The sequence below is a fragment of the Eretmochelys imbricata genome, chromosome 7, assembly GCF_965152235.1.
Source record: "Eretmochelys imbricata isolate rEreImb1 chromosome 7, rEreImb1.hap1, whole genome shotgun sequence".
Taxonomy (NCBI): Eukaryota; Metazoa; Chordata; order Testudines; family Cheloniidae; genus Eretmochelys; species Eretmochelys imbricata.
The window spans coordinates 17881486-17936347 of record NC_135578.1 but is presented as its reverse complement, the minus strand read 5'-3'; the positions used below and the strand labels follow the sequence as shown (position 1 = coordinate 17936347).

Here is a 54862-nt window from a genome sequence, read left to right as displayed (position 1 = left end):
ATTTTCTTCATGGTGCAGACCACTCTCATATGATGGGAAAGGTCACTGGATGGAAGGCTAGTTAATAAGAGATTGTTTCTGGATGAAGAATCAGGAGTACCAATTGTTATAGCTCAGTAAGGGGAGTATTTTTAGAGCAGCACATAAAGAAACAAACATCTGGTGTCCCAAGATTAGGATTAAAATAGTTTAAAGTGGGGCAAAATTTTATAGAAGCAACTGCTAGTTACCAGCGTTACTATTACTAAAAACAAAGGGTGAGATTTCTAAGATAACTAGGGGGTTTGGACACTCAGCTTTCATTATCTTTAATGGGCCTAAATGCCTTGGGCAATTTGAAATTCTCATTCATATTTTCTTATCCAGTTACTAAATAGAGAAGTCCAACCTCTGGAAAACTGGTATTTACAGGAATACTTCTGTAAGGCCCTAATTCTGCATGCTCATGTTTAACATTACAAGTATGAATAATCCCATTAAAGTGATGTGTGTATAAAGCTAAGAATGTGCATAAGTATCTGCAGAATCAGGACCTAAATTCTAATATCCGATATCAGTTACAAGTTTGTTTGTTTTTTGCTTAAAAAGTTAAGTCAGCAGCCATTTCCCTAAAGAAGTACTGCTGAAAATTAATATGATCCTTTAGTTTGTGGAATGTTTTAATTACGTCAAATATTATTATTAAATCACAGTGGTAGTATTTTCATCGTTTTCATTATAACCAACAGGACAAATACTTTATGAGTAGAAATGATTTTGTTTGTATTCAATAACTTTCATCTGAGGATCTGAAAGCATTTACATTAATGACAGGTTTCAGAGTAGCAGCCATGTTAGTCTGTATCCACAAAAAGAACAGGAGTACTTGTGGCATTAACTTGGGTTTGAATAGAGACTGGGAGTGGCTGGGTCATTACACCTATTGAATCTATTTCCCTATGTTAAGTATCCTCACACCTTCTTGTCAACTGTCTAAATGGGCCATCTTGATTATCATTACAAAAGGTTTTTTTCTCCTGCTGATAATAGCTCATCTTAACTAATTAGCCTCTCACAGTTTGTATGGTAACTTCCAACTTATCTGTATGTGTATATATATGTTACTATATGTTCCATTCTATGCATCCGATGAAGTGAGCTGTAGCTCACGAAAGCTTATGCTCAAATAAATTGGTTAGTCTCTAAGGTGCCACAAGTACTCCTGTTCCATTTACATTAAGATATCTATGCTGAAAAGGCAAGCATTATTGTACCCCATTTACAGATGGGGGAATTAAGGCAAAGTTAAACAATTTGCCCAAGGTCAACGATTCATTGGAATGATAGGAATAGAACCCATAAATCCAACCCCAGCTCTAACAATTAGACAGCATCAGTTACATTTCTGCAAATGTGTAATTTGGGAGAGTTGCTCCATCCCCAGCCTGGAGACTGAGCTCACAGGAGGCAGGGCAAAGGGAGATGACAAAGATAAAAATGGAGAGATCACAGCAAACCCTACCCCCCCCCCCCAAATATAATGCCAATTGTTGATGTTGCTGAACAGACACCAGTAAAACTGTAGCACAGTAAGTGATTATTCCATTTTATTTATCACGCAGTGTTCCTTATTTCTACACTATCTACCCTGGATCTGGAATCAGAGCCTGAAAATCCACTAGCACCCCCTGCAGATCTTCTAGAACAACTGGACGGATATGAATGGACTCTCCGAGATGGGGGTATATGGGCAGCATTGACAGTTTCTCTTTAATTACAATCTGTATGTGAATTTGGTTCTGTGAAAGTGAGGGATTAATTGCCCCGGCTTTATCCAAGCAAGAGCCATGCAAGCTCCCTCATGACTCTTTCCTAAAAGTTTCTGTTCTGGTGTGAAAACTTTTGCTTCTGTGGTCCCAGGCCACTCTTGAGCAAAGGCAGCTGTTCATGCCAACATGTGCGGCAGCTTTGTTATGTGAGTGGGCTTGGATGAGATCAGTACACTAATGTTCACTTAGGACCTAATCAGGACTGGGTTGGAAATCCCTAGAGAAAGGAGCATGAACACACTCTGCTACCTATCTATGCCACAGTGTTAAATATTTCTGGATTGTGGTTAAATACCGTAACCCGCTCCCACTGCAAGATGTTGCTGCGAGTGCTGGGGTGCACCAGTCCCACAGACACTTGGTAGCATGCTGGGTGTCTCCAAGGCTTCAAAGATTAGGTTCTTTAGGCTCAGTGGGTTCCTCAAAACATTTGCATGCTTTGAGTCACAGAAGATTTCTTTACTAGGCCTGTCAGCAGAAAGATGTGCAAACACCCGAGCCACAATGTCTTTCAGTATTACAACAAAAAAAGATAAACCTAGCATAGGTGAATACAATGTCATAAGGACTCCACGAAAACTCTGCACACTGCAAGCTCTGCTTCCCTGCAAGCTACTGCCCTGTATCCTCCTGCTGGTCCTCTGCCAGCAAGAAGGTACATCTCTGTCCAGCTCTCAGGCCACCTCCACCTCCCAGGCTACCTCCATCCACTGCCAGCTCCCAGGTTATTGTGTTTGGTTTGCTGTTACTCCTACTGACAACAGCTTCCATCTTCCACCTGAGCCTAGCCCATTCCACCTCTGGTTGCACTTCTCTTTCCCAGGCTTGGGAGGTTATGGAGCCCTCTGCTGGATGTTGAGCTGGGGGTTAACAGTGCCTAGTAATTAACTAGTAAATCTTTTACAATCTAATATTTCTGCATTATTAGGCTACTGGAACTCCACTGGAACGAATGGAGTTTGCTGGCTTGGATAAAGTTCAATCGCTACATAAACTCTCAAAAACCACAAAGAAAAAGCCTTTGACAAAACTCAAACTGAAACTTTTTTTTTTAAAGTGATCAACATTCATCATTCTCCTCAATTATTTTCATTTTTGATTCCTCTGCCCTGCTGAGTTTTGGCCAGGTCCAAAACGAGAATTGTTGAAGCTCTGAAAGAAAATGCCCTTCTTTCCCAAACTCTGGCCTGCCGGAAAATAGAAAGGATTAGAAACCTCATGAGAAAGTCTATTCAAGAGATTCTGGGCCAGATCCTCAGCTGGCGTAAGTCAGTATAGTTCCACAGAAATCACTGGAGATTTGATGATTGACACCATCTGAGGATATACAACAACCCTACTTTGCAGACTTTGGATAAGCCTCCAGACTCCAGAGACCTTATCTAAATTCCTCTCTTTTTGGAGGTTCCACCATTACTAATTCATAGCAACATGCAACCTCTGTAAAGTAAAAGATTTTACTGTCAAATTTTAGACTAATTTCATATTTTGATTGTTTCCCTTAGGAGGAAAAAACCTACCACCACCTGCAGACTTACAGAGAAAGCTCAGTGAACAGAGAAACAGGCCCATATTTCTCGAATACAGGTGAGATCCTTGCCTTTCCTGCTGTATTTGCTTAACGTGACCTAGGACCCTATCCTGCTGCCCCAGGAGTAGTATTTTGATGATTATTAATATTACAATGTCATCTAGGAGGGGAATGGGGGGGCGGGAGGGATCGCTCAGTGGTTTGAGCATTGGCCTGCTAAATCCAGGGTTGTGAGTTCAATCCCTGAGGGGGCCCTTTAGGGATCTGGGGCAAAAACTGGGGCTTGGTCCTGCTTTGAGCAGGGGGTTGGACTAGATGGCCTCCTGAGGTCCCTTCCAGCCCTGAAAGGCTATGATCTTCTACGACATAATGAGAGAGAGAATTCCTGCCCTTATAGACAAGCCAGACAAAGGGTGGGAGAAAGAAGAAAGCATTCTTCTCCTCATTTGACAGAAAAATGAAATGATTTGCCCAAGGCCAGACAGGAAGTCTGTAGCGGAGCTAGGCACTGACCTTAGTCTCCACCAATGCCTTAGTCACAAGGCCATCCTTCCCTCTCTCGTCTCACTGGGACTACTCATGAGGGAATGGACCCACTCATCTGAGTGGGGGGATGCACCTCATTAAGTGGCACTTTGGGCTAGCCCTCTGCTCTGGGGGGAATTTCACCTTAAACGTGCAGCCCCAGGTGTTGAACTTAGCGCCTTCCATCTTTGCCTCTGCCCTCACCCTTTTAAAACAACCTTCCATTTGCTAGTAAAGTAGAAAAGCAAAGCACAAATGATAAAGCGGCATTTTAATGAACTGTAGTATAGTGTAATGAGTGGAGGGAGCCTCAAAAAAGATTTCGTCTAGGTGTATAGTGGGATTGTTTCTCAGTCTTTATGAGAGAGAAGGGCATTAGGACCTGCCTGAATGTCTTTTCAATACACCCTGGAAATGACAAAAAAGGTAATAAGGAAACATAGGAGTTGTGAGTTGATAGTTATCTGCTAAACACTCATTAAATTAAACATCTGAGCCAAATAAAACGGGATCTAGAGGCTCAGGAATATTTGCTAAGAGCAGATGTGTTTTAAATTTCCTTTGGATAGCGTGAACACAAGGATGATTTATTAGCCCCCAGTCTCTAATCAAGGTGTCATGGATGTTTCAGACATCCATGTTACTGATCAGAAGGCCTGCAAGGGTGATTTATCCTGTCAAGAAGTATCTGGCTAATAGCCTATAAAATGGTCGTTTGCGCTCTCTGATAACTGCCTGTAGCATCATATTATTTTAGGATTTGTGATATTTGCTCTTCCTTTTTATTGAAAAGGGGCTTCTTAATATAAGTTGTCACAATCCTGACAGCAAAGATTCTTAAAGGATATTGTCTCGGGTCACAACAAATCCTTAGCAAAACTTACTTTACCTGGGAAGATTCAGTCATCATTGCCTCCTAAGAAAAGAATTGCTTACGTAAGCATTCCCCAAACAGCAAACACTGAGATGAGCTCCTCTATTAGCATCCACTCTACAGTATTTCAGTACATCTTTGCAAGAGCATTTTTACATTAGAGAAATGTACCGCCTATATAAAAGGAAAACGTTCAGTATTACAATGGGGGCATGTAGGTCCCAGTCTTGCACCTTCGCAGTCAATGTGAGTATTACCATTGACTACCGAAGGCAGTAGAAGCAGGGCTTTAAGAATCAGTTATTACCATTGCGAATGCTAGCATGTCATTCATATTCTATTTCAGTTGTATATGTAGGTATGCTCTTTATATTGTGTACTGCATCCTTACGTTTCTAGGCGGCTGCTGTCTGCAGAGGCAGTTGCCACTCAGAGCAGAGCTGTTGCAGCATGTTACAGAGGACACATATACTGCTCTCTTCATGTGCACATTAGTCTTTTTGTTGTTGCCATTTCTATTAGCCTGAAATAAAAATAATCCAGACTCAACATATGGCTGCTCTTCATGTGTAAAATTATCTATAGTTTCTACATGTGTATAGAGATCGGACAAGAAAGATGTTTGCATTTTGGTTTGGATCTGGCGAAATCACAGGCTGGATTTTGATTTTGCAAAAGCAACCAGTGGTGTTTTAGATCTGGCATTTTTCTTATCCCGACCAGCAGACGTTACGGTGGGGGTTCAAACTTTTGCATTAGATCCATTTTTCTAATAATGAGCAAAGTGAGATCTTTTTAGTTTTGCAGGTAATTTAAAAATAGATTTGTCTTTTACTTGTTTGTAATTAAAAAGATGCTGAGGCCAGCAGTGATTAGTGTCAAAGACTGGGCTTCTCTCAAATGGGCTTCTCTCTCCTGCCATGAGTTAAACATGCTAAATAGATATGGCTGTTTCTTTAAAAGGTTAAAAATTGAGAGTTTATCATTTTAATGTTAATCCTTAGGATTCCCACAATGACAGAAGACATGGCCAGGAATGCCTTCCTCAGCTTTGTCAATTCCAAATGCTGCTATGGCAATAAAGCTGCTGGAGAATTGGTCATTCAGGATTTGAAACAGCTGACTGTATACAGAGTGAGTATATTCAGATCTGAAACTGAAAAACCAGTGGTTGGGCCATGTTTGGCCAAGTTGCTTGGATAATTTTCCAGCTGTCGAGTGATACTGGTCCATGAAGAATCATCTATTAATTAAATAAAATGTTTTTAATTCATTTGTCTTGAAATGGAATTCTATTGCTCAAATCAATATTTTCCAAGGAAAACCCACCTTACAATTATTTTCAACCTTCTACAAGTGAAAAAGTCCATCTTTCTCTATAGCACAAGCATCTGCAATACCTAAATGCTACAAGATTTCTGAAAATTTTCTCCTCCCTTCTGACCTATGGAATTTGTCTGTGGCATAATACCCCTAAAATTGCTGCCTTTTCCCAGGCAAAACTGGAGCTATATGCTAACCTGTACTTGGTTTACGCACACAAACACAGGGAACAAATTGTAATCCTCAGTGTACTCTCCCAGAGTTATTCACTGTAATGTATAATTCAACTGAAAACTGACTGATCTAGGTTCTTTATGTCACCCCCATCACGAATTTATTAAAGTGAGTTCAAGAGGAGCTCTCCCTCTCTTTCTCTCCTTCCTCCATTCTGTGGCAAAGTTCTTTTGTGTATGTTCTTTTATGTTTTTAAAATATATTTTGTGCTGCTCCAAAAATGCCAGTTTGCCATTGAATTTAGCATTAATGCATTTCAGAATACAGACCCACCCTTATTATATACACTGGATCACACAACTTTCTCATACAGATACAATGGGACGAGCCTAGCTGTTAAATAGAACCAAAATGTTATGCTGTAGCAAGTTCTAATATATAATTGAGCACTTCTCTCTTCAAAGCTTTTAAAAAGAGAAATAGAAGACACCAAATATCACAATAGACAAAACTTGTTGAGTTCTCAATGGAGTTTATTGAATAACTCACTAAAATAATATTTATTGCCAATCTAGCCCTTATTTCTGTTCACACAAGACTTATGAGGTGCGAGGTCATTAGTAATTTGGAAGTATTCACTAAATATTCAGAATCAAGCCTATGGCCTGTTAGTTCTTCATCATTTGTGTTGACTGATGGTTCATCCAAGTCACATGGTATTGTTTCTGCTCCCCAGCGGGTTTTCTGAAGCCTTTCAGATTAGACAATAAATGACAATGGATGAATAGGAAATCATAAATACCGCACCTTTTGTTTCAGACAAATAACCATTTATACTAGGTTGTTCAACTTTTGGGATTAACAAACATTTTATCTAAACATTGTTATCTAAACATTCCCGAGAAAACAAGCAACAGAATCCCATGAATAAAAGACTTTCCATTTGTATTTGCCAGTCCAATTCTTTAAATAAATAAAAAAATAAATAAGTTGATGGAGCTCTATCTTTGGTCAAATGATTCAGTGAACGTCCTTGCCGACTTTTTCCAGCAACTTATTGTGAAAACTTGAAATGGAAAAGTTCTCCAGTCTGATTTAATTGGTGTTGGTCTGATTTAGTTGGTGTTGACCTTGCTTTGAGCAAGGGATTGGACTAAATGACCTTCTGAGGTCTTTTCCAACCCTAATATTCTATGATTCTATGGTGGCTTAATACAATTTCACTTAACAGTAATTGATTGCATGTTTATTTCTCTTTTCTAGTATCGACTGGAGACCTTTCATGAATCAAGGCTAAGTGAATGGACTTTTCAACCTTTTACTAGTGAGTAACTGCCACATGACCAATTTTAAATGACACAAACAGGAAATGCTTGAATAACTGAGGCTGTGCGTATACTTGGAGCTAGGGGTGTGATTCCCAGCTCATACTCATGCCAGCTCTCATTGAACTAGTGCAGTGTTTCCCAAACTTGGGATGCCCCTTGTTCAGGGAAAGCCCCTGGCGGTCTGGGCCAGTTTGTTTACCTGCCACATCCGCAGGTTCGGCCAGTCATGGCTCCCACTGGCCGTGGTTCGTAGCTCCAGGCCAATGGTATGTTGAGGTACGTCCCTCAGCCCGCGCCGCTCCCCACAGCCCCAATTGGCCTGCAGTGGCGAACCGTGGACAATGGGAGCCACGATCGGCTGAACCTGCAGACACAGCAGGTAAACAAAGTGGCCCGGCCTGCCAGGGGCTTTCCCTGAACAAGCGGTGGCCCTAGTTTGGGAAACACTGAACTAGTGCATTGAAAGTAATAGTATAGCCAAGGTGGCATGGGCAGCAGTGAGAGCTGACGTGCTAGCCGCCCCCGAATAAGTATCCATGTGGTCTAAAAGAGAATATGTGATTTATTCAAGGTCACAGATGAAGTCTATGGTGTCCACATGACTGGAACATTCTTCCTCTTGCACTAGACCATCTCACATAGGACAATCCTCTACTAGTACCTATAAGATATGGACCTAAGATGAAAAGTTTGGATGAGGAAATGGATCAGATCTCTCTCAAAGCTCAGGAGAAGGATAGTCAGACCTGGGATTTTGTTTCACTGTGTACAATATGTACCCATCTATAATAGGGTACATATTGTACACAGTGAAAATCATAATCTGGTCAGAGACCCCATGCAATGCCTGAATATTGTAGCAGGAGGATAAGAAGCTGTGTCAGCTCTGCTATTCACTGCTTAGATCATTAACTTAATTTTAACATTTAAAACTATTTCATTTCAATTTAAAGTCAGATTTAATTCATTTTTTTGCATGGGTTCTCTTGATCAACTGTTTACAGTATTTTAAGACTTGGGACTTTAAACCAAGAAAGTAAGCTTCACCTGACTAGTTTAAAGAGGATTTCGTCAGATTACGGTATGTGTGATAAAAAGAATAAATGAAAAAAAATTAATGAGTAAAAAGAGAGCCGCTTGTGAGAAGTCAAGGACATAATGAGGTCTGTCTTGCAAAGGTGAGGTGTGATGGGTTTCTAAGAGAAGTAATACACTCTGGCTGAAGTGATTGGCATGACCTATTATATGAAGCAGCTGAGGGACTTTGAAGAGAGCATTGTGGATGGAAGACTTTCCTTTACAGATCTAGGTTCATTTTATTCCCATTTTGTGAGGTTTTTGTGAAGGGTCTTGGAAGCCAATGACATTATTTCCATTAGAAAAAGCAGATGGCCTCTATAGTAATAACTTCCTGCAAAGCGTGATATACAGTGGGGCCTGTGAAAGATTTCAGACTGACAGCCCTAGAGAGTGAACTTCTTTTATTTATCTAGAAGAAAGGTACAGCTTGAGGAACAGCAGAGATAACAGTCCCTTACACTCCTTGAACAATGTGCCTGAACCCTGACTAGGATGGGCCTTAGGGATCTGTGAGAGGCAGTTGAAGGAGTCAGTAAAAAAGTACACCAGAGAACGAGTAGGCAGTTCAGTCTTTGTCCTTTGCTGAGAATACCAACAAGAGCACCCTGTAGTGCAATGCCATTTGTGGGGCTTGTTGGTGTTCCATTGGGAAGTGGCGGGAGGATACCAGAGTCATTTCCAATCACATATACAGCAGGACAAAGTGCAACCAAGGTTTATACAAGGTTTTCTTCCCGTTGCAGATAATTTGGTAGATGGACCACAAAATGGCGCTTCTCCTCAGCTATGGGATATTAAGGTCCAGGCTCCGCCAATGTTTCAGGATGATACAAAGAAGTTCCGAGTACCTCACTCTTCATTAGTCAAGGTAATTCAGTCTATGGATTAGTTAAAATCAAGGGCAAAGCATGTTATTAATTAGGACACATTTGTTTAGATGAGCCTTCCAAAGATCTAATGAATTATTTATGGTTGTGGATGGCAGAGTTCAATACATTTTAGTGTTAGTTTTGTAATTTTATCTTATGGATCTTCATATGAAGATAATGTCTGTATATGTGCACACACACACACACACACACACACACACACACACAATCTGTATAAACAGATGGGCAAATAGGTATAATTTATTTTTTACTACTCTTCTGTTTAGCAGAAATTTTGCTCTAAGCTTTATAAGCAGCAGTGTAGGGTGATTTTTCCCTTCTCTCTCTCTTTCTTTTTTTTAATACTGACAAAAATTGGCAGAAACATTTCCAATATTTTTTCATGACACTTCCCTCCTCTTTTGAGCACCTCCATGGGTAATTTAATATTTTTTAACTAAACTTTTGATTTAAAAAAAAAGAAAGAAGAAATTCAGCAAAAGTATGCATAGAAAATGTTTTCCATTTTTCTGGTAGGTCTAATTAGAAATTCTCCTCTGTTAAATAATATACTATTGATGGTTCCTTTAGTAGTCTTTTAAGACAGGTTTTACTGTGTTTGATGCTGTCCAATTGGGAGTAAAATACCATCACGAAAGTATTTTTGATGTAAAATGATTGCATAATCCTATGTTAGTGTTTTTGAAATATCTTAGTAGCTTTATACATGAGCAACATTTTGATTTCAGGCATGCCACAAATGCCAGGGTCATGGCCGACACAAATGCAGTGCTTGTCATGGTGCAGGCAGGGTAAGTAGCAGTTATGGCTTCTTCAAGACAGTCCCCAATTCCCTACTTTTCATTTGGGTGCTTCATTCACAGATGTCTTATCTAGTAATGCAGTGCTACTGTACTTATAAAATGGGAGGATTCAGGATAAGTGTATGGGTGGTAAATCAGCAGGATAGTATTGTTTACTTCTAAACTTTGCACAGTAAAAGCCTGATCCTTCTTTGTACACCCAAACTTCCTATTGACATCGAGGGATCCACATATATAGAATCTGTGTTGTGACTTTATGAATGAAAATAATCTTATTTGGAAATCCACTCAGGTAGATAGGCAACCTCAGGAGTTGTAATACCTTCCTCCTCTTTAGCCTATGGATTACACTGGGTTTGTCTGAGAGTAGATTTGACTCTGCATGCAATCAAATGAGTGTGAATCCTAAACATACAATACAGTAAAACCATCAACACATTTGCTCAGATCATAGCTTTGAAATTTCTCAGTGGAAATGAGTCCCCAATCCAGCAAGCCATATGCCTAACTTTAAGCGCAAGAGTAATCTCACTGAGTTGTTCCCAGCTGTGCATTTGGCCTCCCCTTTTTGATCTGCTCATCCTGCCTAAAGGTTCCCAGCAACAAAAAACGTATTGTTCTTCACAGCACTAAGAGCATACTATTTAGCTAAATCTAGTCCGATTTTAAAAAAATGTGTCTGCAAAGCAGCTTGCTAATCATTACAATCACAAATATAGGTGCAAAAATGTGTATATAATATAAAATACATTTCATCTCATTGCAGTTGTGCCCATTTATACCAGTGGTAAATCTGACCAACAGACCCCTATTTAGCTCACTTTCATAGGCACTGAGATTTAATCAACCTTCTATTTTCCACATTATTGTTGTCAAGGCTGACTCCCCACTCTGGCACTTTGAGTACAGAAGGTGGGGGCCTACAAGGATTTTAAAAATGAATACTGGCCACTCCAGGCTGGTATTAAACTCCCAAGGTCACAGCTTCTCTCTTGGATGGGTAGATGCTGCCACCACGCAAGTGCAAAAAAACCACAAACCTTTGAAAATCCAGAAAGGAACACTTGGGAATTCCTTCCTGTGGCGTACCCTTAAACCCTTTCACCCCCCCTTCCCAGGAAGAGCTGAGAAAAAAACAAAGGAAATCAGCTGTTGCCACCAGCTAATTAAACAACATATGCACAAACCTCTTAGGGACGCAAAAATCCAATCCTGTTCTTAAAAAAGTTAAATTTTATTAAACCCCAAAAGAAAGGAAATACATTTGGAACTTAGGCTTTTTGTTAGATCTTAAAAGAAACAATTACAAAAATTAAGCATCAAGATTGTTCTCTTGAGGTTCAGCTTAAAGGTTACAAGCAAAACAAAAGCATCTGGGGTTAGCACAGAGGAGTCCACAAGCCACTAAAAAATTAAAAGAAATAACCCTAATTGCGTCTTCCTAGACATTCCCTAATTTGCTTACATTTCTGGGGTTTCAGATCAGCCATCTTTAGGTATGATCTGATGATTTTTCATATGTGGCTTGAAGCTTCTCACAGCATAACTGCTCTCTGTTCCCCTCTTTCCCAGAGAACAACAACACACAGACAAAGGGAAGTTTTTTCCCAATTTTAAAAAGTTCTAGCCCTCCCATTGGCTCTTTTGGTCAGGTGCCCACTCCTTTCCTTTTACCTGTGGGCTTGTTAACCTTTTTCAGGTAAAGCAAGTAGAGAACCACCACCAAGAGGGATTCCATAGCCAACTGGCTGGCTGGGTGTCCACAAAAAGGAGCTATCCCCCGTCTCCTTTATCACAATTGTGCAAAGCACATACCTAACATAACTTCTTTTTTTGCTGAAACCTGACTGAGCAGGGTTGTGGTTAGAAAGCATAATGATAGTGTGCAAGACAAATCTGGCTTTTACAAATCTGAAACATGGTTGTTTCTAGTATCAGGGAGGGCATATTTTATTTCTCTGGTTCATTTTCAGATGAGATGTGTTACGGGCAGTGGGGCCAGACACAGAGCAAAGCAGCAAAAGCGGTGCCAGATGCGTTCAGGTACTGGACGTAAAAGGTAAGGTGGGCTCATCGGCATTTTGCCACCATGGCTCCATTTGGATTATTTTCTAGAATAATTTGATTTATTAAGAAAAAATATCTATTCCTCGTTCGTGCACAGAGAGGCAGATCTTCTATGTGGAAGTTGCACTGTATGTAAAAGATGAGTATGATTGCTCAGAGCTCCAATATGAAACTGGAGAAAAGCCTGATGAGAGTCTTTGGGTTAAGTTTAGACGTGGGAGCAACAAGGGTAATGTCGTGGTGGGTGTCTGCTATAGACCACCAGACCAGGAGGATGAGGTAGATGGGGCTTTCTTCAGACAACTAACAGAAGTTTCCAGATCACAGGCCATGGTTCTCAAAGGGGACTTCAATCGCCCTGATATCTGCTGGGAGAGCAATAGAGCAGTGCACAGACAATCCAGGACGTTTTTGGAGAGTGTTGGGGACAACTTCCTGGTGCAAGTGTTGGAAGAACCAACTAGGGGCCATGCTCCTCTTGACCTGCTGCTCACAAACAGGGAAGAATTGGTAGGGGAAGTAGAAGTTGGTGGTAACCTGGGCAGCAGTGACCATGAGATGGTCAAGTTCAGGATCCTGACAAAAGGATGAAAGGAGAGCAGCAGAATACAGACCCTGAACTTCAGAAAAGCGGACTTTGACTCCCACAGGAAACTGATGGGCAGGATCCCCTGGGAGGCTAATATGAGGGGGAAAGGAATCCAGAAGAGTTAGCTGTATTTTAAAGAAGCCTTATTGAGGGCGCTGGAACAAACCATCCCGATGTGTAGAAAGAATAGCAAATATGACAGGCGACCAGCTTGGCTTAACACAGAAATCTTCAGTGATCTTAAACACAAAAAGGAAGCTTACAAGAAGTGGAAACTTGGACAGATGACTAGGGAGGAATATAAAAATATTGCTCGAGCATGCAGGGATGTAATCAGGAAGGCCATAGCACAATTGGAGTTGCGGCTAGCCAGGGATGTGAATGGTAACAAGAAGGGTTTATATAGGTATGTTAGCAACAAAGAAGGTGATCAGGAAAAGTGTGGGACCCTTACTGAATGGGGGAGGCAACCTAGTGACAGATGATGTAGAAAAAGCTGAAGTGCTCAATGCTTTTGTTACCTTGGTCTTCACTGACAAGGTCAGCTCCCAGACTGCTGCACTGGGCAGCAAAGTATTGGGAGGAGGTGAGCAGCCTTAAGTGGTGAAATAACAGGTTAAGGGCTATTTAGAAAAGCTGGACATGCAGAAGTCTATGGGGCTGGATGCAATGCATCCGAGGGTGCTGAGAGAGTTGGCTGATGTGATTGCAGAGCTATTGGCCGTTATCTTTGAAAAGTCATGGTGATCGGAGGAGGTCCCGGGTGACTGGAAAAAGGCAAATATAGTGCCCATCTTTTAAAAAGGGAAGAAGGAGAATCTGGGGAACTACAGACCGGGCAGCCTCACCTCTGTACCCGGAAAAATCACAGAGCAGGTCCTCAAGGAATCCATTTTGAAGCATTTGGTAGAGTGGAAGGTGATCAGGAACAGTCAACATGGATTCACCTGACCAACCTGATTGCTTTCTATGATGAGATAACTGGCTCTGTGGATATGGGGAAAGTGATGGGCATTATATACCTCGACTTTAGCAAAGCTTTTGATACTGTCTCGCACAGTATTCTTGCCAGCAAGTTAAAAAAGTATGAATTGGAAGAATGGACTATAAGGTGGATAGGAAGCTGGCTAGATCATGGGGCTCAACGTGTAGTGATCAGTGACTCGATGTCTAGTTGGCAGCTGGTATCAAGCAGCATGCTCCAGAGGTTGGTCCTGGGGCCGGGTTTGTTCAACATCTTCGCTGATGATCTGGATGATGGGATGGATTGCACCCTCAGCAAGTTCGCAGATGACACTAAGCTGGGGGGAGAGGTAGATACACTGGGGAGTAGGGATAAGGTCCAGAGTGACCTAGACAAATTGGAGGATTGGGCCAAAAGAAATCTTATGAGGTTCAACAAGGACAAGTGCAGAGTCCTGCACTTAGGATGGAAGAATCCCATGCACCGCTACAGGCTGGGGACCGACTGCGTGAGCGGCAGTTCTGCAGAAAAGGACCTGGGGATTACAGTGGATGAGAAGCTGGATATGAGTCAACAGTGTGCCTTGTTGCCAAGAAGGCTAATGGCATATTGGGCTCCATTAGTAGGAGCATTGTCAGCAGATCAAGGGAAGTGATTATTCCCCTCTATTCGGAACTGGTGAGGCCATATATGGAGTATTGCATCCAGTTTTGGGCCCCCCACTACAGAAAGGACGTGGACAAACTGGAGAGAGTCCAGCAGAGGGCAGTGAAAATGATTAGGGGCTGGGGCACATGACTTATGAGGAGAGGCTGAGGGAACTGGGCTTATTTAGTCTGCAGAAGAGAAGAGTGAGGGGGGATTTGATAGCAGTCTTCAACTACCTACAGGGGGGTTCCAAAGAGGATGGAGTTAAGCTGTTCTCAGTAGTGGCAGATGACAGAACAAGGAGCAATGGTCTCAAGATGCAGTGGGGAAGGTCTAGGTTGTATATCTGGAAAAAACTATTTCACTAGAAGGGTGGTGAAGCACTGGAATGGGTTACCTAGAAAGGTGGTGGAATTTCCATCCTTCGAGGTTTTTAAGGCCTGGCTTGACAAAGCCCTGGCTGGGATGATTTAGTTGGGGTTGGACTAGATGACCTCCTGAGGTCTCTTCCAACCCATATCTTCTATGATTCTATGATCCTTAGCTGGGATAATTTTCACCAGCTGAGGAACTGGCTCAGGATATTTTTGGCCATGGTTGAGGCACATTAGAGGGGCAAAGTCAGGAATCTTATGAAAGGCTCTATTCAGCACAGTAATCTACATGACCAGTTTCCCTGAAGTCAGTAGATTCCACCTGCGCTCTTCAGTGTAGGGCTGGTGCCTAAATGACTTCATTCTCCAAGCTTCACAGTCTTCTATGTCACCAGGATGAAGATCTCTTTAAAAATATTAATTTGTTAGAAAACCCTTTTTTCCTCCCCAGAATTTTAAACTGATAATTTATGACAATATGCTTATACCTATATAATACCGCCAACCTCAAATGTTCAGAGATCAGAGACCCCAAAAATCATGGAGCAGACTTAAAAATCATGATTTTTTTAAAAAATAATACATTTGGCATTCTGTTTGTTCATTTTCTGGTTTTTGAGCCTTTAGTCTGCAACCAGAGAAAAGAAAAGGAGTACTTGTGGCACCTTAGAGACTAACCAGTTTATTTGAGCATGAGCTTTCGTGAGCTACAGCTCACTTCTCACGAAAGCTCATGCTCAAATAAACTGGTTAGTCTCTAAGGTGCCACAAGTACTCCTTTTCTTTTTGCGAATACAGACTAACACGGCTGTTACTCTGAAACCAACCAGAGAAAGTTACTTTAAAAGAACAAAACAAACCAGAAAGAAGAAACCTAAGATTCTCATACCTGGAAGACATGGAGATACCAAATACCGTGAGATTTCTGGTAAAGTCATTAGAGTTGGCCCCTACAGCTTTTTCCAGACACAGTATGAATGTTTAAAACAAGGAAGAGAGAATGGACCCAAGCAACTCTAATAGCCTTGTGGCACTGATCCAAAAGTCAACTGAAGCTATTGGAAAGAGTCTCATTGTCTTCAGTGGGCTTTGCTTCAGGGCTTACATTTCTACAGAGCACTGTTTGGGTTTAAGAGTGTTTAGAGCTAATGCAGCTTGGAGAATTATTGCTCTATTGCCTTTCTAAATACCAAACTTAACACGTTTAAAAATGATCTTTAAGTGACATACCAAAAAAGCGCCTGTGCTAAACTGTTTTGCTTATTTGGCTCCATTAGGTTTAAAAGAACAGAGATGGTATTGTGGCACCTTAGAGACTAACACATTTATTTGAGTATAAGCTTTCATGAGGTACAGCTCACTTCAGTTGTAGCTCACGAAAGCTCATGCTCAAATAAATTGGTTAGTCTCTAAGGTGCCACAAGTCCTCCTGTTCTTTTTGCGGATACAGACTAACACGGCTGCTACTCTGAGAGATGGTATTGTGGATAATCATGGCAATAATTGTAAAGCATGAATCCACTGAGGCTAACGAAGGCTTGAAGAGCTTCAATTAATCAGTTATTAACTGCTGCTAATCTGAGTTGTGTTGAGGCAATCAAAATGTACCATGCATGAGCATATGCCTCCTGCATCTGTTAGAGGCAGAGATATCAGTGTCTGGAAAGGGACACTCAGCCTTCTACAATTGTTTAGGGAAACTGTTATTATCCTTAATTAGATGCACAAATAATTTCTTTGACTAATTCCACATTTACAAACAAAGTCTTTGTGGCGGTATTAGTCATTCAGTTTATACAATAAATGCAAATCCCTTGCATCACAGAGAAATGAAAGAAGTATACTCACTGCATATAATTTTGTTAACCTCTTTACTGACTTACAGAGATGGGCTCAAAAAAGAAACAAACCTGTCATAAATATAAAGGGAAGGGTAAACACCTTTAAATCCCTCCTGGGCAGAGGAAAACCCCTTTCATCTGTAAAGGGTTAAGAAGCTAAGATAACCTTGCTGGCACCTGACCAAAATGACCAATGAGGAGACAAGATACTTTTAAAGCTGGAGGTGGGGGAAAAACAAAGGGTCCTCTCTGTCTGTGGGATGTTTTTATGGGGACCAGAGCAGGAATGCAGGTCAGAACTCCTGTAAAGAGTTAGGAAGCAATCTAGTTAGATATGTGTTAGGTTCTGTTTTGTTTAAATGGCTGATAAAATAAGTTGTGCTGAATGGGATGTATATTCCTGTTTTTGTGTCTTTTTTGTAACTTAAGGTTTTGCCTAGAGACAGTCTCTGTTTTGAATCTGATTACCCTGTAAGGTATTTACCATCCTGATCTTACAGAGGTGATTCTTTTACTTTAATTAAAATGATCTTTTAAGAACCTGATTGTTTTTTCATTGTTCTTAAGAGCCAAGGGTTTGGGTCTGTGTTCACCTATGCAAATTGGTGAGGATTTTTATCAAGCCTTCCCCAGGAAAGGAGGTGTAGTGCTTGGGGAGGGAATATTTTTTGAGAGGAGACATTTCCAAGTGGGCACTTCCCCTGTTCTTTGTGTAACACTTTAGTGGTGGCAGCTTTTAAACTAAGCTTGGTAAGAATAAGCTTAGGGGGTCTTTCATGCAGGTTCCCACATCTGTACCCTAGAGTTCAGAGTGCGGAAGGAACCTTGACAAAACCAAACAACATTGAAAACATTGTAGGGCCTGAGTCTCCAGATTTCTCAGATGTTTAACTTGAACCATTTAACTGCTATTGAAACAAACTTTTATTTTTGCCTTTAGAAGGTGCAGCACCTGTTCTGGGCGGGGCAACAAAACCTGTACGACATGCCAGGGAGAGAAAAAGCTCTTACATTTCATACAGCTGATAATAACCTGGTAAGTAGGGTGGGTAGAATGTTGTAGTTATTATATGTAGTACAGCAACACCTTGAGGTTCCAGCCAAGATTGGGGCCCCATTATGCAAGATAGGTAATAAGAGCTAGATGCAGATAAAAAGATTTATTTATTTATTACCATTCTATACATAGGGAACTGAGGTGCACAGGCCCAGCTCCAACTCTCATTGAAGTCAGTGGGAGTCTTTCCATTGATTTTTGTGGGAGATGGATTGGGTCCAGAGAGATAAGTGACTTACCCAAGGTCAGAAAGGAAGTCTGTGGCACAGTCAGAAATGGAACTCTGGAGTTGAACCAAAAGACCAGCTTTCTTGCCTGTAATCAGATGCATCTCACAGTTGGAAGCATCTCTTTTGTGCAGAGAGTGAAATGAATGATCAAGTCTGAGTTAATGGTAGGTTGGCAGCCAGAGCAGAATGGATGACATTAGCACTCTGCTATTAACACTTGTTGTTTGAGTGGTTCAGTGCCCGTCGTGACATCTGAGTCTAGCAGCTGAATCCCACTTACCAGGGTTTATGCTACAGTAAAAGGTTGGTTCCCTCTGTTGTGGCTTCAGCATTAACGCTTTTAATTTGGTAGCTTTGGAGCCAGAGGTAACAGAAGGGTCTAACAGCGTCTCAGGTTGTGAGCTTTTGTTCCGCTTTAAAAGTCACACATTGCCTGTTGACCCACATCCCAAAATACTTTCTAATGGATGCCCAAGCGCCACCGGTTTAAGAACTTTGCTTCTCAAAAATTCACGTCTGTTCATCCTTTAAATCGGGAATTGCCACCAAGTGGTGCTGATAGTTTTTATGAAATGCACACCAGACTGCTAAAGAAAAGGACAGTGACCCTGAGCTGGGAAGCTCTATTTTCTAATCACTAAATCCTCAACACATGAAGTCCTTCAGGCAATGGAATGATCTAATAAGGTATGTTACAATATTGTATACACATGAGATATAGGTATGCCTACCCTTGGAGCTGGGGATATGATTCCCAGCTCACGCAGACGTACTTGTGCTAGCTCTTGCTGAGCTAGTGAGCAAAAAATAATAGTGTAGCCTGGGGTCTCATGAGCAACAGTGACTGGCAGCTTGGGCTAGCTGTGCCCATGTATGTACCCGGGGGGTTCAGGCGGGTTTGCGCTTGGCACGGCTAGCCGGCTGCTCGCTGTTTCCTATGCTACCCAGCCACACTACTATTCTTAATGTGATAGTTTGATGAGAGCTAGCAAAAGTATGTCTCTGCAAGCTGGGAATCTCACCCCTAGCTCCACGTGTAGAGAGATCCAGATACAGCAGTGGTGGGGAAACCTGTGGCTCACGGGCTGCACACGGCCTGTCAGGTTAATCCGCTGGTGGGCCGCGAGACAGTCTGTTTACATTGACCGTCCGCAGGCATGGCCGCCTGCAGGTTGCCCACCACTGATCTACAGTATATCCAATAGCATTGTGTAACTTCTTTTGAAGTCTTTCTTATTTAGTAAGCAAGCCTTTATCTTGTAAGCCATAGCGCAAAATAATTAATTATAATAGAAACCATGGCTTCTGATGGAGGATATACAGCTGAACCTGCAATAGTAAAATAATAGGTTTATAAGTCCTCTTGAAAACTGTAAGGTAGCCTGTTAACCATGAAGTTCTAGTTTCAGGATCTTTTAATGCAAGAGTCATCCATGCCATAAAAGCATTTGAGGTTGTTAAGAAATGAGGTTGTTGCAGAAGAGCACAAAAGTTGCAAAGAGGGAATATTGTCCTCAAATCGGGAAGCGTTAGAGCCTTACTCAAGCGTTTAGAAATAGTTTAGTGTATGATGCTTTTTCTCTCCCAGGAAGAACAAAGTGTTTGAATTTGTTTCTGAGCACCAGCTGAACTTTCCAGGAGAGCTGCTCAGTAAAGTCAATGGAGAGAATGTATTTAAAGATGAAAATATTCTGGTGAGTAAATTTTAGGGCTGGAGGAAATTAGTGATTGTTCCTACCTCACACCCATTTCTGGACTTTCTTCCACTTTACCACAAGTCAGCTTTAGTGCAGGGTGGACTTGAGTTAAAATAACTACCAGCTCCGCAAACCACTAACCAACTGTAAATTAGCTGAATTCTTTATATTATTTATTTGTATTGTGTCAGCCATCCCCCAGGGCTCCATTGTGCTAGGCACAGTTCAAACACGTAACTGAGCAGAGTCCCTGCCCCAGAATACTTACGGTTTAACTAAGCCTGTCATGTCAGTAGTAAAGATCCTGCAATCAGAATTTAGTTCAGGGGTGTGTGAGGCAGAATAGAATCCAGTTCACTATCCCAGAGCTGTATTGCCTCTGAAGTCTTAAGCATACATCACTCACAGGTGTCTAGGAAACAGTTATGTTCATGACCTAGATAGATTTTTTTTTTAAATGTGTCTCTCCAAAGCTCAAGGGACATGAACAAATCATTCTGAAAAAGAATCCATTCAGATTTTCATTTGGCTGATTGACCAGGACAGTGATCCTTCCCAATGCACAGAAGCAGTACTTCTTCCATAAATCATCAACACACACTGAGAAAGCCATGGTGAGAGAATGAGGCTTTGCAACAAGCCTTCAAAATTCAGAAGACTGGTGGGATTCTGTTGGAACAAGACGGGAGTGAATTCCATAATGGAAATCCTTTCTATGGAATTACCACCTTGGCACTGGAATCTGGGGCTTCTCAATTAGAGAACATCAGCTGATCTCAGCTGCTGTGGTACTGCATGAGAAGAGTGTTAGCTTCTAAGTCGGAAGATGCCATCTTTACACAGTCACTTTTCCAGCCACAATTACATTTTGAGGTCTGTGATGTTATGGTAAAATGGATATAAATCTGTATCCACAATTTCACTATTTAAGGACATTCAATAGGTTTTCATTGTGCTGTAGCTGGCTCCTTGCATGTGTTGACAGGATGGCAAACCAGATAGTTTGTGCCACGCAGGTTGGGTTTTTATTCCCTTTTTTTCCCCTTAATTTCAGGTGTATCCCATCATTGATTTCCCTATACCACAGATCTCCCTAGCTTCACAGAGAGCCATCATGGAGCATAATGCAGCATTCACCACATCATCACGCATTCTACAGCAGGTAAGCAGGGAAGCCAGATAGTAGGACCAAGGGTAGAAGGTGTGGAGATCTGATTCTTACTCATGCAAGGCAAGGTTGTGGAATTTAGTGGCTGACCCAACATGCCCTGACAGCAATGGGAGTCAAAGGATCAGGTTCTTAGCCAGTAGCCCATATTGTAGGTCACACTTACAAGATTGGAGTCTGTATCCTGAAATGCAGAGACCGAAAAGGACTTAGGGTAATGGTACATAACCAGTTGAACATAAGCTCCCAGTGTGATGCTGTAACTAAGAGGGAAAATGTGATCCTTGGATGTACAAGCTGGGGACAATCAAGTAGGTAGGTGGTATTACCTCTTTACTTGGCATTAGCCAGCCCATTACCGGAATACACTGTTAAATTCTGGTGTCACACTTCAAAAAGGAAGCTAAAAAATTGAAAAGGGTTCAGAAAAGTGCTACAAGAATGATCTGAGATCTGGAAAACATGCCTTACAGTGAGGGACTTAAGAAGCTCAATTTATTTAGTTTCTCCAAGAGAAGATTAAGAAGTGACTTGAGCATGGTCTACAAGTATCCACCCGGCAAAGAGATTTCTGACAGTAGATGGCTCTTTAATCCAGCAGAAAAAGGCACAATGAGATCCAGTGGCTGGAAGAGAAGCTGGACAAATTTAGACAAGAAATAAGGTATGCATCTTTAATAATTAGAAAAATTAACCAATGGAACAATTTACCTAGGGATGAATTCTCCAACACTCCAAGTCTTTAAATCAAGACTGGATCTCTTTCTAAAAGATATGCTATAGCCAAACAAGTTATGGGTTTGATGCAGGAATTGCTGGGTGAGGGTTTATCACCTGTTATGCAGAAAGTCAGATTAGATGATCATGATGGTCCTTGCTAGCCCTAAAATACATTAATTTATTGTCGGGTGGCAGGAAGCTAGGCTACTCCAAGGGGGGCCTGAGATATTATCCCTCTCCGGCACCTAGGGGAAGGGACACACTGCACCATCTCATTGCTTCACTCTTCATGGCCAGCTAGCTCTGCAGGCCAGTGTCTGCATGTAGGGATGAGAAGGTGGGGAGAGAGGAAAGACAGAGCAGGTGGTGCCAAGTCTCTGCCCTATTTGGAGCAATTTAAATCCCTGGGACTATGCAGGGGGAGATGGCCCTGTACTTCCCTGAGAGCAGGGGTGGCACAATTGCCCTTGGCCTCTGAGTCGATGATGAGGGAAGGCTCTTTGTGTCCCTCCCCAACTCAGAGTCAGAAACCGGCGCAATCTAGTCCTAAGGCATCAAAAGTTGGGCAGCCAAAACCACTGGTCGCTCCTGATAATTTTGGATTGTGTTTATTTCATTAGATTTATTCATGCAATTGATTAAAACCAGTGATGTTGGGGGAGGATGTTAGATTTTAATTACTAGGTTAGTCATTTAAGAGCAATATTATTTTTGAGCAGATGTAAAGCCTGATATCTTTAAAAATCAGAATTAAATCCCAGGGGAAATAATGGCACTTTTCTCTAAAGACAAGAGAAACTTCTTTCCCCCTTTCCAAACAAAGTCACTGCCAATAAATTCTTTATTCTCCCGGGTTAATATCCTAGCAGCTAATTTTGCATAACCATTATGTTCCATCAAGTCACATCTATTGCCTTCATTAGGTTGCAAATGCTAAATTATAGCTGGTACATACTGCCTTTTCCCTCGGGAAAGAGAAAAATGCCACCTTAAAAAAGAAAAGTAAATTAAGGGACCAAAATAAGCTAACAGGGAAATGGTTTGATTTTCCATATGGTCTGTCAATCTAAAATCAGCTCTTTGGCAAGCTCTGCTTTCCAAATTAATTCCAGGCAATAATTCTCACTATCAAAAGCTGTTTGTTCACTAGGTTGGGACACACCATCCAAATGCCTCCTCTAGCTGCCTGGGAAAGCAGGTGTCGAGAAGCTCTTCCAGTGCCAAATCTCCCAGACCATGTGTTGTTTACTTAGGTCTGAGCTGCGTCCTGCCAGACCGTTCCTCACTACTTAATTCTTTGCACCCTCCACTTGCTCTTGGCTAAAGTTCTACCACTTAATAATCAGCATCTTTTGGAAGAAAAGAGGAGAAACACCTCTTACTGCATATTTGCTTGGCTGCTGGCATTCCAGCTTTTTATGAAGTCGGCCACATGATGGAGGTAAATATTGTGCCCATAAACGTTCCATAGGCTCAGCGTGACTACAGTCTGGCGGCTTTCGCTTGCTTCATTTAGTTGTGTTTAGAACACTGACCTTCTGTGTACTTGTAACACCTCAGGGTGGGCAACTGAGGATCATTACATAATGAGAGCAGGAGATTATTACTTAATCTACCACAGCTACTGCATTTCTCCTCTGCCTTTTTAGTTTATACTAAACGAGATCCCAGCTGCATTAGCTTTGCTTCAGCACTGGATGGCAGTGTCTCTTCATAATAAATGCTACCAGTGGAGCTGTACACCTTTGCAAGGCTGAATGGGACTAAAGAAAGAGAATTATGTAGACAAATGGTTTGACTGAATGCTTGCTTTCAAAACACTACAGAACAGCGAACAGTCATTTAACCTAGGTGTTAGCTTCCTGTGCAGATCTTTTTCTGGCATGGTCCCTCATCGAAATATTTGCACTTGATTAGTTATTTCTAGCTGTTGAAACACATTTGCTAAAATGTCCCCCAAACAGGATTTTGTTCCAGGTAACTCTCTAATTGGCACGTGTGATTTATATGCAGCTTTCTGCACAGAGACTCAAAATGTTTTACATGGTGTGAGTGGGTTGGGATTACTATACCCATTTCACAGATGTGCAAACTGATGCACAGAATTGTTACGTGAACTGTCCAAGGCCATGCAGCTAGTTGGGATGAGTCAGCAGGGGCTAGCATGGCAAATCTGCTTATGGTGATTCTTTGTCTGCTCTTTCACTCCTACTGGAGTATGAGGGAGTGATAGGGCCATCAGAAAATGCAACTGGGCAGAGTGTGGGACAGAGTCAGGGTGTCTTTGGCCCTGGAAAGAGTGTGGCGTTGAAGGCATTGGGGTGCAACAAGGAACCCATTAGTGACAGAGTCTTAGCAGCTGAAGTATCTACAGTGCTTATCTCAGCTGTGGTACAACGGGTGTCCTACCAGGCGCTGCGTCGGATGAGGATTGGTACCATGACGCCCCAGAGACTCTCCGAAAGACAGTCACACAGTTACTGACTGAGCCATGAATAGAATCCAGGAATCCCAGGTCCCTGTTCTAGCCACTGGACCACACTGTCTCCTAAACCTCTTCCTCTCTTTGTGACAACTCATCCTTAGACCCATATTTCTATATGCTCCAAAGACAATTGATGGGCTAGTCTTTACCTTTCTCAATGCTGCTTCTTCACTGACATGCTACCCTCCCAGGAAGATGCTGATACTTGAAGAGGAACACCAAGCATTTGCTGTCATTGTCTTTGAACTACTGTGGAAATGTTTTGTGAGGCCAGCATTTGGAGGGGACACAATCAATCTGCATTGGTGACACTTTCTGCCATAGAAGGCACCAGACTCCTAGAAGATGGTTTGTTTCTGATTCACAATCTTCTTGAGTTCCAGCAGAAGTGAAATGTACCCAAACATATTCTTGAGGCCCTTGTACAGGGTACAGGAATTTTGCAAGTTTCCTAAGAATTCTTCCATTAGGGGAAGAGAGTGGCATGGAATTTATGGCAGTTCTCTGTTTCTGCCCCCAGTCCCTGTGTGCTTCTTCATGCTACAAGGGGCTATCCACAGGCCAGTACACCAAGAATCCACCCTCCAAAAAAATGCAAAGAGGGAAAGGTGGGTGGATTAATGCTAACAAGGTCAGCATTAAACTTCACAAGAACTCTGCTGGGTTGCACTGTGGTAAGTATGATGCTGGGTTGTATGTAGGGTTGGGAAATAGAATACCGTGTATGCAGCATGTCCCTTGTTTGCATCCTCCCCATCCACATATCTGGAAGCCCGGAGAGCCCTTGTGTCTTTTGGGTAAGAGAAAAAGAGAACAGTGCTATTGAGACATGCTTCCTCCTTCTAAACCATGAGGGTACGGAGCCTGTAAACACCTCTGACTTACAGTCTATATAGCTCAGACAAGAGAAAGGAAGTATTATCTCCATGTCAAGGAACTGAGGCACAGATTCCGTGACTCACTAAGGTCACATAGGAAGGCTGTGGCAGAGCCAGGATGTGAAGCCAAATCCCCTGAGTCCCTTAGCCCAGCACCTTAACTCAGAAGGATGATCTTGTGGCTATCTTGGGTACTTATATAGGCCTCATCTCCATAGTGTCTGAACACCTCACAATCTTTAATGGGTTTATCGTTGTAACATCCCTGTAGGGCAGTGGTATTATCCTCATTGTACAGATGGGGAAACTGAGGCACAGGGAGACTCAGTGACTTGCCCAAGGTCACACAGGAAGTCTGTAGCAGAGCACAGAATTTAACCCAAGTCTCCTGAGTTCCAGGCTAATGCACTAGCCATTAGCCCATCCTGCTTCTTTCTTTTATAAAAAGATATGAGAAAAGAAAATCTGCCACTAAGGGCAGGATGGTGAGATAAATATTGTATAATATGTAGAAGGATGTCCTTCTCTGAATATAAAGGGGTCACTGTGAGCTTCCCATATAAAAAGACAGCTATTGAATTAGTTTTATTAATAAACGGTCAGTCACTACAGAAAAAGATTACCAAAGAAGTGTGTGTTCATATGCCACTCAGGTATCATAGGCATAAACTTTAAGCGTACATAGTGCAAGTTCACTATAGTAAAATTGAATCTACATAATGGAGGATAAGGAAGAAACAAGTCTAAAAGCTCCATTAAATGTTGGGTTGGAAGAATATCAGGAATAATCCTTATTCTCTTTGTAAAAAATGTCTCTAGTTCCCTGGGCATCTGCAAAACTTCATATTGTACTGGTATTTTTGGCTGAGAAAAGAAACAGATGAAATAGGAACCAGTTGGAAATGGATTACAGACAAACTAAATCAAACAGAGAACTATAACCAGATAGTGTGTAAACTGTATATAAGTGAAAAGCAGGTAGATTACAATATGGTCTCTTTTTTACACAAGTTTACTGTGTATTTTGAAACCACCCATCTACTTTTCTTTACGCTGTAGGAGCACTGTAAGTTAGAGAGAGCCTGAGCAACAATTTTTGGGAAGGTTCAGATTTAGAGCCAAGATTCAGGGGATCCTGGGTTGGCGATCTTGATTTGGCACATTATTGAAAGAGCCATGGATCCAAACTTTTCCAGGGTTTGATTCTCATTAGAAAGGGTCAAGACCTATTGAACCCTAAAGCCTCTCCTCCCTGCAAGGGGAAAACCTATTCCAATAAGAGACATGCCACATAGTAAAACATTTCAGTTTATTTTAGCCAAAAGCCTGATCTTCTCCCTCATTCAGAATAGGCACTATCTAGGACAACTGTGTAGTAATGGCTGATTCTTTAGTGTTTTCCACTGTAGAATATTTTATAGAAAGAACAAGGGTAGGTAGACTAAAAGTGAAGGTTTAAAAAGTTTAGCTGCTTTCTTCACATTGCCAAGGTAGACATGCTCCTAACACTCTTTATTTGGGAGCAGGGGGATGGGGCTACATGGAATGGAGGCTGAAAAGAATCTGCAACTGTAATTTAATGGACCAAATTATGCCTTTAAGGATGGCCTTCTCTAGGCAATCTCATTGTCTAAAAGCTTGTAATCTGTGGCTTTTACCATGCTGCTGCTTGTCTATATACTTCACTTTAAAAAAAGTCTTAGTACTCTTCCCACATGGAAAGTTCCGCAGACATTTTTCTGGGAGACCTGAGGAGAGACTGTCTCAGGATATTCACACTGTGGGCTGGAGATTAGACTTCTGTACTCTTTTACCCTAATCTTCCCCTCCACACAAAAGCCAACCACTATCAACAACCCCCCACTCCCCCGAAACGAGGAAATGACTCACAGTAATTGTTTGTGCATCAGGCCTGTTAAAACATACTAGCCTCAACTCCTAGATAACCAAAAGAACCCATCAAAGCTTTTATATAGATAAACCCTTCACAGAAATTCAAACAGAGAGCTCCGCTCACCCAAAACTAAACTAACTATACTTTTTTAGACTACAGGCCTTGCTACTACCCTCCCCCTCAGCCTTCCTGATTATTGACCTGAGGGATCCCTTTATAAATGAAGGTTAATAAGGAACTCACACCTGGGCCCTGGTTGACCAATGAAGAGTTCTAATTAGCTCTGTCAGTATCCTTCAGGGTGTGGGACCCAGTTTAGGCATTAACTCCCTGATTGCTGGCTTTGATGCAGACCTAGTTTCTGAAGCAAAAAACATGTCTTTAATTTCCTTTCATCTGAAACTTTCCTGGAAGCTAAGGATTTATCTATCTACAAGTACTCAAATAGTTTTGTAACAAGGTCATGATTGACATGCTTATCTGCCCTGGTTACAGCAAGCACAGATGACTTGTACCCTCGTGGCTTTTAACCAGAAAACCGTATGTCCACTGTTTACACATCTACTCATACAAAGCTGCTGTACTATGTAGCTATCCCATAGTGCCTTGCAGGGACAGAGAGGGAAAATTGTATCGACGGGAGATGTACCAACAATATATGAGGCAATGTTTTCTGGGGTGTGTTACCACACACAGAGCTGTGACAATACAGGACTGGCTAACCTGTTTACACAGTGAAAGGGTCACATTTACACAGCAAAATAACACTGTCATGACACGGTTACAGGAAGACAACTACATGCTGGCCTGGCCTAGGCACACAGTTAGCTCCCAGGATTACTGAGTATTAACCGTGTCTTGTTTGTGAACAAGTTGAGCATGTCACAAAGTGGTTATAAACTCCCTGCCAATGTTCTAGTGTGCACAAGGCCGAAAGCTCCAAACACACAGGATAGTTTGTTGAAGAAGGGGGAGAGCATTTGACAACTGATTTGGTGGCTGAAGGCACCTCTCTCTATCAGATGTCAGGCGTTTCTTTCTTCCTCTCAAGATGTGGCAAAAGGTGAGGCATCAGCCTTACTTAATTAAGGCTTTTCATATGCTTTTTTTTTCTTTTCTCAGCGCCAGACTATTGAGCTGATCCCCATCACAGAAGTTCATTATCTGTACGCAGGGAAGACGTACCTATACTATGTCTATGGATTAGAAAACAAGGTGTATGCACTGGACTACCCAGAGAGGTACTGCTGTGGCTGCACCATCATATGATGGCAGTGGAATGCTTCTAGAGTTCTTCAGTGTGAAACAAACAATGGCTGCATTTACAATGGCAATATTAAGATCTGTAACTTCCTGTGGATGCTCTGCCAGCGGGGTCAGCATCAGAGGAAGAAACAGCATGGCAGGACCTGGGTATTTTCATCACTGTGTCATCTGGCCCGGCTCACGGTACAGTTAGAAGACAGGGTGGTAATAACTCCTGAGTCCTGTGTACTCTGCAGCTTTATCTAGTGCTACCACAGAACTGCATGGACCTAAAATTTCCAGTGTAGACGAAGTAAATGAAAGAAGAAAACAAACCCCACCAAGAGAGAGAGAATAAGGAACACAATTCACATACACATCAATGCTATTAGCAGCTCAGAGCCTGATTCAGCCTCGTTAGAGCCAATGGAAAGATCAGGCCTTCAGAAAAATATTTCCACCTGAGGATGTTTTGGATTTTTTGTTTATTGCTGTAATAATTCACCATTACAATGTTACATATTTTTAAGCCTTTTTTTACATTCAAGGTTATGCTACTTATGATTGATGCATTCTCGTCTCTCTCCTTTTATTTTCTTTGTTAGGATTTCCCTGAGCTACTACTTATAACCCACAGTAACAGATAACATATTTCTATATTTATTAAATTTATTTTATTTTAAAATACCAACTAGAGTTTGCCTGACGTTATAATACTTGTATAGAAGGTATCAGATAAGAATAAATAGCATTTTCAGGCACCCTGTACGTTGTGTGCGATGTTCTTGGCAGTCAGAGAGGAGGTGAAGAACATCGGGCCTGTGGGCACATCAAAGTGGAATTGTTTATTTAATTGTATGTATTTTTGCGGTGGAATTTTTAACTCTGTTCCCACTTAAATCAATGCTGAAACTCTCAGCCATTAAAGATTATTGCTCTTCCTGAGAAACCAGCACATGCTCCCACGAGTAGCAGAAAAACCACGTTACTCAAATCCTGATGCAATTCCTATAATCTTGTGAGGGGTCAATTTCACCACCTGTTTGTGCCAATGTTTAATTCCTCTCCCCATCCCTAACACCAGACTTTAGGGTTCAGGTTTTTTAGAATAAGGGGTGGGTGGGTGTCCAATACAGCTATGTGTCTATGGGAAGTTAAAAGTCCACTGGGAGCTGAGAGACAAAGATCAAGGAGTCCATCAAGCTGGGCTGGTGATGATCATGCTGAGGAAGATCATGGAGTCCTGGAAAAGCATGGAAGACTGTTCAGGACGGTCAGCATTTTTTTGAAAAGGATTCTGACAGCTTTGTGTATCCTGAATTTTCCAGCCTGGATTGGGATGAAGGTGGAATATTCCTCAGGCAAACTAGCCATGTGAAAATGTTGCTATAGCACTAGAGGTGAAGACTTGTAACTTACTGTTCCCATCACCTGGTTCCAGACAGTGCTTGCTGCCCTCTGGCTGGCAATACTTCATCTAGGAAGGATATCCAATGCTGGGACCTGATCCAGTACACACTGAAGCTAAATGGGAATCTTTCCACTAACCTCAGTGGGTGCTGGATCACGCCTAGAGTATATAGTGTTGCCTGCTCTTGCAGTTTAACCACTAATCTTGCAATATTTGGTGTTATTCTTAAAGGCCCAGCTAGGGTGATCAGACAGCAAATGTGAAAAATCGGGATGGGGATAGGGGGTAATAGGATCCTATATAAGAAAAAGACCCAAAAATCAGAGCTGTCTTTATCTGGTCACCCTAGTCCCAGCTATTGCCAGAGACCCCCTAAGAATCCTAGCTTTCATTTAAAAAAAATGTCTAGCCCTAATTGTGGAAGAGAAAAGCTTGAGTGGGTGAAGTGAGCACCCTCTAAACGCTCAAAAACCAGAAAGCCAATAAAAAAAGCCAACATTTTTATTTTAAAAACTCTCATGTAGGTGAAACCAGATAATCACTATGCTCACGAATGAACTCACATAGAAACATGATAAAACCAAAAACACCCATGGGCCAACACTTTTTACAAAACAATCATTCCATATGTGACCTCTCAGTCCTTGTCCTCAAAGGAAACCTGCACAACACCTTCAAAAAACGAGCCGGAGAGCTTAATTCATAAGTTTGCTAGACACTAAAAATCATGGTCTAAATAAGACACTGGATTTATGGCTTATTACAACAATCTGTAACCCACTCTTTTTGTCCTATGACTGCAGAGTTATTAAGAGGCCACCTCACCTTGAATGATCCCTTAGAATATATGTTAACTAATTATGCTAAACAATTTATTCCACCTTGTATTTAGTTGTGACACTCTCAGTACCTTCCTCAGACTGGGAAAAGACTGTAGCTCAAAAGCTTACTTCTCTCTCACCAACAGAAGCTGGTCCAGTAAAAGATACTACCTCACCCACCTTGTCTCTCTCATGAGTTTTAAGGCAATTTCATAATTTTGGAGCCTGACTCCTGGTTTTCAGATAGTTGGGGTTGGCAATAGTGAGTACATTTTGGTACCTTCAGTTTGCACGTAACACTACTATTGACATCACAAGGTCATGTGGGAGCAGATTAGGTATGGTGCATAGCTTGAATTGTGTTAGATTAAAAAATGAAAAACTGATGAATATTTGGGTTGATGGACCATTTTTCAGAATTCTTTTCACTGCTCTAAATTTAGCAGAATCCAGTGCCTTTGAAAGTAATGTTACAGCAGAAGAATTAGTTTCTAGAGGAGGTCTGTCTAATATTATTTCTAGAAGAGAAAGAAGCATCCCATTGGTAATCTACTGTAACACACGGAGAATGAGAGCGGGAGAGGTAATGCCCTTATAGTTTTGCCCACCAGAGGGAGGCAAATGCAAACAGAAACGTAGTTTTGCCTGGCATTCCATTTTTCATCAACATTGTTTGCACAGATTCAAGACTGTATGGTTTCTGGGACTTCTGCTAACAATTGTACACAGTAGAATTTAGCCCTGGCATTTGTTCTTAAGACAATTAGGCTCACAGACTGAGTCGGCTGCTGTTAGTCCATAGATTGCTGCATTATGGCTTAAATCCATATTGCTTTGGGTGGTCTTTTATATTGGTCTGAGCATTTGGAATTAGATTTTGAAGCCCTCACATTTGTGGCAAGACATTGTGATCTAGGGCTTTGATTCAGGTGCGTTTCTAAAATCACTGAAAAACTGCTAAGAAGAATGCACTTTAAAATAATATTTGACTTTTCTTTTGCCTTGCCGCAGTCTCTCCCCCCACTTCCCTGGTGTCATATATGATAATATAAAACAAACCAAACTGCATTTCCAAGGAAAGAAGAGCATTTCAAAGGGCTGTTTCTGAAGCTTCCTCTAGCCTTCTTTCCCCACTTCACAGATACCTTTACAAAGCACAGTTTGAAGCAACTTACTCTCCTCCCTATCCATGTCTTTCTCACTCAGTAGCTCTAATACACACTCTATCCCAGTGGTAGATCTTGCCTGAAATACATCAAGCAAACTCATGTGTGCATTTACTATGTACAAAGTGCTATAGCAGTGCCAGAGCTATCAATTCCTTTAATTTCTTTTTTTAATACACAAAAAGTAAGTTCATTTCTCCAAGATGAGAAACTACTAATACTCACAAACCAGGAAAGAACTCCTCAGCTCAGGCAAGCGCTTAAGGGCATCTGTGCCCTTGTCGTCAGCCTGCAGACAGCTACTGCAGCATAGGAGAAGGAGTCCTGGGCTCCATTTTCTGTTCCGTCCCACTGCATAGAATTTGTTGGGTGTGAACCCACTGACCATGCCCTTAACAGGAGCAAACATTTGTACTCCACTGGGTTCTGTGGCCAGACTACATCTCCCATAATGCATCCAGAGTCACGTGACTCCCATACTGCACCACACAGGTTGGTGAGTGCGGAATTTGCATTGTATTATGGGACACCTAGTCTACCAGAGAGCCTGACCACTAGGAGAGAATGTGGGCTCAAACTACAAGGTCCATGAGGCAATGTACTGATAGGGAAATTCAGTTTAAAGTTTTGCTGGAATGATTGGAAAGGAATCATTTCAGGTCAGTTCAACAAAATGAAATATTCTGAATCGAATTTATCCAAATGAAATGTTTCATTTAGATTTTCCCCATCAGAAGATCAAAACATTTTGGAAAAATTGAAATTTCCCTATGGAAAATGTCAGTTTTGTGGAAACCACATTTTCCATTGGAAAATCATTCCAATGGAAAATTCTCAACCAATTTTCTATATAAAACCTGATCATTATCCAACACTTTCAGCTGAGGCCTCCTCATAGTCAATGTTCCCATGTTCTATCTTCTTTCTTCTACAGCTCAAGCATTTTTCTTCCCGTCTTTGGCCAAACCTGAATGCAACCTAAGTTTCTGTTTGGCTGTTATCACATAAAGTATTGACATCATTCACCTTTCCTTCATCACTGAGACACCCTAGCAGGCTGTGTTTGATCCATCTATCATATATAGAAAATCTAATAGAAAGACTTTACAAGCTAGAACTAATGCCAATTCCATATTCAAAATTGCTTAGCCTTGACCTCCAGGTGGATATCTAAGCCATTTTGAAACACAGCCATGGTCTTATTAAAGTTTTTGATGTTAAACAACATGAGAAAGGTTTAGTGCTATTCAGAAGTCATTTGTTCTTTGAGAAATGTTTTGGCATGTTGCCAGAGTCAGTGTGAGTGTCTGAAGGAAGCAAAATAAGTTATTTAATATTTTCCCTTGCTAGAATCTTTGCATGGCGTTTTGGCTGCACAAAATGTACCTGCATAGAAACCAAAGATCCAAGGGTTTTTCCTAGCATCATGCAGGCTACATTGGGAGAAAAGTCACAAAAATGAAAAGAAAACTAACCAGGTCAAGGGCAAACACATTTTTGCTCATAAATGGAATCATCAATGGTCATGTGCTCCCAGCTGGAATACAGCTCAATATCTCTTTCTTTATTAAACCAGACTCATAGAAATAGAAGATGGGAAAGATCCACTAGGTCACCTAGTGAAGCTCCCAGCCAGCATAGGATAACTCATCAAAGTGCAATAAAACTCAGGTTAGCTATTTTGCTCCTAATCTTCAGTGAGTCATGCACCCTAGCAGATATATTAAACACACTTCTGTTATCTCTAGTACATATTGCATCCAGCCCCACTCCCTGTGTAATTTTCCAAACCATCTTTTTTTAAAAAATGCTCCTTGCAGGCAGGACCTATGTCACTATGACTTCTCCAGTTCAAGAGACCCTACATATCTACCTCCATAACCCCTATACGAGTTGCTCCTTCATTTATAGCCAACTTTACACTTCTGGTAGGGTCCAGTCATAGCCTCTGCCCCCATTATGCAGGGGATTAAGAGTTCAAGAATATAATTTAATTGATCCAAAGTATCCCTACACAGCCATGATCGGAGCTTCAGCAAAGCCCTTCTCCTTCTCTTTGCCACCATTTTTAACAGGGCACACAAAGAACAGACAAACCTTTGCACATGAACCAAGTGAACCAATTTTGCACCAATTAGCCATATAAATGGCATCATTTGTGTCACCCACTGATTGCAGGCAAAAAGTTATGGGTGAAAAATTGTGCACACAAAATATGGGACAGGGCTGGAATCCCTTATAAAACAGACCGGATTAACACATTACCATGTACAGAAGTCCTCATTTTGGTTACTGTGTTTCTTACAAAGGGACAACAGTATGTTTCTTATTTGCCTTGTACACTGTCTCTGAGGCATATTAGAGACCCAGCTATTTCAAAAGGGTTAAAAAAAGAAGAGAAACACATTGTAAACTCTATGCACCATCTCCTACCATTAATTATTCTTTGCACCTTTGTGAATTTCATTGAGTTTGCAGCTGGGCAACAAAACCCATCAACAGACCTTAAACTATGGAGACATCAACATATAAAAGGATATTACTTGGTGCACGTACTGAAGGTAAATTGTAACGAGAAAAGAAAAGAAAGAAGATCCCAGATGTTACACAATTACAGCTCTCTGAGCTGGAAAGGGTAAGTCTAAGACAACAATTGGTACGGAAGTTATGCCATCACGTTCAGCCATTTCAATTAAGCATTGGCACATGCTAATTTAGATAGCAAGGCTTATATACAATTGTTGGAGTTTAATGTGATGTCAGCACTGCTGGAGACTTACAGCAGCCTACACGTTTAAGTCGTTAACAGGAATTGTGTTAATAATCTGACTTGACTGTTTAGAAAAGCGCAAAATACATCCAACTTGAAAGCCAACTTGTTTCCTTTGTCTCAAGAGGAAATGAAGCAGATGAGCCATAATATACACAGCGGCTGCTGATGTGCAGCCTGCAGTTTGAATGGAGTACAATATAACACTATAATATAAGCTGATTTTCAGGGGCAGGATTGAATGTCTGGTTTTTACTTTGCAACTTGTTGTTCATTTCAGGTTGCTTTCACAATCACTTGGAAAAGCTCATGAATGGTCGTTGTACCAATGTTCCAAAAGGCTGAGTGCCCTACCCCCAGGACCACACTGCCCCTCATATCTTAGAATATAAGGTTAGCATTTAGAAACCCTGGAAGATCAGAAGGTTCTATTTTGGATGAGAAGGGGCAACGAAGTGAGCTGTAGCTCACGAAAGCTCATGCTCAAATAAATTCGTTAGTCTCTAAGGTGCCACAAGTACTCCTTTTCTTTCTGCAAAGTATTTACTGAAAGTGGATGGCAACTGGATATTCATGGCTGCCCATGGTTATATAGGGCTCTCTACAAACTCTGAGGGAAACCCTTGTACCCATCACGGTGTCATGTAAATGATATCCTCTTTTGACCCTGATTCCACTGAGGAACCCCTGGGAATTGGGGTTGCTTCACACTGCAGTGCCCGAGTGGCCTCATCCCTTTTTCGTGTTAAATCAGAAGGGTTCATTGTAGACTGAGCCATTACCGGTGCATTTGTGGGACTGCACAGCCTTCTGCATAATGGCAGACAGGTTTTTATTTCTGATTGGGTCTTGGTAAAACACATTTCTCCTAAAGTTGGCCCATACACCTACTACATTTGAGTGTAAATTAATTGTATTAACAGCTCTTTTTCTGCACCGTTTCGTTCAGCAAAGCCATGACAGCCTGTTTCCTCAACAACCAGAGCTTCAGAATGTCATTGTGATGAAATCCAATAGCTACATAGCGCCTAATTTTCCTCTCAGTTGCACTGGTGCAGGGAGAGCAAGATAACAGTTTACAGGCAAGAGCTAATGTAGCAGCGAACAGGCTAGACCACAGCTCCCCCTTCTCTCCTAAAAGCAGAGAGAACCCCCCAGGTCTCCTGCCAGACTTGTTTGGGCTATTGGTACTCCCTGATAGCTCCTTTCCTGTTTGGCTGGTGAGAACTCTCCCTCCTATTTCAATCGCTGATAACAAATTTATTAATCTCTAAGGTGCCTCAAGTACTCCTGTTCCTTTCACTGGTTACTAGTATTCAAAGGATCCAACTACAAAGGATGGAGAGGTTGCGTTAGTCACCCGTAGAATTAAGAGGAGGAAAGTGTAGGCCGAAGCCCAGGGAAATGTTGTGGCGATGAGAGCTATTAGATAGTAAGGGAAGTGGCAAAAGCTACTACTTGTGCTATTTAAAACATGACTGGGCAAAGCATTAGAAAATGTGCTTTCGGGAATGGTGAGGGGAGATGGATTAAATGACCAAGTCTTTTTTCCTGTATCTATAATGTCTATAATTCCAGGAAATCTATTGCACAAAACTTCATCTGATTTGAGCTTACAGCAGCTGCCCTTTTACTACAAACAACATGTGTGTCCTTCTAACTAGTTCAGGGATCGGCAACCTTTGGCACGCGGCTCGTCAGGGAAAGCCACGGGCGGGCTGGGACAGTTTTTTTACCTGCAGCGTCCATAGGTTTGGCCAATTACAGCTCCCACTGGCCCATGGTTCGCTGTTCTAGGCCAATGGGGATGTGCTGGCTGCTGCTTCCTGCAGCCCCCATTGGCCTGGAAAGGTGAACCATGGCCAGTGGGAGCTGCAATCGGCCGAACCTGCGGACGCTGCAGATAAACAAACCGTCCCAGCCCGCCAGCAGCTTTCCCTGACAGGCCACATGCCAAAGGTTGCCGATCCCTGAACTAGTTCTTTGTTCTTGATTTTGCTTCACTGATTTTATAGTCTGACAGTTTGTAGGCAATAACCCCAAATGAAAAAAGTAATGTATCTATCTATCCAAGTCAGTGAGTGAGAACTAGCTTGCATCTGGTATGCACATTTCTCCATGAATCATTATTAGACCCAAATGCATCCAGTGTGGTACTCATGGAACCTTTAGAATATAAGCTCCTTAGGACAAGGACCTTTTGCTTATCTGCACATTCCCTTTGTTGTACAGTGCTGTGCACATAGATGGCATCAGATCAATATATATTAATAATGCAGTCATAACATATTGCCTTGTTCTGCTGATGTAAAGTAGCCAGGTGAGCTGGTTATAGAAAGAGTCTCCCTAAACTTTGTTGCACTAACTTGGACATAAAATAGCCCCCTTCCCCTAGATGGGCATTTTTTAATTTTCTTCTTCTGTTCAGTGCATCCAAAGTGGGAGGATCTGTTTGCATTACATTTTGCCAGCTTTCTTACCACTTCTCGGGAATAAAAAATAAGAATTGAAATATTTTTAAGACACTGATGTAATAGGGACCATTCATTCATTGCAATAGGGACCATTCATTCATTGACCCTGACCCTTGTTTTAATATTCCCAGTCAATTCCCCTTGGATAGTAAAACACAGTATATAGTAGCAGGAGTTGAGTGACGATCAAAAATCATAAAGCAATTATATTAGGCCACAAAAGGCTTTATTTTTTCTGCATAATGATAGAGCTGAAAGCTTTTCAAGTTTTAAAAAACCCTCTATTTAAAAAATAATTTAAAATTTCGATTGTATCTTTGCCTGAATTCTAAAGTTTCATTAAATGTTAATAAAACCTTATGTCTCAGTCACTGCAGCATGTAATTTAATGATTATTCTGCTTTTATGCTGTTTATGATGAAAGAAGCAAACTCTGCCCTGCAAGTCCATTAATAACACTTTTAATTTTGAAAGTACTGAAATACACATATTTCGTAGACCATTGATTTCCCCCCGAGTCTTCGCAGCTTCATACAAAAAAGTTAAATCTTTTAATAAAACACCTCCTAACTATGATTTCATCTAGTAAATATGATAAATTAGTTGCTGTGACTGCTCTTTCAATGCATATCCTTCTGCTCTTGGTGACAGAAAAGTGCAAAACTGTAAAAGACAGGAAGACTATAAATTCTCTCAAGTTGTTTTTCTTGGATTTCTATTGTCGGCTCTCCCTCTTATGTCTCTTAGGTCTTGCAGCAAAATATTGTTGAAAGACTGAGGAAATACTTCTTAGAGGCTGAGGTTTTCAGAGAGGGGAGATACGTTTCATTTTTATCACATAACTGACTATAATTGCAGGTAATTTTTCTTCCAGACTGTAATCACCTTATTGGTGTCTTAAACTGTTCCACTGTGCATACTGTGTGGGGCTCTCTCTGTTAGCATTGTACATTATTAAAAAATAATACACACACACACACACTCCTCTGCAAAGCTGTATCATAGAGTTAACCTTAATATTTAGCCAAACCCCAGGCAGGTGGTAGCAAAGCCTTAAGGAGACATTGGAGACGGTCTGTGAAACAGAGATGGCTACTACTTTTGGGGTGCCGTGACATCCATTAGGACTGGTGTGGGGTGATACTGCCCCACCTGATCCTGGTTTTTTTCCCCTCCTCCAAGGTGAACATCATAGGGATAAGCCAGTATAGCTTCTGGAAAGAAAAACTGAGCTTAGTCTATACTTCAACAGTATTAACAATATAGTTGAAAAAGCAGAATAAGTCATATATATTTGGACTTTCAAAAAGCCTCTGACAAAGCCCCTTATAGAATACTTTTAAGGAAACTGAGCAGTCCTGGAGTGAGAGATGAAGATCTATTCTGGGTTAGAAACTGTCCCAGAGACAGCAAGCAGAGTAGGACTAACTGGTTGATCTTCAACATCAGCAAGTGTTAATAATGGTTCTATAAAATCAGAAGTACTAGGGTTCATACTAGGACTGTTTGACATCTTTATTACCTGGCCTGGAAAAGAGTGTGACTGGTGAGGTAGCAGGGTGTTTGAAACAGAGACCCATTAATGGAAGTATACAACTTATTGTATATATTCCAATATTTGCATCACATCCAATGCTCTGGGCACACTTCACTTGGCTTTAGTTTAAAAGCAGTAACATTTCCCTAGCACAGGAAAAACAACCATCACCATCACCATGGATGCATACACAGCCTCCAATACTCCAACTATGCAGGTCCAAGACAGGGAAATCTCAAGAGAGGTACCAGAGCCTGCAGTGGGTGAATAGCCTGGACAAAAGAGGGGAATCGTTCCTGAGCGTGGCCGGGATTGCACACACGCTATGAATGTGTAAAGGGAGTGAATTCCAGAAACAAGGGTGTGATACTGGAATGCTCTCCCCTTTACTCCCTACTTTTACGTGTTTGAATGGCGGGGAGGGGGGCAGAGCTAGATTGAGTCTCTGCAGTAGCTGGGAAGATAGGCCATTGTAAAAGTAAAACAGTATTTTGAATTTCCCAGGTAGATGACTGGCAGCCAATGCATAGAATGGGTTCAAACTACTCTTGCTATATACACCTTCTAAGCAGGGAAGAGCCACACATTCAGCACAAGCTGGAGGGCCTGCATGGCTCCCACATTGTAGTCAGAGAGTGGGAGAGGTAATGAAAACATGGTCAGCTATGGCAAGGTTTGCATTTGAGATGAAAGGACATAACTGGCGGTCCACCAGTAGTTGAAAAGTGTGTGGTTTTGGCAACTGTAGCGATCTGGGAACCTATGACTGGGGATGAGTGTAGTAAAGTATGGAGATTACGACTCCCTTTGATGAAAGACAGACAGATGCATTCAATTGAGGATGTGGCCAGTTCTTGCACCAATCAGTATCATCACCATCTAATCTAGACTCATCTTAAATTTTGCTGGCTTTTATCCATGTCCCTATCTCTGGCAGACGTTGGGTGAGCAAGGAAATGGCTCCGTCTGGGTCTGATGAAAAAGATTTTCATGTTTCCTTCCCGCCACCCTCCCCCTTAGATTCCTCCACATGTTTCTACTGCTTTTTTTCTTTTAAATCATTTCCCTTCTATGTGCTGGAGCAAGTTCATTACTGCAAGCAGGAAAGCTAAAAATATATCAAAGAGCCTCTGTGGAAAACAACATCTTCACAGAAGAAACTCTCAAGTGCATTGATCTAGCCATCTATCTAGCCCTGAAATTCTTCACATATTGACCTCCTGACACAGCTCATTTTTGTGGAGAAAACTTCCCTGAATAAGGCTATTTTGTTCTTTCCAAATTCTAGTTTGGTTTTGTTAGCAGTCTAACAGTTAATAAGGGTAAGGGTTTTTGCAGTCTCACCATTGTCATATCCATTTGTGTTTTTAATCACAATTCAAAAACCCATTTCAGGATATATTTTCACTACAATGTTGCCATATTTGGTGTTTTCCTTTCTGAGATTCCAGTTACATCATTCACAAAGCAGCTGATTCAAATAAATATTGCACTAGATAATTGCTAGTATTTTTCTACAGAAAAAAAGCCTAAACTGAAGAGTTCTCATCAGATTAGAATTTATCCCAAAGTCTGGAGAGCATGAGGATGCATGCACAATTTCTTTAATTTTCTTGCAGAAACTCAGGAAGGAAGGAGGGAAGCAGAAGTTCTTCAATGAGGCAGAGAGAGACATTCAGAGCAGCTTTAGGGATACAATTGTGTACTGATAAAGTTCTTGGGTTAGTGTTGGAAGAAAATGATTCTTTCTGCGATTCTTTCCTATTATAGGAGTGCTTGGATCCAGGGATTTGTTTTTTTATCTCTGATTTCAAGTACATGAATTAGAAGTTAGAGTTAGAAATCAGAAGTTAGTTTTAATCTATTTCTGTGAGGTCCATCATACATGTTTTTAAGGGCCCACTTCTAAGTACATGTTGAGACATTTGTGTGTGTGTGTGTGTATCTTATTTGCATTAGAGCCCGTGGTCATTTCCTGATTTACATCAGTGGAACTAACTCCACTGATATCAATGGGTCCTACTACTTTACACTAGGAACTCCTAACTATTAAAGTCCTGTTCAATAGGACTGATGGTTAGTGCTCCAAATGCAAATGCTGGAGTTGCAACCCACTTTTCTCATCCACTAGCTTTTCTCTGTTCTCTCTGCGTGCCCTGAAGGTTCTCAGAAGATCAAGCATAATATTTACTGTTGACAAGGTGAAAAAATAGTTGGCATTTCTGAGGTAAATCACACGTGCTGTTTATCACTGTCCACACACAAAGTATCTTTGCATCTGGAATAATAATAGGCCAATTTCACTGTTTATATAAGGATGCATGTTCTGAAAGAAAAAAAAAATCTCAAAATGCCAGCCTACAGAATTTGACTAATAAAATTTTAAATAATTCCCATAAACCTTTTCAGGTGACAGAATTAACATAGCTATTTTCTACCTTTGTCGTGAAATGATGTAGTATAGCTTTCCCCTTTCTTCTCGTACTCTCAAACTATCCATAATTGTAACATATTCACTTAGTTTGTTTTTCTTTCCTGCCACCAACAGCTGGATGATGGATGACTGCCAGGCCTGACAACTGTACAACACCTAGACCAGCCTGCTAATAGTCAATTATTTGTCACTGCGATAAGACTTTCTCCAGTTCTGGCATATGCGGTCTTTGTTCAGATGATCCATAATTCCATTTGTGACAGATATCCTACTGAATGCAAGTAGTGTCTGTGACAGATATAGCAATTTCCTGCAATATGCTTAGGAGACCTTGTTGAATTAAGTTTAAGTATGTTTGGGGTCCATTGCATTAAATTAATGGTTTATGTATTATTGTGGGCTGGGATTGTATGTAATCTCTTGCTACAGAGGGGATGGAATGTGTACCCTGGGAATTGTTATGAACAACGTTAAGAGGTTTGTTTGGGAAATCTCTAAGGGGAGGTGAATACCAATTCCCCGACTCTGGTTATGCAAAAACCGAGCCTTTTGAAGCTACGCCCCAAGGAGAGGACCATGATCTACTGATTAACTGTTCCAGGAGTCTCAAGATCAAAGGCCCACACTGTATAAAGGAAAGACCAACCTACTCATGTGTGGGCTAGTTCTGAGCTAAGGCTATTATGAACTTATAATCACAGAAGCCCTTGGTGGGGCTTGAAGGACTGACTCATACCAAAGCCCTTGTTGGAGTTAGTAAGCCTCTTAGCATGCATGTATGTTTTTATTGTTTTTAGTACATTTTTTCTGTAATGCTTTCACCTTAGAATAAATGTGCTTGCTTAGAAAGAGCTGTGCAGTAACTTTTGACTGCTGGCAATTACAGCTATTCATAGCCTTCCAAGAGAAAGCAAAGTGCAGACACTGGTTTATTTAGGCAGTCTGGCTTTCTGGGGATATCACAGTGTAGGCAGGGAACTGAGGAGCTTGGAAAAAACCCAGTCAGGAGGGAGCAAGACCTGGGTCTCTATCTAAGAGAGATGATGGCTGAGGAGCCTGGAGCCTAGAGTGAGTGCCTTTGGTAGACCATGCTGCAGTGGCTTTGGTAGACCAGGTGCAGTCACCAGAATCTGAACAAACTGCAGATGAATGCCGCTTCAGCAAAATCTTTAAGTATGGCCTCAACTTTAACCATATATTTATATACTTTTCTGAAATGGGGGCTAAATTTTGCATAGCAACCATTAGACAGCCGAATGGATTTGTTTTGTTTTGGCCCCTTCACAGATAAATTATGCTATAAATATGCAAACACCCAAAATGGGCACCTAAAAACATGTAAATTCAAATTTATGCCTGAAAGTTTAAAATTGCCATGTCAGAGGTTCACCACTCAACTCTGTAACAATCTCCGCTTACCTGACCCCCAACTATAGAAGATTCCATTTCATGATCCAATTTGAAAAGTAAGAATTGAGCAAAATCAAGTTGGACATTTTTGAGTTACCAGAGAAAAGGCCCAATCATATAGCTCCAAAATAGCTCAAATGTTGTTTTTTTAAAAAAGAGAACTTGCGCATTAATGACACCTCAATACAACCTCATTTCTTTTGCTATACTTACAAATGTAAATTAATAATTTTGCTTAAAATAGAAACCCACTATTTTATACAAGAAAACTAATAAGGAGTGTTTAGTATGAGGTCTTAGTGGCCAATGGCTCGGAAGTAAATAGACTCTACCCAGTCAAGTCTTACATTATGTCAAGATATGCGATATCTAGGTGTAAATGGACCTTGTATACATTGACCAATTCTCTTTTTTCAGTTGCTGTTATTTTGTGAGTTGCCGATCGTGCTACTGGACTTCATGTGGGTGAGCCAGAGTGGAGCCAAGTCAATTAATCTCAGCAGGAGTACAAGAGTCAAATGTGAGGATCCAATTGCAGGATGGGGTGACAGACTGTGTCTCTGTACACACACATGGAGATTGTCAGATGTCAGATGAAAGGTAATAACATTTAGCCATATATATTTCAACAAATAATACATCATTGATGATATAAATCTTAATAAATAAATTTGAACCAAACTTATTTAAACTTATTTAAAATCAAATGCTTCACAGGACACTCAAAACAATGTTCATCTTTACAATACATTGACTTTCCCAATGGTCCTGATCCAAGGTCCATTGGAAGGGACTCCCAATGGGAGTCTTTCCACACACTTTAGTGGGCTTTATATTAGGCCCTATATTAATTCTTTGCAAGTAATTATTTTCACATTTCCAAACGAGTTGCAAGGACCACTGAAGATAGTATTTTCTCCCTGGTCATTTCCCCTATGACCTCTGCAGTCACAGTATAACAGTGTCCTTTTTATACAGGGGTGGAGCTGGTCTAATCCAGCCAAGAAAAATAACCAAAGAAAGATAAAACCCATTTTTCCAAGGTAACCAATTGAGAGTTTTCCCCACTGAGAATCCTGTGAGTGGAAAGCACATAAAACAGCCATATTCTAGGCAATATTTATAAATTAATTCCTGGTGAATCTCCATTGACTTCAGGCGAATTACACCATGGTTAAATTTGACCCATTGCATTTATTTTTAACAGATTCAGAAAGGAAAGAAACCATCAGCTAATATTCATCCCATCCCTTCTCACGAAAACAACTCACAGAAAGGAAAAAAACACCCACACTTTTGTAAAATTGTGTCAGTTTCAACAGGTGGAAATCTTGATGCTTTATCCCCTCTGACAAAGCATATTTCTTGGGGCTTGTCTACACTTGAAACACTTCAGCGGCAATGCTGTGCCATTGTAGTGCTTCACTGTAGACACTACCTATGCAACGGGAGGGGTTCGCCCACCCTCAGTCAACGGAAGAATGATCTGTGTGGATGTAGTTAAGCAGCCCCATGAGCGATGTAGTTAAGCAGACTTAATTTTCTAGTCTAGCCCAGGCCTCCGCCAAGTTTTCTCATAGCTCATATGAAAAGAGGCAGCAATGGATAGCACAGTGATTCTGCTGGCAATTATGCCTAACCCTCAGTGTTTAGAATTAATGCTGGCTACATTCGTGCCCTGTATATACCATAGATAAGTTAGGTTTCCTCCACATCACTTGGCAGGACCATGTCAGTAGAAGGAGTTTTTAAAAACAAAATAAAACTGTGTTTAATAAATGATTTCCTAATGCAGGGAGCAAACTGTAAAGTTGACCGGGGCCAGATATTTGTTGGGGACACTTGGGCTATCCACTTGAAAAAATGGAAGATAAAACTGCTAGCATCTACTCGTACAGTCAATGAACACAGGCAGAAAGCAGCTGGCATCAACATCTCATCCACTGTAGTAGAAACATGCTTATGCAGCATTTTCTCAGTCAGGGATTAAAACAAGATGCTTAACACAGTTCTGTATTTATGATACAAGTATTTAGAGCCCCTTGGCTTTGAGTTCGAGCCCTGTTAGCAAAATATTAGTCTTAAGCTTGCAGTGTGTGTAGAGTTCTAGATATTTGAAATTGGCTTAGCTGAAGGTTTCGGTTTCTGTGGACAGAAACAGATAGGCTCAAGCACACAGTGGTAAAATCAATAAGAGTTTTCTCTCACAACTGCTAAGCAAAAAAGAAACAATATAACTGAGTAATTAACTTTCCCCAACGAAAGCACAATTTTGAGATTTTCTATTGCTGAAATGAAACCATGTATTATCAGGCTTAATTTTTTTCCAGTCATCTTCTTTAGTTTCCCAGGACAGATGACATTTTTAGTTGCAAAAGCTATGCCTGGAAGCTTGTATTCTTATCAGCGTCAAAAGCATACAACAGCAGATAAGTGATTTTATCGTTTGCTCTGTGGTTTTTGCTACGGTGTTGCCCTTTCACTAGAAAAAGCTATTAGTACAGGGCAACATCCAGAGGGAGATTTTGTGGTTATCTGCCTAGCTTCTTGTTTCAGTAGGCAGGCAAATGTTTCGTGGTCTTTATTTCATTTCCTTTTGCATCTGTAATGATTATGAATTGGTTATCGTAACTCCTATCCCTGCTTTGTACATTTTTAAGGATTTAAAAAGACATTCATCAATTCAGACACAGAGAACATTTGAAAGAAATTGAATTTCACCTCGCTTATGTTCTACCTCACTTAGGATTAGGGAGGTAACAAACTTGGTGAGATGCTCAAACAAAATAAAATTTAGGAAACACGATAAGTAGAACTTGTTGAAATATGTCAACCAAAAAACTTTCCCACTGGAAAATATGATTTTATTGGAATAAACATTTTCTCATGGGAAAATGGTGACACTGGCAAAAATGTTCAATTTTCCAGCGTGAAAATTCTAAATGAAAAGTTGAATGTCCAATGGACATTTGGAAACTAAATTACAATTTCAACTACATGTAACTTAAAATATTTTGTTTTGATACTTGAACACCAAAGAATTTTATTTTTTCCATTTTGGTTTTTAGATTTTCAGGAGTTTTTTCCTCTCCTTTTGTGCTCCTCTCATTTCTCCCCCCGCCCCCATAGTATAAAGTTGGAAAACAATACGTAAGTGTGAAAAAGTGAGGCAACCCCATATCTGATCTGCTTCAATAATAACACAGTTGAACAGGATTGTCACTTCTAGAGGCTGTTTACATTAAAAAAAAAAAACAGTATACTGTGGGAACAGCAAAGGCAGCCCAATAGTTAAAAGGTGATAGGAAAAGCCCGGGCTCACGTTCCCAAATGTGTGAATACACAAGTTACTTGCATGCCAAGTCCAGTACATGGTGAAAATTAGGTTGGCATGTGAAATACTCAATTTTTATGTATCCACCAGGCATTTCACTGGATCCACACACATTTCTGGAACATTTGGACTCCCAAATCTTTGATTCAAAAACACATATCCAGTTTCTTTCTTTCCATTTGTTTTTAATTCTCAAAACAATAGCATCCAGATGTTCTGACAAAGGCCAGTGGTCCATGTCATTCACACACTCCACCCTGTGCTTGAATGAATTAAATGAAAGATCCCTTTGGGAGTGGATAAAAGTTACCAGAATCCTTACATTGTGTCATCCAGCCACCCTGGAGCTGTAAGAGGTCAGAGCATGATGAGGTTTGCATGCTAATCCCATGACATGGGACTGCTAGACACAAATGGCAACCACAAAATTGGAATCCATTTAAAAATATCAGGACATCTGTATAATAAGCGGTAGTGTCAATTATTTTACTAGGCACCCTTGGTAGTTTCACATTTTCTTTGATCTCAGTCCCTCTCATTTCGAGTTCTATCAAAGAGCAGTACAAAATTGGTGATGAATTGGCACTGAAATGAGATGTGGCTTGTACACTTGCTGACAATAGCAAGGAAAGATCTATTTGGAGTATGAAATAAAAATGAGAAATCCTATTTTACTATAATTCACTTGATGGAAAAATATTCTTGGGGTTAAAACAAACTGCACATAAAAGACATCAGGATTGTTTTCTGCCTCAGAGAGACATGCTTTAAAAAATAACCTCCCTTAAAACTAATATAAATGGAGGGAGCCACCCTCCAGATGAGTAAGACGTGGCAGGTTGAAAATTCTGATTTATGGTGTAGATCATAGGGAAAAAGCTCCATCATTATTAGTACTGATTTATTAGGAGGCATTGAAAGTAAAAGTAAAAAAAAAAATCAAGTCATAAAGTTAGCAGGTTTATCCTGCACTGTGATATCCTTATTAATAGTAATGAGGTCCAGCATTGTTTCTTGTGCATGCCACACACAAATTTTTTTTTAATAGGAACTACACCCACTTATGCCTGGGCTGAATGTGGCTCATAAATTATGTAAGATAATAGGACAAAATGAAATTCACTGTAGGCTGCAAACTGCAGGCAGTATTCATAAACACTCATTAGAATTCCTAATAGCTATTCAGTTCAGCCAAGATATGACTTGATTAGGTATATAAGTATCTTCACAGAGAGAAAATACCAGGTAGCAAAGGGCTCTTTCACTTAAATGGAGAAAAGCATAACAAGACCCAGTGGCTGGATGCTGAAGCCAGACACATTCCAATTAGAAATAAGACACACATTTCCAGCAGTGAGGGTGAATAACTATTGGGACAAACTAGCAATGGAAGTGGTGGATTCTCCATCTCCTGAGGTCTTCCAATCAAGACTGGGAGAGCCCTGAGTGGACACAAAATGTATATCCGTGGATGCAGATATCCATGGATATAAAGCAGATATCTGTGGATCTGCAGGGCTGTTTTCACAGCTGTGAAAGCAGGAGCATGCCAGGCCACCACGTGCAGGAGCCAGTGCCCGGCCCAGGCAGCTCTTCTGGCGTGGCTGTAATGCCTCCAGCCCTGTCCACTGGGGTGGGAGCTAGGCTCACCAGCAGCTGTCCCTGGCCACGTTAGTGTGTGCAAGCGGCTCGCATGCTCCCAGGCAGGAGTCCCTTCCCTGCAGTGGTGTGCCTGAGCCCTCTAAGTAGTGCCTGTTGTTAAGAACTCCAAGAGGACATTCTGACAGCTGGGGACTTCAAAAGGGGTCAGGAAAAGCTACAATCATTCCCTCTACATTCAGCACAATGTGAGTTTCTTGTAGACAAATGATGTCAGCTAGAACTTCCTTTGCCATAACACCAATAACTTACTGTTTGGTGGCAGACAACCCTTCACATTCAGCTTGAGGATCTTAAGTACCAGACGTATGATTAGAAAATCATCATCTGGAACCTGTTTGACCAGTTGACCGAGATTTGTGGTCATCCTCAAATTCAATCTGCTAATTGGATTGTCCATTTCTCCAGACTGTAAACAAGCTGCAGCTGGGTACTTACAGGGGATGCATCAGGAATGTTGATCCCTTGAACCCCACACAGGAAAGGATGAGCCACAGGAGAGAACAGACTAACTCTACATCATCGAGGGCTGAGTCTTCTGTGGCTGAGCATCCCAGCTTCAGGGTCATTTTACACCAGCAGTGCAGTGGAAAACACCCTAAACACTGGGAGAGAATGTGGGCCATTGGTTTTCTATAGCAATTACAATACGTGTATCAATTTGTAAAACCAAAAGCCTTCTTTGGAGATAATTCATTAACAAAAAAGGGGCTCTATTTGTCAGAAACATTGTTCATTACAAATAATTAATGCAACAGTAAGAATAGAAAGAAGACTCTACAAAAATGTGACTATTAGAACTGGTTGGTAATCTTCTGTCAAAATGTTTTGGACAGAAAATGCATCTTCCACAATAGCAAAATGTTCTACAGGAAAATTGAAACAATATTTTGATTCAGGTTGGGTCATATCAACTTGAGTCAAAATATTTTGGTTTGTTAAACCCAATCAAAATGCTTAATTTTGGGTCAGTTCAACATCAATGCATGTTCACATGAGCCCATTATCTCTCCTGGGACTTGTAGTTTGCGTATTTCACATCCCCGTTCCCTTCTATGGGTCAGCTACGCTCCCTGGCTGGACTACGCTTCCATCATGCATCACTGTCACCCTCTGGTTGAGCCACCATGGTGCATTGTGAAGATGTAGTCTGGCTGAGGAGCCCACAGAGAACGAGGTCATGAGGCACAAACTACAACTCCCATGAGGCACTGTTGCAGCAAAGGTATACACAGATTAATATTTAACCAAGTTGAAATGGAGAACTTTAATTCAGAAGTGGTGGTAAAATGAAATGTTCCAATATTTCCAAATAGAATTTTTTTTAAATGTTCCATTACGTGAAAAGTAATAAAGATATTTTAGAGTTTTGTCTTGATTTGGAATTAACATAAATTTAGAAATAGTGGAACTTCCCACGGGATAGAAATTCCAATTTCCTACCAGGTCTAACGACAAAGTAATATTCTAAACTGTAATTCAAAAACTTGCACCCTTTTTTCTTGTTCAGTAAAGACAATACTCTGCAACAGAGAGCATTACATTTGTGATTGTACATCATTTTCAGGTCACAATCATGTTTAGAGGAAGATTGCTTTTGCCATTGAAATTACTGCTCCTCTGTGAAACACTGCTGGTTGGATACCACAAGAAAAGAGTCTCTGAAAGAAGAGGGACAAGCATCTAGGGATAGTCATTAACCCCTACATCACATCTTTTTTATATTCCTTGTTTGGTGTGGACTTAGGATCTGATACAAAGACTTTCTACTAACTTCAGTGGGTTTTGGATCAGGCTGTGAATGCTCAAGAAAGGGGTTGGCTTGCAGCCCTGAAGACTGTAATGCCCTTTTATCCAAAGAACAAGTCCAGTGCAGGCAGCAATATGGCAATATTTCTCGTATTGCACAATGCTCTCTCCTTTCTACTCCATAAGCCTCAACCCTGAGCTGGAGAAGCCATCTTTAGAATCATAAAATCATAGAGTATCAGGGTTGGAAGGGACCTCAGGAGGTCATCTAGTCCAACCCCCTGCTCAAAGCAGGACCAATCCCCAACTAAATCATCCCAGCCAGGGCTTTGTCAAGCCTAACCTTAAAAACCTCTAAGGAAGGAGATTCCATCACCTCCCTAGGTAACCCATTCCAGTGCTTCACCACCCTCCTAGTGAAAAAGTTTTTCCTAATATCCAAGAAGTCAGAGGATTCGGTCCTCATGGTCCATTCAATCCTTAGTGGTGGTGGTTTCTATGATGTGGGCAGAACTCTGTTGATGGAATTAAGGTGGGTTTACATCTATCAAATATCTGTGTTTTCTAAACGGGGCCAAGCCAGCAGAAAACTAACAAACTCCTTCATTAGAACATTGGGATAGAGTACTAGAAAATATGACACAAGGACAATCTTCTGATGGTCTGGAATGGACTCAATGTCTTAGTTATTTTTCCTCTATGACTTCTATGATTATGATTTAGCAGCATGAGTCTTATTGTCTAAACCCTGTTCAGCTCTTTGGAAATGTCTGGATGCTCGCCTTATCATAAGCCCAACTGGTGGGCAATTGTTTCCTGTTATAACAAAATGCATCTATTTAAGGGATTCTGATTTATCTTCTTGATCTCTACCATAATGGGCTGACATTTTGCCAACCCATTGTCCTGCACTTTGAAACAGATGGTGTGGGCCCAAGAAAATGATCACATTCATATAACAACCCTATTTGTTAATGTCAACCTTCCTATTATAGATGCATTTTTCAGGTCTCTGTCTCAGTTCACTGTCCTTTCTACATTGCAGTTTAGTCATAGCCAAAGGACTCTTCCCTCAGAGCTGGGCACAGAAGTGACCTCTTGAGGAGTCCATGACTGGATAGAAGTCATTGTTTGGTACTGGAGGCACAGCATGCTGAAGAATCAGAGAGGCCAGTGCAGAACAGGGAAGAAAATTGGCAGCATGTGACCTCTAGAAGAAGAAAGAGGAGAACCCATGTATCTCCAATGCAGATAGAGGTAAGAAACCATTTTCAGGCTCTCTGTATAGGTATTACGGTGGAGAATATTTGGAAGAGTCATCTGAGGGAAGGGATCGGGAGACCCATCGACCAGAAGGCATGGGATGCATTGTCCTAGGGATGGAGGTTCCATGACCACCACTCCCAAGAGGAGGAGAAGGGTGGTGGTGGTTGTGGACTCTCTCCTCAGGGGGATGGAGTCATCCATCTGCTGTCCAGACCAGGAGACTCGAGAAATGTGCTGCTTTCCTTGAGCTAGAATTCAGGATATGATGGAGTCTCTGCTGAGACTGATCAAGCCTTGGACCTCTACCACTTCCTACTTCTCCAAGTGGACACCAATGATACTGCCAAGAATGACCTTGAGCAGGTCACTGCAGACTACGTGGCTTTGGGAAGAAGGATAAAGGAATCTGAGGCACAAGTCATGTTCTCGTCCATCCTCCCTGTTGAAGGAAAAGGCTCAGGTAGGGACCATTGAATTGTGGAAGTAAATGCGTGGTTAAACATTTGGTGTCAGAGAGGGGAGTTTGGATTCTTTGACCATGGGATGTTGTTCCAGGAAGAAGGATTTCTAGGAAGAGATGGGATTTACCTAACTAAGAAAGGGAAGAGTATCTTTGAAGGCCAGTTTGCTAACCTAGTGAGGAGGGCTTTAAACTACGTTTGCCGGGGGATGGTGACCTAAGCCCAGAGGTAAGTGGGATACCAGGAGGAAACACCAGGAGGAGGGTGCAACAGGGAAGGCCTCTTGATTCATACTGAGAAAGTAGGGCAATCAGCTAGTTATCTTAGGTGCCTGTACAGGAATGCAAGATGCCTGGGAAGCACGAAGAATTGGAAGTCCTGGCAGAGTCAAGGAACTATGATGTGATTGGAATAACAGAGATTTGGTGGTATAACTCACTTGACTGGAGCACTGTCATGGATTGGTATAAACTGTTCAGGAAGGACAGGTGAGGTAAAAAAGGTGGAGGAGTTGTACTGTATGTAAGAGACCAGTATGATTGCTCAGAGCTCAAGTATGAAAATGGAAAAAAGCCTGTTGAGAGTCTTTGGGTTAAGTTTAGAAGCGAGAGCAACATGGGTGATGTCATGGTGGGCATCTGCTATAGACCACCAGACCAGGAGGATGAGGTAGATGAGGCTTTCTTCGGACAACTAACAGAAGTTTACAGATCACAGGCCCTGATTCTCATGAGGGACTTCAATCACCCTGATATTTGCTGGGACAGCAATACAGTAGTGCACAGACAATCCAGGAAGTTTTTTGAGAGTGTTGGGGACAACTTCCTAGTGCAAGTGTTGGAGGAACCAACTAGGGAACATGCTCCTCTTGATCTGCTGCTTACAAACAGGGAAGAATTGGTAGGGGTAGTAGAAGTGGGTAGGAACCTGGGCAGCAGTGACCATGAAATGGTCGAGTTCAGGATCCTGACAAAAGGAAGAAAGGAGAGCAGCTGAACACAGACCCTAGACTTCAGAAAAGCAGACTTTGAGGGGGAAAGGAATCCAGAAGAGCTGGCTGTATTTTAAAGAAGCCTTATTGAGGGCATAGGAACAAACCATCTCAATGTGCAGAAAGACTAGTTAATATGGCAGGCGACCAGCTTGGCTTAACAGTAAAATCTTCAGTGAGTTTAAACACAAAAAGGAAGCTTACAAGAAGTGGAAAATTGGACAGATGACTAGGGAGGAGTATAAAAATTTGCTCAAGCATGCAGGGGTGTAATCAGGAAGGCCAAAGCACAACTGGAGTTGCAGCTAGCAAGGGATGTGAAGGGTAACAAGAAGGGTTCCTACAATTATGTTAGTAACAAGAAGAAGGTCAGGGAAAGTGTGGGACCATTACTGAATGTGGGAGGCAACCTAGTGACACATGGTGTGGAAAAAGCTGAAGTACTCAATGCTTTTTTTTGCCTTGGTCTTCACAGACCAGGTCAGCTCCCAGATTGCTCCCAGACTCCTTTCTGATGCGTTGCTCCTCTTACCTTCATACAGCTTCCATAGTAAGCTAGATAGGTTTCCATCTAGATTTTTAGAAGGATACTTCTCACCGTGGTATCTGAACTAGACGGTTGGGATAAGACTCTGCTAACATAATGAGGACAAAGTTCTGTGTCTTTCCTTTTCAAATTCATAAAATAATCCTGGTAATGAATATAATAGTTACACTCTCAAGAATTCATATTTTAGCTTTGTAGCTATTCCTGCCTAAACTAAGTTAAATTAAAGGTCAAAAGTGCTGCTAAGAATTATGATCTCAAAGAAAATTGTTACTCTTTCTGGGAGAGCTGGTGAATGGGATAGTATATCCTCTTAAGTCACACTTTTGTTGTATAAGAAGCAATGAAAGACAGCTAGCTTAATTGTTAAAGTACATGTCTTCTAAAATGATATACGGTATTCATTAGAACAGGTTGAAATGCTAAATTGCCATTCCATGAGAAACTCTGATGTTCCAAAACACCTTTGGGTTCCGAATTGGAATGAACAGAAAACATTTTTTGAAATATTCAACACAACAAATGTAAAAAAAAAATTATTTGCTCCAATCAAAATACATTGTTTAGATAAAAGCATAGAATCATAGAATATCAGGGTTGGAAGGGACCTCAGGAGGTCATCTAGTCCAACCCCCTGCTCAAAGCAGGACCAATCAAAATATTTCATTCTGCTTTCAACTTTTTATGTGATAGATTATAAAATTTTAAATGTATAAACACAAAGTAGTTTTGAAATGAAAAATTGAAACATTCTGTTCCCATATGGCCAGAAATGGAACATTTCAACTTTATCAAAATGTTTTCAATTTTTTTCCTAAATGAAAATGGACACATTTCTGCAGAATGTTTCTATTTTGACATAACAATATTTTCTGACAGAAAAATGTCCCATCAGAAAATTTTTGATCAGCTGTAGTATTTATTGAATGAAAGATTCTAGAGAAAATTCTCTGCTGCTGTAAATGGGTGAAACTCCATTGACTTTGATGAAGTTCAATTAATTGATACCGGCAAAGAATTTTCCTCTTAACTACTATCTGTCCTGAAAATTCTTGATGCTAACCTCTGTTACACCAAGATATTTACTCTGCAACAGGTCTAATTCTTTTTCAAATAGATGTTCAGTCTCCTACAACTGAGGATAGATCTTTTTAGGTCTAGACAGAATGGGCCAAATTTGTTCCTGCTGCCACTCCATTGAGTTCAACAAATTTACACATGGGATGAATTTCACCCAGTGATTTTAATCAAAGAATCAAAAAATTTCAAAGCTTAGATGTGAGCAGGACAGACGACTGACCAAGACAAGACCAGGAATCAGTTGCACTATCTAAATGTCATGCCTTGCTGAAATGTATAAAGACAGGCAAAAACTAATAATAATATACAATGAAATAAAAATTTGCCCTTGAAGATTTAAGAGTATGCTGCTCCCATGGAGCATATTAAGCTTTGCATATAAACCAGTTATATTCAAACTACCCATGGAGTATCAAGGGCAAAAGGATGCTGTATGTGAAACAGATAACAAAATGGACCATCTTTGTCATTTAAAGCAAAATATTTAAACTGAAGTCTAATATAGCTGATGATCATAAAGTTTCTGGCTTGATTTCAGTATGTACAAACAAGGTGGAAAGCAAAATGTTTGCCGTTTATTTTGTTCAGAACAACCTTACTTGTTACCTTAAACAATTACCTTAAAAAAACAAAACCAACCTTTCCTCTTCTCCCCCCCAAAAAGAGTAAAATTTACTTGAAAGTATTTAAATAAAAAACCCACAAACACAAACAAAAACACCCTGAAAAATCTGATTAAAAAGGCATAATCTTTTCCTGTGCCCTTTGTTTGATGCTAGGCATTCTACAGGGAAGGTGGAAAATATGCAACATATGTTTAGCTTTTAAGATTTAAATGTTGAGCCCTACATTCAAGGGAAATCCAGTGCATTCCAAACAAATCAGAGTATGTTGTTTTCTTGCTGGTTATTTTCAAGGGTAAATAATTAGGATTTGACTTGTGTAAACATTTTGCCCTGAAAAAGGCTTGAAAGAATTAGAAATATCTTTTTGTGTTATTTTATTTCATTTAAGAACAAGAAACTTTTTCTCTGACTACAATGCCAGTTTCCCACGGTGAATAGATTTTGGACACCCCCCCACCCCCCATGAATACAGAGCATGAATGTGAAAAGAAATGGTCACTGAGAATGAAGATTAACTCTTTTAAGCTCTTAAGTAACTTCAAACTTGCAAGAAACTCTCTACCAAGGGTGGGTCTGGCTCTAGGGTTTTTTGAGTTGCAACTTTAATTAAATTAGATTTAATTTAATAAGTTAAAATTTGCCTTCTTGGGCTAGCCTCATGATTCATGCACATCTTATTTTTGGCACAGGCTCACAAAGCATACAAAGTCCCTCTAGCGTACTCCAGTACAATACAAACAACAAAATGCAAGCAAGGTGCTCCATCTAAAACAGGGATCGGCAACCTTTGGCACGCGGCCAGTCAGGGAAATTCGCTGGCGGGCCGGGACGGTTTGTTTACCTGCAGTGTCCACAGGTTTGGCCGATCGCAGCTCCCACTAGCCGCAGTTCGCCGTTCCAGGCCAATGGGGGCTGCGGGAAATGGCGCGGGCT

The 54862-nt window shown here is 41.0% G+C and overlaps 1 protein-coding gene across 1 annotated transcript; it reads left to right on the top strand.

Annotated features, from left to right (window-relative positions):
* The first annotated feature begins 1633 nt into the window (after window positions 1-1633).
* Window positions 1634-28217, top strand: SSUH2 (ssu-2 homolog). Its single transcript, XM_077823032.1, has 11 exons — window positions 1634-1721; window positions 3314-3395; window positions 5743-5872; window positions 7499-7559; window positions 9387-9511; window positions 10262-10324; window positions 12310-12395; window positions 17763-17855; window positions 19695-19800; window positions 20858-20965; window positions 28071-28217. The coding sequence occupies exons 3-11, from the start codon at window positions 5753-5755 to the stop codon at window positions 28215-28217; spliced, it is 909 nt and encodes a 302-aa protein (XP_077679158.1). The 5' UTR covers window positions 1634-1721; window positions 3314-3395; window positions 5743-5752.
* Window positions 28218-54862: the final 26645 nt, after the last annotated feature.

Coding starts and splice junctions, on each gene's coding strand:
- SSUH2 (XM_077823032.1), top strand. CDS start 5,753: ATGACAGAAGACATGGCCAGGAATGCCTTCCTCAGCTTTGTCAATTCC. Junction 10,325..12,309: donor CTTGTCATGGTGCAGGCAGG/GTAAGTAGCAGT, acceptor GTTCATTTTCAG/ATGAGATGTGTTACGGGCAG. Junction 20,966..28,070: donor CATCACGCATTCTACAGCAG/GTAAGCAGGGAA, acceptor TTCTTTTCTCAG/CGCCAGACTATTGAGCTGAT.